Here is a 72,089-nt window from a genome sequence, read left to right as displayed (position 1 = left end):
TAGAGAAGTTCAATAGGTCTTTTTTCTATTCGCATTTTAACTACTGCAGCTTTATACTTACCTACTGTATCACTGCACACCATCAAAAGACTCCAGTGGGTATAGAATACAGCAGCCAGATATGATTATTCTTTTTTTCAGCAACTGTCTCTGTATTGCTTCTATGCTGTGATCAGGAGGATCCTCTTATAATGTTGTCTGCTTTAAACTCCTGTGCCTTTGGGAACTCCACTCTAGCTATGCTATCTATATCAATCCATAATACTTTGACTTAAAGAACTCCACACTTAAACAATCATTAATGTATACAGTTAGTTCATAATGATGGTACCAAATGAAAGAGGGTCTTTCAGTTCTACTAGATCATTTGGTTATTCAGTAGTTAATAGGTCCACAGATCTCATCCAGCTGATTCATTTCCACTCTCCTGCATATAAGTCTTGCACCCAGGACTTACTGTAGCACATTTCTCTCCAACCCCTACTGCCACCCTATCTACATACTTGCAGCAATTCTCTGACTCAAACCTCACAATTCAGGAAAGGTCTGTGCAGTCTGATCCTTACAGAGAGACTGCTAATTCCCCCGCCTGGCAAGCTATGCCAAATATGCTCTGCATATCCTGTTTTTGTCTCTCTTGCATGAATAAGATCTAACTGAACTACTGAAATAAAAGTTTAAATTAGCTACTAACATAGTTACTAACATAACTAACTATGCTGTATTATACATCCAGCACAGAATGTATACACTGTAAAAGTGATATATTTTTAGCTAATGCTATATTTTCTTCAGATAAGTTCTTTAACAGAGAGAATGTTACTTCTCAGGATCAATAACAAGGTGCAACACTGGGAGATTTAGTCATAAATGTCCCCTCTATCCAAACCTAGAGGGGATTTGTTTCTGATCTTTCTGCGACTTTCACAAGTCACATTGAAGATTTCCTATATTTGTTTTCTGTGGACTTTTCTGATTTTCCCAAGAGTAAAATGTGTTTCTTTTAATCATTTATTATATTTACTTTCTCTCCATAATATTGAGATGTTTTGTTTTTGACTCATCCAGGATGAATTACTGAAAAACCTCATTGGTATTAATCCTTGGTCTGTGTTTAACTCCCCAGAAAGCTACAGCAAAGAGTTAACATTTTCAGGTTGTTTGTTCTAGACTTTATATTAGGACTTTATTTCCTTTCTTATGTTAAAATGTTATAGTCGGACATCTGATTGTAATTAATAATACTCTCATTCTTGTGCTAACTTCTTTTTTGTTTTTGGCATACCCCTGTATTGCAACAAACTAATAAGTGCATTGGTGTAATAAGTGCATTGGTGTAAAGCAAATATATATGGTAAAAATCATTCATTATTACAAATATTTAAACATTGCATTGTTCAGTTATCTACATTCATAGCTCAGCACCCTTAAAGAAGAGCTAAAGTAGAATAAATCAAAATACCATGTTCTAAAAATGTGGTATTCCCTTTCAAGGCAGCTCTTTGTAATATAATTAACACATTAAATCAATCCATGTGTAAGCAGTTCCCTAGGATTAAAAAAGTGGCAATTCAATACTCTAATTAATTAGACTTTTTAAAAAGATATATGGTTCACAAATACGTAACATGGATATATCCATCATGCATAAAAATAAATGTTTATTTTCACATTTCTTTTATTCACTAAGATTTGGTCACATAGTCTTGTCAATATCTACTCTATATAAGATGTAAAGTATAACCGATGCTACAGAATAAACACACAATATGTGAATATGTTTTGCTGAAATTATTTTGTGATAAAGGGCTTCATTCGTGGTTTAGAATGAGGCCTATACTGTAGCTCTACAGAGGTGGCCAAAATCTTGGTTGTACTGCTTGCTGATTGTGGTTCAATATACATGTATTAGTTGATTGGGCATTGTCAGCGCATATTGTGTTTCTGAGCACCATATTTGCCCCTGTCATTGATAATCTTAATAGAATTTACAAAAAATAATTAATAATGTAACACATTTCTAATAATAATTATAATGTAATAGCTCATCTGAGACAGATTTCTGACCACTATATAAATACTTCAAATTTGCTGCCCCTACCAAGTAAGGATAGTTTCAGATAAACTACTGTATATAATCAGTTTGTTATCTAATGGATCCTACTGTACATCTCATAATCATTTCATCGCAATTGTTTAATTTCTGTGCATTCCACAATATGTTCTTAAAAATATCCAGTTAAATATTTTAGTGTTATTATTGTATGCAGCTCTATATTAAAAACATTTTATCTGTAAAAGAACTCCAAAAGTTCAAAGTAAGTAAGGCTTCCTTATACAGCATCACCATCTAGTGGAAGTACTTATGGATAAGCTAAAATAGAAAAGTATCTTTAACCTTATGTCTTAGTCCTAATTTTTTTACTCAGAATTTGTTAAATGTATTAATTTTCATTAAGACTCTCACAAAAAAATAAAATTAAATTAAACCTTTGAATCTTTTGCTAGTTGGATTTTTTTCTTCTACTATATGTGATGAAACATGAAACTGGTAATTATAGTCTTGCTGTGAAACTAGGTCAGAATTAAATGGATGGTTCCTGAAGAACAGAAAACACCTTAAGCGGAATACATTTATTCACCACTGTCTTCATCCAGAAAAGGGTAGTAAAGTGATTAAAAACACCAATCCATGAATGTCAGGTATACAGTAAAAATAAAAACAATGAATTTAAACCACAGACGATTATGCTAATTTTGTGTAATGCTCTTGTGGTTTTCAGACTGCATCATGTCCAGGTATGATCACAAAAAATGGCCATAACTATTTGAACAAAGAAAATATTGTTTCTGCTGTCAGAAAACAACAAAAATTATTACTTTCAGCTGTTTTACTGTGATCCTGAAAGACATTACTTGGAATGAAAGAACAACCAATCAAAGATGAGCACAGCATAAAGCACTCTTACTGTATTTTTCATAACAAAGAATATTATACCCTTAATTCTGTTTTACTGCAGACCAATATCGAAATTAAGTTTTATTCTTTATCAGTTTAATGTCATGGATGATATTTTGTTATCTCAGGTTTAGTGAGGTTTTTTTTTTACAAATTGGATTAATTCTATTTTTTCCTTTAGACATTCCTATATTTACCAATTACTTTTATAATCTTACTATTGTGTTTCCAGTCACACACATTTAAATTTATTTTAAACTCCATTTCCTTTATCTTAAAATAATAATAACCATCTCACCCTAGTGTTCTAATTAATTTCCACCTTGAAACTGCACAGTCTGGGCTGTTTAATCTTACCATTTATTTCATTTGGTGAAATAACGTCTTACTTCTGACCTGATCTCCCATGAACTGGGTGTGCTGGAACATCATTACTGCTACACTGTATGTGTAATCAACTGTATATACATGAGCAATTTATACAAATGTATAACTGTATTTATGTTGGAATGTGGAGCAGTTACTGGGTTTCTGGGCTCATAACTGAAGGTTTGTGGGTCAAACCCCAGGTGAGACACTACTGTTGTACCCTTGAGCAAGATACTTCACCTGAATCACTTCAGTAAAATACCCAGCTGTATAAATGGGTGCAAGAGTCAGGGTGTTACAATTTAGTCCACAGTATGCAGATTCACGTCTATACATAAAGTTCTTTGGGATTTAAAGTGATAATAACAGTAAATGCAAAACATTATAATTAATTTTTGGATACAAAATATATGTGTGAAATAATATTTTAGAAACACTGGCATATAATAAAAAGTAAAGGAAATGGGTGATTAACCTGTATATGTATTAATCAAAATATATAAAAATGTACCTTGTAATAAATCACTTTTAACATGTAAATATAGTCTATGTTCAGTAGTTAGTTGCTTGAAGAAAGGGCATATTGTAGATATTACATATATCCAAACAAAATTCAAACCAGTAAAAACAGTAAAAATGGATTTGCTTTAAAAATGACAAACTCGTGCTTAAACTGTAAAGTGATATTTTAAGTGTTAATTTTAATGTGATTGAATTAGTAGTTGTAGTGTATTGTCAGGAAGGTAACTAAAGCTAACTAAGCTAGTTTGTTTAAAATAAGATCACTTTATTGGCCATATACAATTTCTTTTATTAGGAATTTGTTTTTTCACATACCCCAACTTGCTCTCCATGAGACACAGACAGGGAGAAAAGCTTGGGGTCAGAGCACAGGGTCAGCTATTTATACAGCGACTCGGGAGCAGTTGGGGTTAAGGGCCTTGCTCAGGGGCCCAACGGAGTAGGATTCCTCTGTCAGCTACGGGATATGAACCATCAACTTTCCAGCCACAGGCGCAGATCCGTAGCCACAAAGCCACCTCACTTCCCCAGTTCTAAGCACAGTAAATATATCCAGAACAAAAAGAAACGAACTGACAAGCTGCTTGCACAGAGATAAACAATGACAATGGTCACCCAAATAACACTTCTACTTTAACAATAAGCCAGCAAAGTGCCATCCCCATTTATAGACCTACTGTAGGAGGTGTCGGGGTTGCTTTCTGGCAGAAGCCAAGTTTCTCACCACCCAAGATCAAGCACTTCCTTAAAGAAGCACCACCTGTGCCATCTTGTACATGTCGCCACTTCATGCAAGACTCAAGGCACTCGTGTCTGTGTGTGACATACAGTATGTCTTGACTTGGACACATGACCCCTACAAAAAACTACTCCTATGTTGAGTTGCAGGAATTTACTACATTCTGTTTTTATATGAATTGTATGGAATTGCCTCTAGTCTTTTGTGTTATATACGGATACAAGCACTGGCCAATTTAGCTACCGCTTTGTCTTTGTTTAGTGAGTGGAGACCAAAAAACCTAGCAAAAACCCACATTAACATACACTCCACTCAGATAACACCCCAGGTTTGGAATGAAACCCAGAGTCCTTAGAGCTGCAAGGAAGCAATTCTAACCACTATGCCAGTGTGCCACCTTGTGATATTTTACCTGATAGATAGTTGAGAGGTCATACTGAAAGAAAACCAGAAACTAATACTAAACCCTCAAAGACCATAGTTTTGTTTTGGATGTTGGGACTTGGATTTAATCCAATAAAAGAATGCATATTCTGTAAATTCTACTATAAACACATATTTACATTTCTATTCTTATATTTTATATCAAAAACCACGGTCACCTGAAGCCTTTTCAAGACAATTAAACTATTTTAAGATATTTTGTGTGAGGAATTTTCAAACCATAGCATATTTTAGCCACTAGATGGTGAACTTTAACAACACTTAGGACATTTTACATTACTTCCTTCCTCTTGTAAAGTATCTTGAATAGATGACATGCTAGGTTTTTTGTACGGACATCTGTAGGAACCATATTCAAAGTATCATTGTAAAGAATTGTTTTAACTTAGCCCTGTTTGAAATCAATCAATAAATACATAAAGTGAAGGCCTTGAAATATTGGTTATTTGTTTAAGTATTTTTTCAGTTGTGTTTGAGAAGAAGGTCACATCGATACTTTCATACCAAGTGGCCTCTAGACATGAAAGGCCCATGGTCTTCTGGTTTCTATTACACGTAAGCCCTTAAGCTTCTAAATTAAGTAATTACTTTACTGAACCAGTTTAGCTTTTTGCAATATCTGTAACAGAAGATAAAAAGAGCCATAAAACCTGTGGCCTTTGAGAACTGAAGATCAGAACCCACTTGTAGCAATGCTAAATTAATGTAGTTAAAACTCAATTTCTGGGGCAGAATATGCATTTAAAGCAATGTGTTTCAAAGAATGAAGCTTCTTATGTGGCTTAACACTAGTGAAAATGCCATATTACTTGGCATGGTACCATACCATACTGTACCAAGACCTCACAAATAAGAACTTTAGATATACTGTGTACATGTATATCTTTAAAGACGGTCCTTCCTAGAATGTGGCATTACTTCTGATGTCACAGCTGACATTGGTGTCTCCATTTCTCTGTACAGATTCTTTTGATTTGAATTTATTTTCAAGATGACATAAAAGAATATTTCCCATACCTTTGAACACAGTGCGACTATCCATGAGGCAAAACTGTTGAATTGTGGCAATCCATTCAACATACTCTTTTTTCCCATTTAAGCATTTTTTTTGTTTATCTAAATTGATGTGATTTTATCTAATCTAAATAAAATAGATCTACATTAGAAAATGATTTGACATAACATAGAATTCAAGAAAATTTACTTACAAGCCCAGTGCTGATTATAATAATGTGTAGGCTGCTAGGCAGAGGCATAAATTGTTTTAACAGGTGCTGCCTGAGTAAGTGAATTTTCACAAGGCATCAGGCAGTAGCAGCATATGATACAGTTAGGCAGCTACTTCCACTACAGAAAAGCAAGAGAGTAGAAAAAGCAGACAGGGGAGTAAGAAGATCAAAAAGGAAGGAAGAACCAGACGGCCATCGGGAGACAAGTCAGGAGGTACAAAGGTCTGGAGATTTGAGGGGGCAGAGTAACGAAGAAATCAGTAAGGTAGGAATCTTGAATTTGAGGCAAGGAGAGATTGCTGCCAAGTGAAGAGTCTGAAATAGAGAAGCTGAAAGGGGGAAATGAAGCAAAAAAAAAAGAAGAAAATACTCACAGGGGCCCATGAGCCTTTGAATGGCTGGAAAGAGTAAGATGCTGAAGCAGTGATCCCTCCTGAAGAGAGCTGCAGTTGTGCAGAAAAGAAAAACAAAAGTAGAACCTACAACAGGAGCCAACATGAGTAGGCTGTTAAGAAAATTAGATGTTGTAAATGTTTTCTGTTTGGTTGTTGTAAAAGAACATGATGATCATAGCAGAAAACAAATATGCTGAGATAAGGAGAGAGAGATAGGGGGCAATATCCACGTTCCTGGTAGAGAAAGGACTGAGAGAGATTTGTAGAATCAGGGGAAACAGAAACAATACAGAGAGTAGATCTGGAATGGCTGGGGTTTTGGAAGTGCAAGGGAATTGTGTAAGAAATGAATGAGATAATATCAGCAACAATATGATATTACATTTCTAAAAACAGAAATCTTGGTATTGCATTGAAGAGAACAAATGTGTTCTCTGCTGTTCTTGTGATAATTTAAAGAAAAGGTCATTTTATATGTATATAAGAAAGTGAGTTTATTACATGAGAAGAAAACTTTCTAAAATGTGATCTGAAGAGGTGATTTGAGCTCAAAGAATTTTCTTTACATGACAAAAAATTGTCCCTTTTTCTGGCAGGTTATTAAACTATATATAGACATTAAATGCTACTTGCAAATAATAATAATTTGGTTCATTATTTTTATTTTTAGTAGCTATTGTTTATAATCAAATTTCTGTACTTTTATATTGACCTTTCATTTTGCTTTTTGTTTTCATTATTTTTAGAGATATGATTAGCTGACTAGACTGCAAGGGGCACTCCACAATATTTAGTCAAAAGCGAACAATAGTCATAAAGTATAGTTAAAAGATTAAATGGTACTGTAAGCATGTAAAAAATCTTAAAGGTCAGGTTATTTGCACAAAAACAACAGGTTTTCACTTTCAGAACTTTCACATGCATTTTGCAATATCATGGAAAAAAGTGAAAATTGTGCCTGTCAGTCTAGGTTTTGGAAGGATTTACAGTACATAAAGATGAGGACAGATGCACAAGCACTGTGAAGAGTGAATCATACAGCTATGGGCAAATAAATCTTTAGACACCACTAGGGAATAACAAGACTCAACTGAAAAAAGAATGAGATATATCTCCTTCTAAAGGAAAAAAGGACTGCGTAGTGATAATTAAAAGACATAATAATAATAATAATAATAATAATAATAATAATAATAATAATAACAACAATAATAATGAGAAAGTGTAGCCCTTCTAATTGCTTGGCAACATAGTTAGCAAAAAGCAAAAGTAGTTCCTTACTTTGGGGGTCACCAATTGGTTAAATGTTTTGGTGTCATGTTGATTAATTGATTAATGATGACTAACCATGTTACACTTGGGCAACTTTGACCGTTGTACATAAACTGAATTACCTCCTTCTCTGTCCTGTCCCTAGTTTCTGGTCTGCTGTCCTTCCCGTCCCTCTCTTTCCCTTGGGCTATATATTTCTGGGTCTTGCACTCTGCCCTCGCTCAGCATTGACGTTCGGATGTCCTGAGACCCGCCTAGCACCAGGGCGCCCCACCTCCGCTCCCTGAGGGCATAGATTTCTATACGGCACTCCCGAACTCTTTGCACTAATGAGCCCGGGCCTTTTTCCCATCTCGCCACTACGCATATGGGTCTTTTTCCGCTCTCCTGCTCCCCACGGTTAGTCCCTTTGGACGTCCGTGACAGAAGCAATATGAACAGCTTATTGGGAAAAGTATACATTTGTGCTACTTGCATTTCAGAGAAACTGTATAACTAAGTACATCCAAGCTCTCTTAAGCAGTGAATCAGGGTTTAGTGTTGACCACCATGATGGATGTGGTGTATACAAACAGAACGATACAATATCTGTTGTGTACAATCACCACCCCGATTAATGCAAAGGTCCAAGTGTGACTATCTGAACAGAATTGTCTCATTATTAAAGATGCTTATAAGCAATGTTTTTACTTGCAACCTTGGGTCATTCTCAGGGATTAGCCACAAGATATTGTGCTTTTGTGGACTGTGCCCTAGAGAAGCATAGTCAAGTCACCGGAAAGATTCTTGGTAGCTACTGTATATACTGTAACTGATTCTCTAGTAGCTGACTGGGTGCTTGTAAGTTTGGCCAGTGTTAAAACTATCTGTGAGTGTCAACCAGTTTCTACACAAGCTGTTTCATAGCAGAATAATCATGAGAGCGCTTAATAGTTCCATGATTTAAGAAAAATGAAAAATGGGGGTTCTTCTGTGACAAGGTGTGACTGACAATAGGGTGGCCCAAAAATGAGTGTGGTTAAATGATAGAGCAACATGAAAATATGGCTGCTTGCCTTCTGCTCATTTCTTAATCAGGGTACCTTTAGGCAATCCTGCACTGTTGTAACTGTAATACTATTGAACTTATTAATTATCATAAACATAGGCATATTACGTATATCAATATTTGTTTATCACATGAGCTGTTATGGTCATATCATATGTATCATGTTTCTGTCATGTTTTTCAGGCTTTTATCATTGAGTTACACATACAGTACAGTAGCCCTCAAGGAGTTATAAAAGTTCCTGCTCACAGAGCTAGATGACTTGAAACAAAGAAGCACTCAAGTACATATACAAAAAGACTTGCGTAATGTGAGATTGTGATAGGCTGAGTCATTTGGGGAATCAATAGTGTCCTGCTGGCACAGATCAGGATTCAGCATTGTCTGGTGTCATCAATATTTCCACCTAGCATTCACACTTTTCTGTTTGCACTCTGGTCTAACAGAGCAAACAGAGTCCATATAAAAGTGGGAACTATTTGTTGGGTGATCCTTTTACAAAATTATAAATGTGTACGAATGCACCCAAAATCATTAAAACTGCTCTCTTTTAAAAACATTTATTTTCAAGCAATAAATAAGGCAGGAGATATATTTACAAACTGAAATATAGATGAAAAGTAATGTGTTTTATTTCTTTTCCTTGTTAAGTAGGTCAGGTACTGTATATATGAATAGCAAATAAAAGAGTAAGCACTTATGAGTATGTCCCAATACACATTGTAAAGAAACATAAGAATTAGGGAGTGCTTTATTAACAAGCTGCCATGCTTAAATGACAGGAGAACAAAGTTTAGGTTTTGTTTAGGTAAGTCTTGTATCTTTAAAATCCACACGACATTAATAAACTGGCAACTGTAAGTGAAACCATACTGTATCTTTGTGTACACCTTTTACGAACTTTATGTTTCTATATAAGAAATGTTGCTGTTAGATGGTCTTTACCATCCCTCAAAAACTCAAAATGTACATAAATATTCTACTCTAGAGTCTGGAAAATAAAAGAAAACAAGAATGACTTCATTGCCCTTTTATTTCTATCCCAGACAACTAGCTCATTAATTAGAAAATGCTTGTGGTATTTTCATGCATTATACTAAAAGGCATTCCAATTAAACATTCCAGGTGAGGCAGCTGCAGTTCACCGCCTCATACCACTGGAAAAATCACTGACTAAAGACATTGCTGAGTGGCTTTTTCAATTTCAATATTGACATTTATCTGAATGTTGTACAGCAGATAGCAAATTATTTTCCAAAGTGATGAACAGGTAGACTCTTAGTCTAAAAGACCTGAGTCTGAGAAAGAGCATTTTTTGAAGAATCACCAAAACATTCCTTCCTTAACCAAAGTAAGGAATGTGAAAAACTGATCATTAAAAACCTTCTTTAAATTGATATTGCAGATTAATATACTAACAATATGATAGTCTTTGAAAAATAAGATTTCATGATGATAAGTTATTTTTTCATTATTTGAGCTTTCATTTAAGGCCTTTCCCAGTCAAAATTCAATTTCCTAATTATTTTATTTTGATTATTACATTATATTTTTTAAAATTACTCTGAAAATATATTACTGAACAGCTGATTCTTTCAACAAGTACTCCAAGTGAATATTCCATTAGGGACAGTTAGTGCAAATTAGTTAATTATATTAAAATGAATTGCAAATGTAATGCAAGGGTAACTAGGGCAGAAAAAATAAAACTAACTTTAAATGAAATAAGTTTTACAACATTAATTATATTTGTAATAACCTACTGCATTGTTAATTGTATACCAGAATTGACTTACTGTGGGTCAGTCACTCAATGTACAGATATTTTTTCTTTTATTTACATCTTGTCATCTTATTCTAGATGTACCTTGAAAAAATACATTAGAACATTTATAAGAAACACATTGTTTTGTACTTTCATTTTTGACCAGCTTTACATTCTGTAACCAAAACCAAAAATATTGACTTCTTATTCTTTACAGAATGCTAAAACACACTTGGTTTTCCAACCCGCATTTGTCTCTTGGTGAATTTCCATATTATGAAGTTTGCTGGGAAGCAAAATATGTTCTCATAGCAAAAGGGAAAAATAGCTCTGAACTTACACTTGTTACAATGTTGACAGTGAGTTCAGTTACAGTATATTCTGTTTTATAATGTTCTATCCAGGCATCTTAATTCATTGTATGCTTCTCATCCAATCTTTGATGGCTAACAATGGATGTTTTGCCCTAAATTTTCAACTAAGCCTATTTTAACAATTATGTAGTTCTGAAAACAATCTATTATTTTCATAGACATACTTCTGCTAAATTGTCAGTAAAACCTATGAACTATCAAATATCAACTTTTACATTTTCGATTAAAAATCATTTTTAGACTTGACATAAGCAATAACTTAAGAATAGTTTGACCTTCTTAGCACTTCATTAAGATTTCTGGCCATCCTTTACTCTTCAGTGCTAGGGTATACAGGTTCAGTATGTTTGAAAGTAGCATTGTAAATGTGAAATTACACAAAGACACTATTTGCAGTACAAGGAGAAACAGGATGATCTCCAAAACATCCCCCAAACAACTTTAATCTCCATATTTCAAATCACTCATTAAACACTCATGAGATGCACTACATGGAAAAAAAGAGAAATTAAGAGAAATACTTGAAACTCCTTAAACTTAGAATACCTGCAAGAACTGTGCTTAAACAAATACCTAGAAAATTAAAAAAATAAAGTAGAAGGAAAGGTCATTAGATGATAGAAGTACAGTATGTACTGTACAGTATATTGATTGTTTGAAAGATAATAATCTTAGTTGTTTTTACATATTTGTTAAATATTTGTAAATATGCTGTTTTCTTGAGATATGTGCTATGAAACTAGATATTGTCTTCAGAATAACTGAGTTATTTTAATAGTTCAGTTAAACCCCAATCAGGGCAGGGTAGAGGTGTGATTTAAATTAATTTGTTTTAACTCGCCTGGCTGAAAAAATACCAACCTGTCCAAGAGGAAGATTATGTCACAGTCCAAAGAGGGCTGAGTGGGACACAATAAAGCCAATACAGAATTTTTAAATGCTGAAATCTAAAATTGACACGACGTTATAGATACAGTAGTCCTGCTGTAATGAAATGATGAAAAGGGGAGAAACAGTATATGGTCCAATTATAGGGAGGATATAAAGTCTTAAGCCAACCACTTAGAGAAGGGGTGCAATGCTCTAAAAATATTGCTTTGAGTGAGGTTGATATTAGTGTTGCATTGTGTCTAAAGTTTGACGCCATGTAGAGCTCTAAAGAGCAGCAAAGCAGATTGCAAAATGCAGATGAAACGGGAATCGCAGCTACTGTATAAGCCAGTTCTACTGCAGGCAGCTTATCGAGAAAGGTGTGTCGGGGCCATGGGTGAAAAGGGTGGGGAAGAAGACTAGGGGCTGATACCACTCCATGTAGCACACCGTGAATATAAGATAGGAATTGATGCTAACTGGGTGACAACTGAAGGAGCCTCTTACATCCGAAAGAGCAGAGACTGCAGTGCAGGTGCTGAAAGGGCTGTGAACAAGGAACCCAAACTGATATAGATACAGAATGATGCTAAGGGACTGCAGCTGGGGGTAAAAACAGGTATCAGGACCCAAGCATGCTCCTGTGGGTAGGGTAGATAGGTAGGGCTAGAGCAGATGTGGTTTTAAGTTCTGATGAGTGTTAAGTCAGAAGGTCTTCAGCTGACATTCCTAAGCTTATCGAGTTAACAGAAGCTTCAAAAAGATAGCACTACATAGTATCATGCAAAATAAAACATGCACGAACAGTAGGTAAAGAAGAAATGTGATGTAGATTAGTAGAAGTGGTCGAGATGATGGTTAGATTTCCTGCATTTTTGTTTAAAACTCCCTATATTGATTCTGCTTGAGTCTCAGATCTTTTGAAAATCTCAATATTCTGTGTGCCTCTTTAGACCTCATTCCACATTTTAACAAAAGGTAAAGTTTGTGACTTTTTTGCAATGCATTCATTATGCCCATTAATTTTTTTTTCATTAAAAAAAGTTGCAATCTGTGCAATATCGGAATTTCATAATGTCCCTTTCGTTCAACTTGTTAGTAAATAGTACAGATGTTCTGCTGTGTGTGCCAATGTACTGTATATAACTGTTAAAGTATATACAATAGTAAAAGTCTGAAAGTGTAATTTCTTTGCCCAGATAAATGTCCGTCAGCTTTGAATCTACCTTTATCACTGTCTTAAAGACCTCCTGATATGCAAATTCTATCAGAATTTGTTTAATTACACAGAGCCATCTGGACTCCTGTCACGTTGGCCTTTCAGACAATAACCTGTTTTGCTCTTGTTAGCAATCACGAGGCATCCAAATACACCTCTCTAATGAGTGCTCCCTAGTGCTAGCTTTCTGGCTTGAAATTTGGATTTAATAAAAAATCCTCCCTAAATATGGACATGTGGTATTTCCACAGCTGGTAATCTTGAGTTCTGCAATGCTATCAGTCAACACTAAGCCTAATTTGAAAAGGTTAATTGATATCACAATCCCCCTCAGTCTTAAATCCATCTTGTCTTGTTGTTAAGGGTTTTTTTCATTTCAGCTTCTACTCATGGTTTAAAACATGAATCATATTTTTGAGTAATTATTATCCTTTTTTCGTTGGAACTCCTTAATGAATTATAAGAAAGTCATTATTACCTGGACTTGGATCCGTTGGACTGTAGACTTCAAAGGTGTTTATTGCAGATATTTCCAGGCATCAAATTTCATTCTCTTTAATTTAGGACACCTCATATGACAATTGACTCATAACATTCAGCAGTTTTATTTCTTTCCTACTTTAAGTATACATGGTTTATTAATCCGTACTTGTGCGATATAATAAATTATTAGAAAACAGTTCAAGAAATGTAATTTTAAAATAATGAGTTAAAAATACCACATCTATAGAATTTGACACCTTGAAATTTATTCAAGCATAATTACGGCACCACTTTTTAATATAATTATTTTACCCATGGTAATTAGAAAGGAAAAATAAAATAATAATTAAAAATACAGCTAATCCAATTCAGAAAATGTTAGTCCTGCCTGTCAGAAGCTTCCCATTATAATTCCAGATTGTTTTTTATTAATGTTTACCCATTGTCCTGTGAGATTTGGCTGCATATGTGCTTCTTAATTAGCACTTGCAAAAGGGAACTAAATGTCATTGTCTTAAATAGTAATTGCATTAATATTGATGCATAGCTGCTTTATGGGCAGGAATGATGGAAAGGCACGGCTGACTTGTCTCTTTATCACTGATTATGAGTGCAGAATATGCAAGGTGATTCATTAAACTGACTTTTTGTCAATTTACTTTTATATTGCAGCTCACATGTAATTTGCATTACGTTCATTGCTTCTCTGTAGAAGACAATCTATCAGAGAAGCTAGCATAAACTGATTAGCCTTAAAGCCCAGAACCTTATGAAAGAGCAATATAAAACTACCACAGAATTACAGCTATACAGTAGAGCTATTATAGAAGAACCTAATTTTGTTGAGGTTAAACACAACTTACTGTGATATTGCTTGATTTGTATAATAACAGTATTTTAGCAACATGTTTATTGAAACACTTCAATTGGGTAGTTATCTTTACTGTATGAAATTTGACAACATGGTATTTTTCTTTTGATGTGATTGTATGTGATGAAAGTTATTCATATCTGAGTTTACCCTAGACTACAACTTAATTTTTTCTGGACATGAGTTCCCATAACAAAGCAAATGTACGAAATTTAGTTCAATTTTGTATACTTACTGGTGGACCAGACCCAAATTGCATTCAATTTTCAGGATAGTTTCATCGTCGTAGATAGTCACGTAAGTGACTTTTGTAAGATATGTATCAAATAGAAAAATCAGATCTTTAATAAGCTACAATTACAGTTATTGTACCTCTTTGATGACAGTGGCCTTCACACATTTCAGGATTAGATGGTGACTCACTCATGACAGTATGATCAGATATTTTTTCTCATCTTTAGAACTTGATTAATGCTTTGTTCTGTTTCAAAACATAGTTGAAAAAAAATGATTGAGAAACAATTCAGTATTTCTAGAGACTTTTATTTTTTCTTATTCAAAGATGACAAGTTATGCTTGTCATTCTATAGAAATATATTATTTATTCTGTGAAATAATCAAATATTCCAAAATTAATCTACCAAAATTAAAATGTCACATATAATAATCAGATATGTCTTTATAACAACTAAGTTATAATTGTTTAATTATTGGTTGAATATATAGTACAAGTTGTTTATATCAGACAATATACCTGTATTTCATTAAGTACCTCATGAATTGACATTTTGATTTCCTATCTGTCCCCAAATAGCAGATCAGTCCAATTCCAGGAGCCTCTATTCTATTTCCAACTGGTCACGGGACTAAGGGCAGAAAGACATTTCCCACAGATTTCTGGAGAATGTAGTACACGTAGGAGCATCCATCTTGCGTGAACCTGCTGTCCTCACAGCTACCTAATGAAAATACTTTGTAATGAGTGTTTTTAGATGTTTAAAGATCTTTAAAATCAGCAATTTAAATCTTCTAAGTATAGTTATAATGTTATGTACAGTACTGTAAGGTAGACAAAATAGTACAGGACTGTACCTATACTTTAATAGATTTAGGCTGCTGTGAGTTAAACACCTTTACTTATCCTCCAGTCTCTATACCTACAATTATCCATAGTTTCTATTGGGATAAATGTTCTTGAATTCAGTTGCATAGATGAAGTTTATATGGATATGAAGTTTATATCCTTTCGATCCCTAATCTCCCTATTTTATACTATTCTTAACAAAATGCCCATTATAAGTTGTTTCTCTACACATTTTGTAGTTCATAAACCCAACATATAACAGTATTTATTCAACCGATATACTGTACTTACATTGTCTTTTTTTAAATTATTATCTTACACATCAGCTTCATTGCGCATAAAGCTCACTGGTTGAACCCTGTGCCACTCACATGCTTTTTTAACATTCTGTGTCTTGCTTTGTTGCAGGCAGATGTGTCATATTTAGCATTGCTAGGACGCAATCTTCATCATATTTATCCAGGTGCGGAGTCACTCTCTTTTCTTCAGCCTCGACACTCCGCTCGAAAATAAGTGGCTCTGTGCCCACCATACTATCTGAGTTTTTCTGTTCAGGTATCCAAGTGTTAGCAAGACTTCCGGTAACTCAGAGCAACTGTGGCAGCTGTCCCCATGGCAGTCTTATCCCCCTTCCTCTTCCCTCCCTCTCGCCAGTTCCGTACCCCTTCCCTTGTTCTTTCTCTCTTCAGTTCTGTTCAAACATTCTATCCACTGCAACTACAGCCCCACCCTACACAGTCATCCTCCGGTTTATGAACCCCTGGTTTACAAATTTCTGCTACAATGAAGTCCGTAAATATTAAATACCTATTTTTCACTGTAAGAACAACATAGGTAGTGCTGAGAAAGCAAATAAAGTGTGAAAAACAACAATCATGGCCGAGAAAATTGAAATAATTAAGCGACTGAATGAGGGTCAGTGATTAACAAAACATTTTTATTACTATGAATTTGGCTGCTTCGATAGTCTATATGATATTTTTGCAAAAGGACAAGATAAAAAGCACGGAAGAAGCTAGTGTTGGTACTGTGAAACTGCATTGCATTATTAAGGCACTTCTTCTTTGCTTTTCACCTTTTAATAATTTTAATTGAAGCTTAATAAGTGATATACCTGTACTTTCTTTTATACAATCATGAACAAAGTGATTGTGGTATTAGTTGTTTACTGGTGGTTGAAGACCGTATTGATCAATGTGATTTCTCTGCTTGTTAAATGCTTTGTAAATGTTGTTTAGGTTTGTTAAGATGTTAATGAGTTATTAAGAGGCAAAAACACTGCTTGATATTTTAGCTGGTGCCCTATTCTAATGTATGGATAATGTTAGGGGTGCTGTTCACGGAACATACTGTATATGAGTTAGAAATTTAAAGGGGGATGTTTTTGAATTACAGATTTTCACCTTACCAACAGCTTTCAGTACAATGGTTAATTTTGTAAGTGAAGGGATGACTGTAAGGAATCCCCAGTGAAGAGATGTGCGGATCCTGTGCAGACGCAGGGGTAAGCAGATGTCGAAACAGGTGTACTATCCGAAACGTCAGGCGAGATCTCGGTCGAAAGGTGAAAGGTGGCTCTAAATCCAGGAAATATTAATTGAGGCGAACAATCCGAATCGAAAGGCGAGGCCCAAGGTCGAGAGGCAAAATGGAGTTCAGTATCAAAAGTAAGCAAGTTACAGAAAACGCGAGGTAAAGCTCTCCAAGAGAAGACTCAATACCGAGCAGCGGGAAGCAGGTCTGGAAGGTTTAAATAGCACTGCGTGCCGCATGGAAGAGTGTGTGCTGGTGGATTAACATGTGCGACGGCACTTGTTATTATTAACCCGCTGCTGGTGCTGATTAGTTCTCTTATGGGTTGATCTCTGCTGGCTGGCAGATCTTGACAATGACTGTATATTTTGTTCTATCTCTCCCCTCTCCCCAGTCCTTTTTGCTGTCTTCCACAGAAGCTCCTGGTCACTGACTACCACTCCGCGCAGTGGGTGTGAGTGCACGGCATCAGTCTGCACCACATCTGGACTTCCTCATTCATTCTAGAACAGGCCAAGGCCGCTACAACATTGGTGTTCCCTTTCTTTTCAGCTGGTGTCCAACTGGTCGGTGTCAGTCACTCAATGTACAGATATGTTTTCTCTTATTTACTGTACATCTTGTCATCTTATTCTAGATGTACCTTGTAAAAAATACATTAGAACATTTATAAGAAACACATTTTTTGTACTTTCATTTTTGACCAGCTTTACATTCTGTAACCAAAACCAAAAAAATTGACTTCTTATTCTTTACAGAATGCTAAAACACACTTGGTTTTTCCAACCCGCATTTGTCTCTTGGTGAATTCCCATATTATGAAGTTTGCTGGGAAGCAAAATATGTTCTCATAGCAAAAGGGAAAAATAGCTCTGAACTTACAATGTTACAATGTTGACAGTGCATTCCGTTACAGTATATTCTGTTTTATAATGTTCTATCCAGGCATCTTAATTCATTGTATGCTTCTCATCCAATCTTTGATGGCTAACAATGGATATTTTGCCCTAAATTTTCAACTAAGCCTATTTTAACAATTATGTAGTTCTGAAAACAATCTATTATTTTCATAGACATACTTCTGCTAATTTGTCAGTAAAACCTATGAACTATCAAATATCAACTTTTACATTTTCGATTAAAAATCATTTTTAGACTTGACATAAGAAATAACTTAAGAATAGTTTGACCTTCTTAGCACTTCATCAAGATTTCTGGCCATCCTTTACTCTTCAGTGCTAGGGTATACAGGTACAGTATGTTTGAAAGTAGCATTGTAAATGTGAAATTACACAAAGACACTATTTGCAGTACAAGGAGAAACAGGATGATCTCCAAAACACCCCCCAAACAACTTTAATCTCCATATTTCAAATCACTCATTAAACACTCATGAGATGCACTACATGGGAAAAAAAGAGAAATTAAGAGAAATACTTGATACTCCTTAAACTTAGAATTTTAAGTTTCTAAATTTAGAAACTTTTCTAAAGTTTCTTTATTTTTAATAAAGAAAATAAAGAAACTGGTCGGTGTCAGCCTTTGACTCTTCATCCTCCCAAAGCTTTCAGCTTTATACAGTACATACTATAGATGATAATCATGCTCTGTTCAGGTATTCAGCTCAAAATACATTCTTATTGTCTATCTAAATTCAGCAAGAGGCTCCCTGTGAGGCTACATTTTTGGGACACAACAGCTTCTGTAACTCCTGTAGCTAGTACTGCAACCTACTAAACAATAACACGCTTCCTTGTTCATAGCTCCTGTATAACTAGCTTCATTGTTTCTATACTGTGTGTAGCAGAGTCAAAGATGTCTGTGTCTAAGATCTTCACACTATAAAATGATTTAAATTGATTAAAAGCACTATTGTTTTGTTACAGACTGTAAGAGGACAGAGGATTCAGAAAAGATGGAGGATCATGACTAGGCCACACGTTCCAGAAAGCAACGGGAAAGATGCTGTCTTCTACCAACCAACTAGTTGGAAGAAGACAGTTGGGTGACATTTAAAATTCAGGAAGTGACCTCTGTAAACCTATGCTTGCTGGTAACAGCATGAGCTTTTTTGAGAAGTGAGTTTATTTTCAAGAAGACACTTGGGGAGAACTGAGTTTTTGAAAATAGTTTTTTTTTGTAGTAAAGTGTTTGAAAGAAATTGTAGTCTTGGAGCACTGAAACCAGTAAGAAGCTGAGCTCCCTGGTTATGCTTTAAATAGGGACTAAAAAAAGTGCAGTTTGAAGATTAAGGAGAACTAGGCTCTTGTTTTGTGTGTTTGGCTTGTTTCCCTGCACTGTAAATAAAGATAATTTATTTTTGTCTTACAACAGTGTTTGTGTATCTGTTTTCCTTGAGACCTGCCTATTTAAAGATTCAATTACAACACCGCGCCCCGGGGTATGCCACAATACAATAGCTAGTTTTGACCCACATGTTTTTTTAAAGGCATAAAAACTAATTATAGCAATGTAATATATATGGTATACACCCTTATCATAAAGAAACTGTATTATTTGATCTATTAACAGATGAGTGAATTATGTAATTATCTTTAAGAATGTATTATAAGCAGAAACCTTTGAAACTGTCAGAGTCAGTTCAAAAAATATTTTTGATTTGAAATTGACTGTGGAAAAAGTGGTGCAATGGGATAAGGTTTCATTTAACAATACCTCGCTCTCCCTCAGGATGCTGAGATCTAGGACTGGAATGACAGCATTCATTGGGTTTTGGCATCCTTGAGTGTATTAAGAAAATGAAATAAAACAGTTAGACCAACAAAATTAAGGGCATAATCAAAAACTGTTAGAATGTACTACCCTGGAAAAATATGTGCAGTCCCTGATATAGCCAACAATAAAAGAAGAATTGCAAAAGAGAGTTCACTCGGTCAATTGTCCTCACTAAGCTGTGAGTTAGGATCTCAACCATTCTTTCATTTAAATCATGGGTACAAAACGCCAGACCTCTGGTTTCCACCTAAACCCTTAATTACCTAATTGAAAAGAAATTGCTTAATTACGCAAGTAGGAGTCTTTTCTTGTAGGTAAGGAACTGGAGATTTAATGGGACCTATATAACCTGCTGGACAGAGGTCATTGAGGCCTTAAAAAACCTGAGGGTGCTAGCCAACAAACCATTCTTATTTAAACAGTTTTTATATAATTTCTTTAAAATGGGAATGGAAATTCAATACAGTCCAAATGTAAATTAGAACAATCAAAATAACAAAATTTCTAGGTTAGATGGAGAAAGAAAGTTGGATGCTAGCTTTTAAGGTATGACATCACAGTCGGTGACTGGTTAGGATGTTATCAGGTATAATCCTGGTATCCGTCTTTTGGATGATGGACAGTGACCTCTGACCCGTGGTCTTGGGCAGCAAGGGAATAACAGTCTCATTGAAGCCAGGTTTTACCATACAGTATATCATTGTGATCATAGCTTTAGAAGATTCTTACCAGATGAACCTCATTTTAGCTGCTTTCTCTGCTTTTACACGGAGGCCCAAAATGCTTTGTCAAGGCAACAGAAAGATTATTAGAAATCTTTATTAACACTTCATTCTAAGTGTAATGATATACTTAACCACTACAGAACAATGAGGGCACACTACTGAATGTCTCTCATTATATTGACAGCTTTAACTTGAATGAAAATAAATATTGAATATCAATTCACTGCAGTTAGTAAACCTGGGAAATTGATAAAATGTGATTTAAGTTACGGACTGATTTTTGGATGTTTTTGGCATGACACAGATACACTTACAAGAGAAACAGATCACAAATGAAATGCAGGTGAATTAAATTTGAGGCTTAGTTCTCATCATTTAATCACAGATAAGTGCTATGGTCTTTAGTATTTTAGTTTAAACTATTTTTAGAAATAAGATGTATGGGCAGAATGACTCAAACACATCGTCTTTTGATTTCAAACTGCTGCATTTTCATGTACTGTAAGATGAGCTTGTGGAATGAATAGGCTTACTTTTTAAGTAGTAGTTGTATATTTTCTCTATACTTTACAAAGCTTAATAAAAGACATGCGTAACGTTACAGACTAGAGAAGGGTATTAAACCCATTTTATCTTTAATTTCTATTATCTAAAATATTAAACAATTCCATGGAGAAATTTCTCAAAGGATATCACAAAATGACTTTTAATACATTTAAGGAGCTAATAGAAGATTCTCATGACTGTGCCAGAAACGGATTTCTAAAACGATAGTTTTCTCCCGTTTGCTGTCATGAAAGTTCATAAACTTAATTTTCAAGTGGGTAGCTTCGTCAGCATGCATAGGCTGCAAAGGAACAAGTAATTGGTTTATTCCATGCTGAAAAGAAAAGAAAGAAAACACAATGGTTTGGCTGTGGAGCCTTCTTCGGGTGTAAGGGTCACAATACTGTAAGTAATCAGCTTTAGCATTTTAAACTACTGAATCATACAGTATATGTATTTTCTGCATTCTACAACACCACTCTCTCGAATAAGGAGCATGGGAAGCAGATACTCTGTCAGGTTTGGGACACCCTGACCAATCAGAACTCAGTAGGTCAGGCATACTGCTGTCAACTGTCAGATATCTTCCATTAATGTTTCAGGCATTATGTCCCCTACCACCCCTCCTTTAGAGGATCATTCCTCTCAAGTCATTCACGAGAAATCATCCATCTTTAGCTGCATGTCTTCTTGTGCCACCTCTCCTTGAGATAAACCACTTATATCTTCCCTGTTTGTTCCAAAACAGAAAGGGTACTGTACTGCAGTGCAGTAAAGTAGCTATTAAAGAGTTATTTTCTAATTGTGCTTTTCTTGTCCAAACATGTTCTAAAGTAATGAAAATTTCACATTTACTTCACTTATTTACTTCTGACTACATTGGGTTACTTTTTGTACCAGTGAACTACAGTGTACACATGGCAGTCATTTGCACATTATGGATACAAGTCTTCCTCTCATAAAACTAAGCTCAGAGTTTTAGGAACTGCAGTTTTAATTAAATTCTTCAATTAAAAAATGTACATACATTTTGTAATTCCATAAAATGGGTCATCAATGGAAGGGAGTGAATACTAAAGTCATTGTATATACTTCGTTCATACACATACTCATTTCATATCATGTTTCCATTGCACTTTCCAACTCTTAGAATAATTATTTTTATTATGATTGTACATTATATAACTGCAATTGCACATTTTAGGGTAAAGAATCTACATTACGTGTTCTATCCTCAAGACTGAACAATAACACTACAAACAATATTTCCTTATAAATTTAAAGGCTCACAATTCTTGGCAGGATAATACTTGTTTTAAATTGATAGACTAGTTTAAATGGCTTTTCAAAAACCACTACAGAATATACTGTATACAAGATTGCTTATTTTAATATCTTTCAACCAATACACTCACCCTTTTTCATTTAAGAATTGTAATTGCATGCTAAAATGTTCCCATTTCTGCTGTATTTCTCCCAGCACCTTTCTCATTAAAATGTAATGTAGTGTGTAATACATGGATGTAGATATTGCTTATGCAGGGTGTGGTGATTTATAACTACATAACATTTATTACTACTTTCAGTGTGTTTTTCTGTTCTTTGTATTTATATTTCACTACAAATGCCATTGGTAATTACCCAGGGGCTTTCATTAGACCATTGTGAAAAAATTGAGTCTTTGGAACTTGCAAGAAAGAAGCATTCTTAAAAAAAACTTTCTAGTGTTTACTTTTAACAACCATAGAAACATTCAGATTAGTTGTAAATATTGACAATATGGTCCTTCATCCATCCATCCATTTTCTAACCACTTTATCTAATACAAGGTTGCAGGGGAGCAGCAGTCCTAACAGGCAACACACTCAAGGCAGGATACACTCTGAATGGGACGCCAGTCCATCACAAGGCAGACAGACACACTAATTTCTGACAAAAACTGGATAAAGATGAATATTAAATGGCATCTTTAAAGTACATAATTAGTAAATGATAAAGGGCCATTGGGCCCATCCAGCTCATTTGGCAGTTGGCAGTTATTTCACCCAAGCATCTCATCCACTGCGTCTTAAAAGAAGCCAACAACATGGCTGGGATACTTGAACACTTCACATACTTGGAGTGAGTGGCATACATGTGTGATATAAACCCTCTTAAACAGTAAACCAAAATGTTTTAGTGCTGATGCAGCAGCAGTGAAGTTGGTGAAATCAGTTGTGCAAAGAATGTTTGAATAGTCCCAAGTCTGAGGCCCCCTATTTATACCTGAATGGGTAAGCAACTTTTTGTCATGTAATCTTTCAAATGTTCTTGTTCTGTGGATAATATTTTTCCATTATATTTTGTTTCACACATGCTTCATTAACCTTATCCGGAAATGCTTTTCTCTTCTCACTGGAACTGCAAGTAACTATAAGTGCCGTTTAGGAATATACATTTAGAATTTTCTTTGTAATCTGATTTTGATTAAGTCTAATTTATTGAGTAAAATAACACTACCTTTTGCCTGTTGTTACCCCGGCAACCAAGAACTGAAAGAAGCATTAAAAAGATGGATAAACTGAGTAAAAATAATGAAAATGGGACAGCATTATCAGATATGTTATACATTTATATCTAAATTTGCTAACATAACATTTAAAAACACCAGTATGTTGTTATTACTGATTCTTCTAACATAAAAAAGGAGGAAAAAACGTCCTTCCAAAGACCATCCATAGAAAGAAATTTCTTTGCATGGACGAGTGGAGCACAGTGGAGCTGTGTCAGTGTGAGAGCTACAAAGGATAAAGTAGAGGTTAATTCTGCAATGAACATTAAAAAGAAATAGAAAAAAATATGTGCCAGCTTGGAGACTTTTTCAGCCTTCTGTCTTTTTGCTTTGTCTTTATTTGAGCAGAATAGGGATTTTTCTTTGCATATTGCATGCATTTGTAATGAAAGTTCAGGAAAAGCCTTATGTTCTGCTATAAAATAGCCCAAAGGCACCAATACTTGATACTCTATCCTCATTACTTCCAGAAATGATTCTCCGAAAGTTTATTTCCTTACTTGAAATGAACCAGATCTTATTCATGCTGCACATTTTTGGTCAGGGATCCAAGCAAACAATTTACATACTGATTCACAATGAAAACACAAAGTTTTTTACATCACTATCTTATTGGACACACACATAATGTTTACAATTTAAATAGTGAGTAGATAGGTTTGTTGATTGTTTGGAAGTCATCAAAGAGCTGAATAAAAAGGTGCCAAAAGAAAATAAAAGTCTTAAAGTTACCTTACCCTCGGCTAAAGTGAGCCAAGGAAAGAAAATGAATAAAAACAGTTGATAAAAGAAAATACCAGATAAAAACAATTTTGAAGACTTCAACCCAAGAGAATTATTCCAAAATTCAATCATCACAACAATTCAAGCATTTCCGCTAATAGTATGCAAGCTAATCTTTTTCTTTCATTCTTTTTAATTTGGTCCACACTTACACTCTCATTCTATTGAATCTACTACTTAGAAAAATACTGTTTTCTCTAACACTCCGGTATTAGGTCTATTTGTCTTCTATTGTTCATACCAAGGTCTGATTTCAGTATGTTCCTCCAAAGCTCTCCCTTGTCCAGAACTCCTCCTGTATTATAAAGATCAGTAAATCCTTTTTCTCTCTTCCGTAATTAGTCGCTTGCTTTTAGATAATCCAAGTGTAACCTCAGGTGATCTTGATGAATCTGTAGCAATTCTCTGTGATACTAAGAAATAAAACAATATTAAAGAAATTAGAAAGCTCAATTTAATGCTAAAATGTCAGTGTAATAAACCTAAGTAATAAAATAATCTAATAATATCTTAAATTCAACACAAAACTGTACTCTACTGTATATGTGAAAATCTTGTAAAAATCACACAAGTAGTAGCTGACTAAACAGAAGGACAGCTCAAGGTCACATGATTGACAGAAACATTCCACAGCAGTCTGTCCAGAGGCTGATCAGATCTTTTCATCATTTGTGCTATGGTAGTATTGTGATCCAACATCAGATGCTCAAAATAAGATGGGTAAATAACTAAAACACACTTTGCCTAAAGAACATTAAAATAAAACATTATTAAGACAGTGGTTTTGGAAACTTGTGATGCTCATAAGTTTTTAATTTGTATTTCCTTTGTACTTCCAATTAAATTTTTGCAAATGATCAAAAAATATAAATCTGTATTACTAATATTTTAACAGTAATTAGTAGTTCAGTCAAATTCTAATTACAGTGAGACAACATGGCAAATATAAAGTGATAGCATATTTAATATTAAATACGTTAACTCATTAGGTTAAGAAAATGACAGCCCTGGCCATAATGTATTGACCACCAAAATCTGCTTCATTTTTCTAGGGAATGAACCACGGAGGCAGCTGCAAGAATGAAGTGGAGAGGAGAGATGGGTGCTAAAAATTATGCATGCACAGGGGTGCCTGGCAGGTGAGTACTTAGTGATGGATGCGCTTCAGAGGCCATGGGTGATAGGTTGTGGAGGAGGGCAGGGTTCAAGGGCTAGCACTGCCCAAATTTGCTACCAGTGGAGGGAGTGTAAAGGGAAGGGAATCGTTCTCTGTTGGATGATTGTGGAAGAAGTTTATACTGTATAGATGAAACAATAAACATAGGCTGGAGCCATAGGTGGAATGGGAAAAAAGATTGTGGAAAAGAGAAGAAGAAAGTGTCTTCAGTAATTCTGGTGCGCCAGGAAGGATTGATGACATCAGGAGAAATAGAAGAAAAGAGCAGACGGTATGTCAGGTGCAAGTTATTTTCCATGGAGAAGTTGAAGTTAAAGAGCTGCTTGTTCAAGAAAAACTAAGAAAGTAATTCCCGTCCCAGCTCAGAGGAGATGAATAGTGGAGGAGAACAAAGGTAAGGTCTAGCAGCACTGAATATGACAGACATTTGTCTCTAATGAGGCCAAAACACCAAGGGCAAGAAAAGATGTATTCAAACAAAGGGGTACTGTATATAGTGTGTGTGTGTATTTAGATATAAGAGAGAAGATTTGCAAACTTACAACATTCCAATCTGACATCCTCTTGAACTGCTATTTTACAACTCTTGCCCTTTAAATATAAACCTCAGTTTTCCTTGAAAAAGGGAGTTAATTATCCATTTTGTTTTGCAGTTAAAAAGAAATTTTGAAGGACAGCACATTTCAGGAATATACTATTATTTTTCTTTAAATGTGTGCTAATGGCCTTTTTTCTGTAAGTGATATAGAATACAGTATGTTTTACTGTGATTACTATGAGGACTTTTCTGTAAAATAAAAGCAGCATATGAATGGCAACAAAAGTACAACTAGGGATGTTACTGTATCACACTATCAATGTAATGTGCACCACAACAGAAAGAACAAGTTAATAAACTGTATTGGTTTAAAAAATACTCCTTGAAAAAGGGACATGAACACATTCGTAGAGGAAAAGCAATGAGAAAAGAAGTGCAAAATATGTCTTTGATGGCCTAGGATCCCACCTGGCTCTGGAAAGAAAGACATATAATTTCAGTCCTAGACTATAATCTTTAATTTAATCATAAAAACTGTAGACTAGGATTGTAAACTCACCTCTAAAATACAATTACTGACCTCTTATCACGTTGCTAATATGTCAGGATGTTACAAGCTTTCCCGGAGCTCTTGACAGAGGATAATTGTTAATTCTGCAAATCCTTATGTGATTTCATTGCAAAGTCAATTCAAAATCTACCAGAAGTAAGGAAATATTTAGTGATAACAGGATTGTTGTAAAAATATTCAGCTTTGAGACTCATATGATGGCTAGAAAGCGTTTTGCTGCCTCAGAATTATATCAGACAATGATTTTCTTCTGCATGTTTTATCAGATCAATCAGACACAGTACACTGAGCAGGAAAATCACCTTTACTAGCAATAGTATTGGAATAAGTATAAGATTAAAGAAGTCATATACCACACGTTAAAAGTAATACAAGAGGCTGACAGATGCATTCTGCTTTTATTAAAAAAACCTAATGGACTGTAGGGTAATTGTGAACACTGATGAAACTCTGTAGCTGATGTAAAAATCTTCATTATAAAATATAGAATATTATTACGGAATTTAAGATTTGAATTCTGTGCCAAAAGTACTTTATCCGCTAAATAAAATGGTGTTGTGTGACCTCTAACCTAAATGTCCTTCTGAAGAAATGAAATATCTTTTCTAAATGTCAAATGTACTGTAAATGCAATACAACATACATCTGAAGAAGTCTCTACAAATGTGTTTTCTTTTATATTGTCTGTTAACCTGTACCTGCTCCTTTTACAGACTGCATGATGACATAGTCCTTACCCTTACCCATGTGAATACAACAGTTTTGGGATCAATTAATCAATAAGAAAGAATTATACTCTTTACTATTCCACAAATTACAAAGACATTAGTTTAAAATTTGCAAGCCACATTTGTTAAATATGAACAATGTACCAGCCCAGTCTGGAATGAAGGAAAGCAGATGCAGATGACTCATCCAACAAAGCAAAAATGATGAAAAAGGATTGCTTAACAGCCACAGCTTCAATTAAAAAAATCAGGAATTCACTTTTTTTTTTACATGACCATAGATACTTACAATGGTAATTCAGCTCCAATTGGGACCTACTGTGGCACTTTGTTATGTTACTAGTTCCAAAGAAGGGATTCTACAAACCTCGGACCCCAGTGCTAGGAGATGAGCAGCTGATGGTGTCATGGATGTCGGAAGGGCATGCAGTGGAATGACAAGGAGAGCAGTAGAGACCCTATGTGTAGCGGCAAAAGGGGCGACATGGAGGTTAGCCCAGGCTCAGGGGGGTCAGACGATGTCCGAGTAGAAACCTATGCCCTTAGGTCATGAAAGATCTGGTACTAGGTGGGTCACAAGACATCCGTACACTCATTGCTGAGCTAGGAGCAAAGGGAGAACGGGAAATATACAGTATAGCCCCACACAAAGACACACCAGAAGGACAAGAAAAGCTAGGAACAGGACAGAGAAAGAGCTCCCTCTTGATATGCGGGTGTGGCAGATGGTGTGTTAGAGTTTGTGGCTAAGTGCATTCCAAATTCAGATGATACAGCTCAAGCCACCAGGCCAGTGAGATCAGAGCATCCAATTTCAGTTTCTAAAATGTATGCATATTCCTTCCATGTCAATAGTCCATTCTGAGGAATGTGGTCCAGACAAGAGTGCCCATTTGGTCTTAACCTACTGCACCTTCACAGCCTCTTGAATTGTTTTTTTTTTTTTCCAACAAACAATTTGAGCTTGAGTAATTATTCCATTTGGAGCTCAGATCAAAGAAAGCCATAGTTGTCTATTGTCTGATTCATAGAGCCAGAGTTTTAAGTAGTGGTTTACAAATACAAAGTTTAAATATATCTTCTGCCAACTGCTTGCACTGTAATCATCTGTTTTTGCTACCCCCCTCCTCTTTTTGTACGTTTGTGTGGGTTTTGGCAATTTTTTAAATGATGTTTAACTTTAGAATAGAGGCAGCAGTACTTTGGTTGTACTGTAACTGTAAAACTAGTTTGCTTTGGAACAGGATCATCAGATAACATCAGAAAAATGTTAGGATTGTTAAATACTGTAAAACTGCTTGAATTGGAAATAAATTAATGTACGTCTGTATCCTTAAATCTCTTTATATGTGCGAATAAAAAGTTATGTGTATTGTTAAATCCCTCCAGATCTAACCAATTAAGCTCATCATCTGATCACCTGATTTTAATGACATGTGTACTAATGATTTAAAACTAATTTAGTAATGCAATGGCACAAAACTAGTGTTTTTCCATAAACTTTTATGAATGATGTTACGTCCCAGTGTGTGTTCTGTGTGTGTTTTTTCTTGAAAACATGAAAATCTAATCCAGTCAAGGTTGTAATTTGGGAACACAGTGGTTTATAATGTCACGCATTACATCATGAACATAGTAGATTAAAATGTGCTTTCTTTGCTCTTTTATGAGCCAATATAGGACATATCCTGTATGTTGTACTTACACATTGATTCATACAATACAGTATGTTTTACATTGGAACAACACTGTTCTTATTCCTATATGCATATACTGCTCAACCCATAAAGATTGACAATACAGGATGGTCAAAAAAATTGGAGGCTCCTAAGGATCCACCAAAACATGAGAGATTAAAAAAGCTATTAAACAAATTACTTCAATAAAAAAGTATCCTAGTGCAATGATTAATATGCCACAGAATAAAATTCTGAAGTTATATTTGACCATATTTAAGCTCCTTTGATAAGTGCAGAGTAAAACCATTTGTGGTCCTGAACAAAAAGATCATAAACTACACAAGACTTTTGCCCTATCTTACCCATTGGGTTCTTTTATTGATCGGTTGGCCTTCATTAGGATTTTGCTACAGAATTACAAGGAATCATCTTTTACATGGTCGTCCTTTAGCTTGGTTGAAAAGATGAACCTCAAGGAAACCCAGACATGAACTGTATCGAGTTCAAGCTTGTCAACTATTGAAGTTAAAGTGTGACCTTTATTTAATTACACATTTAATTTTAATGGCTAAAATATTTGAAAACACTTTGACCATTAAGGAAACAAATGTGATAGACACTCATTAGTAGTAACATATTGGTATCCTGTTCTTATGTTACTCTTTAACAGCTGTTGTTATGTAGAGCATCAACTGAACATCTGCGTCCTTTTGTATAATACATACTGTAGTTCAAGTACAATTTCTCAAATGCATTATTAACTGTATTTGTTGATGCCACACCATTAGAATCAAACTGTTGCATCAATACAGTGTATGTTTATTACCACTGTAAGACTTTATTAAGTCTTCTTCACTGTGCGTCTTTCACATTTTAAATACACATTCTACGCCGTAATTTTACAAAGTTCTGTAACCAGAACAATACTGTATTTTCATTATTGTAGATTCACCGCACATGCAAGCCATACCATTCCCACTTGTCTGCAGCCCCTCTACTCCTTTTGTTTAGCAACAGTTATCCTGCCATTTTATTTCAATGTTGACAAAAATCTGCTTAGCATGCAGCAAGTTACTGTAAGGCCACAGTATGAAATGTCGAAACATATGCCACAGCATACGCTAGATGAAATCTGGTGATTTGACCAGACAATCAACATGCATTTTTTTCCTATGCAGTCTGATGCAGATTGGCTTGACTTGTTTTTTTATGATTCAATATAAACTGCATGTTTTAAAGTGTTTCCTCTTAAATGGAGAAATTCCTTACCAGAAATGGAAAAAGAAGAAATGAAACATCCATGGTAAAAAACCTGCAGTTGTTCATATTGCAATGTGTTGTGAAAAAAAAGTAATTTACTATATTTTACAGTATTTTGGGCATCCCAGGCAAATTATTGTTTGTATCTCCAAGGACTCTATTCTTTATTTTTCTTTCTCACATATACAGTAACTGCTTGGTTAGGGGCACTCCGCAAAATAAATGTAGTATTTCACTCATATTTGTTGGGGAAATGAAATTGGTGCCAAGTTGTGAAAAGAATGAGGGGGTAAAACAATTGCAGACCTTCAGAACTAAATATATCAGGGTGCTTTTTACAGTGGTACTGTAGGAAGTAATAGGTAAGTAAAATAAAACAAAAATAACCAATTTTAAGGTAAAAGAAAAGTACAATCCATGAATAAACTGTTACAAGAGCAGATTCAGCCTTTCTATTGTATTTGAATAATAATGTTATGGTGTTCTTAATGCTTTGAATTTTTTGTTGGAGTCATGGTGGGTCTTTCTTTTTGTACTTCAGTCTTCTGTATTGAGAAGTGAAAGTTTTATAGGAGTGAATGAAGTGAAAGGCTTTTTTCATCCTGAGCTGTTTTTTGGTAAAAATGTGTATGTCAGCATAACTAATGACCACCTTCTTGATTAATTTACATTTCACTTAGAACAGCCGATTACAGGCACAAAATGGTGTGGTATGGGTAATATTCTAAGGAATGAAGACAACAGGTACAGCAGAGCTTCATCACTGGTCTTCATTCCTTTGAATGTTAGAAGGTTTCTGTTCTCCCATTAACCCTGTGTTGGATAAAACAGTTAGAAAATGAATGGATATATGATCATATTACACCAAACATAATTTGCCTTCAGCCTAGTTATTTTAAATGATCATAAGCATTAATTTACTTTAAGCAACGTTTAGTGTGGAAAAGTCAATATATGGTGGCATATACATCTGCAGCAAAGTTGCATGCAATCTGTAACATATTGAGCTCAACATGATCCCTTGAGATGTTTTACAAAGCCATTTTCATTTAGGATTTTTTTTCTTTCCATGTGAAATGCATGCTCAATTAAATTTAAATACAGACATACATCTTTTTATCAATATGCTTTTTTATGAAAATTCAATACTACAAAGCATGTGAATCATTACCCACATTTAAAAAAATGAAAGACAACTTCAAAACTACAAATTTGCTATATGTAAAAAATTCTAAACCTCCGCCAAATTTAGAGAGCGAAGCAGAAGGCATCATGTGACTTGTTTTATACTGAGTGTATGCATCACATTCTACTAACTAGAATGGGTGAGAGCTAGCATAGATCCTGCAATGCAGCACGAGAGAATTGTGTTAAACAGTTCACCATGTCTTACTTCACACCTTGAAAAAAATGTGCGTATTAATATATCTAAAGCATAATATTTTATTTAATATAGAGTATGGTTGTGCAGAGTGGTTGAAGTGTAATGAAGCAGAAATTAAATTAATACTCTATACTGAACTGTACCCTGCACAGAAGCAGCTATGGTAAAGCCAGTACGGTATTTGTCAACACAGAGTGGATACACACTTACACACAGAACATGCAGACAACCCAGAACATTAACAGCATATTCAGAATGGCATGAAGGTATCCGACTGAGTCACAATAAAAACAAGAAACTACTTGCAAAACAACAGCAAATGCAATACCTTTAACATTTCCCAGCTATTTACAGAATCTCCTGTCAGTTCCATAGTTCTTTGCTGTCAGAATGTACAGGGATTGGTCACAATCTTTTATCTCTGTTTTGACACAATGTACCCACTGCAAAGTCTCATTAGTCCATCAGAACTACAAAATGTTTTCTGTCCTTGCACAAAATGTTTTTGTCTTTTTATTTCACATACACTGATTCTTAATTATTCAGTTTTTCCATTTTAATTTATTTTGTACACAATTGCAACTCATTCGTTAACAAAGAATTAACAATGATACATTTTGGTAATTTAAGAAAAAACGGTCTGGGATAAACAAGGATATGATAGTAAGTAATTGTAATTCCCATAGATATATTAGGGCTTCACAATTTTTTCTTATTGCTGTCACATGCTTTAAGCACCACTTAATCTACTGTACCAATTGCTTGGGTACACAAACACTGCCTAATAAATGTATTATCTCCACTCTGGAATAATCAGGATGTTTTTTCTTAATGTGTCTAGATCCTTCAAATCCTTTCTTTTCCATTTGTTTACTGTCATCTTGAAATTGACCACAATTGTTCAAAAGGAGATCTATAGATTGAGAATGCCAGTCATTTTTTGTGCACTCAACTACTGTTTTATGCAGCATATCTAATTTGAATGGATGATCTGGGTCACTGCCATGTTGGACTGTCAATTTACTTAGGAGTGAGGACCAGTTATTTGGATAAATTGTTCTTTTACCTGTTGGCTTTCATGATTCCACAGCACGCCAGAACATTTTGGTCCTAAACCAATAACCTAAAACACTTATTTATTTTATGTAAAAATACATACTTATAAAAATATGAATATATTTAATAAATATTTACTTAATTATCTATATTTTTCCATATAACCTTGGTCGTTTCCTTATTCTCTTTACCTTTTTTACCCATTAAGATTTAAAAGGATTTAAAATTTCACCAGGAGAAAACGTATATGAACTGAATCTAAGTTTCAAATTTTGTGGGCCAGAAAATCTTTTTATTGTTGTTATACAACAAAGAAAAATATTTTACAAGGAGAGTTAAGCATTTTGTGTTTTAAAATGTAATGTATATTCCATTGATTTTTATATGGAAATGATTGTTCCCAAAAATATAAAAAATAACTTTTAAGCAGGGAAAACATCTTTGAATTAGTCATTTGGAAACTGAAAAAAATGTATACAGCACTAAGAAATTTAAAAAAACAACATTAGAACAGTGCTTTCAAAAATTTAATTTCATAATAAACAAAAATACTGTAGCAGGCAGGCACTTCAGACTGCAAAACAAAGGATTAATCAGCCTTAGATTGTCAGAATGTGATTACTGACTGGGAGGATAATCAATCAGTTGGCTGTCTCAGAAAGACATCACGTATAATAGGCTTGTGTAGGAGAGACCTTGCAGTTCATGTGTGGTGTAAGAGAAACTGGCACAAGCTCTGTATTTCTTTTGTTTTGTGTATTTCCAGGTGAAGCTTACTTTAGGAATCCAGTACTATTTACAGTTGTAATTTGAATATACCTTATGATTATATTCAAATTATTAATACATATACATTTACATATACTGTAGATTATATAATTTTATTCTACATGCTACTCTCAATTATAAAAAAGTTAGGTACCAATGTCTCTTTACTTGAAAAAAGAACCAAAATGAATGGTCCAGCACACAGCACACACAAAAAGCAAAGTAACACAAGTCCCCTGTAAACAGAAGAGAAAAAAATCCTAAGGAGCTTCCTTTCCATTGTGATGTTGCAGAGGCTTCGATCACCTGCAGGCTGTACTATAGGCAGAGCCTTCACAATAAACTCCCCTGCTGCTTTTAAACAGTCAACACATAAAAATTCATGAAAAAAAAATTGTTCCATCATCAAAATGAGCTTCTAAAAATAAAGGACAAAGGTATATATACTCCAGGTTTGTGTACAATCCTTTTAAGCTCAAAAAGAGAGCAAAAACAACATAATCTGGTTTTCATTGAACTCTTTCTCTTTTTCTCCTCTGTGGTATGGTATGGTATGTCTCTTCCATTAATTTGCTTCTTTCTATGTATTTGAATAAGTGTATTTCTCAACTTTGTCTTTCTTCAGACAGTTCATATTTTGCTCAGTCCTACTGACATGGTTCTCGTAGATTTCCACAAAAAAAATTAAGTTCATACTCTTAAGTGTTAGTGAGGCCGTGGCATTTTTTTGTTTCTTCAGTTACAGCATAGTACCCCATCTGTTGTTAAGGACTCCATTTGTAACACAAAGGAGGAAAGTAACGCACTTGTGTTTTTTTTGGAGTGTCGTCTTTTGGTTATTTTAGGTCACGGATTCTGTTCAACCATCCTGGTGCAATCAAAAAGATCCGTAAAGTCTACGACACACTTTCTATAGTACCGTCTCTTGAATACACCCCTAGCGGCATCACAAGACTGTAAAGTTCTGTAGTAAGTTCCATTCATGGTAAATGTAATTCAGTCACCACCAAAGTCACCACCAACATCTACAAGGGGTGTTTTAAATTTCACTCTCTCTTTGTTTTTGTGTACATCATCCCACATTTTTTCATTGAAAATTGCCAGTAAACCATATTGTTTATTAGAGAAATGTCAGGGAAGCGTTGAAAGGGGTTTTCATATTTTCACATTTTGTATTTAATTGCTGAACAGTATAGGGTAATGAAATAGTTAATATTTATAAATTCATGAAAAGGTAATTTTCTCTCTCCAATGTTCAATTTACTTACTGTACTTTATATTTTTAAGCGTATAAAATGTCTATATTTACTGTCTAGTTATTCTATTTATAGGGTCTTAAAACATTTTTCATTAATTCATCTGCCTTTATAAATGGTAGAAGTTTCTGTTCTCTCTCTCTTCCACATGGACTTCTAGTTGTTGCTACAATCTCTCTGTTGCTCTCTACCCCGCTCCATGATCAGCACACTTCTCTGTTATCTATTACCATTACTACATTTTCTCAATGCATACTTACTCTACTCAGTACAACTACCCAGGTGTGTTTATTGCTTCAATGCCAAAGAAAGAAGAAAAATATATGTCATCACAGTCCATACAGTAGGTTATCTCACTAGCGGCTTCCTTGTCTTAATAGTCCCAAAGTGCAAATAAACCTCCCTTTCCCTGGCCGTGTGCAACAGAACACCACCCAAGCCTAGTTGAGGCTTATATATCGCCACCTGAATCTCTCTGCAGGTGCTCCTGCGAAAAGCTAAAACTCCAGGACTTGAATGAGGGGCAGTTTTCTTGGTGACTAAAGGAGTTAGGCAGATGAAACCAACGGAGGGCTACTTGCAGAACCGAACATATACAGATTGCCAGATGTCATGGTGTGCTGTCCCTCCTTCTTTTCTCTTTTGTCTTTCCTTCTCTGTCCCTGTTCCAGGTCCGATTTCATCCTGCTCAGCACACCTACACATCTAATGTGTCACCTATGATTAAACGGTAATTCAGGGGCATCTAGTCAAACAGTGTGTCCCTGAATCTGTGGTGACCGTGCTGTACTGTTTGTGCTAGGGTAACAGGAAGACTTTAAAGGAAGAATGAAAAGGACACAAAAAAGAAAAAAAAAGCACTCCTTGCTCAGAAACAAACACTGGTCATTATATGTAAAACTCACATAATCATAGCTCGCAAACCGCTGCCCTATTGCCATTTCTGTCACTCTGTGACACAATCATCTGACAGATGACATTTAATGGAGATAAGTAGATTGTTACATGCAGTTAGCAGAACCATAATCTAGAAATTCAAGCTTTTAAGGTTTTAAAAATAAGTAAAATAACAAATTACTGATTGGAAAAGGAAAGAATGTGAATTAATGAATTTCTCTTTCACCAAAAGAAAACACAAATATACAGTATAGTACTGTATGTGTCAAAGAACTGTAGCAACACCTATCAAGCAATACCAGTTTAAATATATGAAAACCATCTTTTCTTTTTTGATAAGAATCTGAGGTATCTTTCATTTTGTGAGGAAATGAGAGCAAAAATGTTTCCTATAACTGGCTAAACCTAGAAAGCTATAACAGAAAATAGATGTGAAGAATTACTGTGGCACTGAACCTGAGCTGTTTTCTGGCAGAATAATACACTTGACTTGTTATATACAAAAAAAGAGCATAAGGACTACTGTATGTTGCACTGTTCTTTACTTTGGTGTTTATTGGAGAAATGTGCTTCCAACTACAAATATCTGACACTCCTGATGCTGAACTGTCATACATCAGTTTACTGCATGCTTTGCCAACCTTAAATGCTAGGTTTCTCTGTAGTAAAAGTTAACTTATGCCTAGAAAGCATCAAATATTACACATTACTGTATGAGATGCTTGTATGAATATAAAGAGCTTAAAGTGTGCCAGTTTATGGTTAGTTATAAGTTATTGATAGAAGCTGCTTTTGTACATTTTAAAGTGGACAGCAGCATTGTCTCCTTCTATAAAACTATAAAATAATATACTTAAATGTCCACAGAACCAAGACTTAAGAAACACATAAATAAATATCAAAAGCAAATCAGTTGAGGAAAGTCAATGTTAAGCCTTTAGTGTGGGGTAGTTAGGTAATGGTTAAATTAATATCTTCTTGTTCCATTTCAGTTTACACAACGAAACAGATCAGTCTTGAACTAGCATTAGTAAACTAGGAAATCCTATAGTTTCAAATATTAAAATATGAAATGCATAAATCAGATAAAGTATTGTAAACACAAGGTGTGTATAGCAATTTAAAAAGAAGTTCACATAGTTTATACAATTGAATAGACAATATTGGAACTGATATACTGTATTTTTGTAAATTAGGTATTTACAATATTTATAATTGTGAGGCTTATGTGTAAATCTTAAGTTTTAATGTTTTGTGAATTCCATGCAGTACTTTAATTTTTTTAGTGAGATTATCTGCTTAACCTATTTATATCAGTTCAGATAGAATTTCCATTCATGCATTTTGCAACACAAAGTTGAGTCAAAAATCTCAAAGAAATGTAATGTGTTCTGCCAAATTGTGTGACTAATGAACATCCATTAAACAACTTTTAGGATACTGTATGACAAAGTTTATATATGTTTATAAATATACTTATGTTTATATTTTGCATTACGTTTGACACTGATATAGCACAATTTTCCACTAGTGTGAACTATGATAAGAACAAACAGACCAAGATTTATTCTGGAGCAGACAGTAACTCTAACAGCTTTAAGACAAACTTTCTTCATTTCCTTTAATCATGTCCTTAAAGTTTTGCATTTACTTCCTTTCTCAGCTATCCAGTTGTAATTTGTGGTATCACCTCTGGAGATCAAGTTCTAAAGATTGGACAGACTGAAGTGGCATTTGTAAATTTTGGCTCACTACCAGGTCATGCTTACCAGGTGGTTCCTTGGTTCTTTTTAGCTCAAAGATGGGTTATGTGTTGTTTACTTCTTCTAAATATGAAAAAAAAATGTTTATCTTTAGTGATTCAACACATAAAATTGGAAAGATTTCCTAGGATTTTAAACAGCTAAATCTTCTTCTTAGACCGGTCCTAACCTTGTGGATCCATTATATATCTATAAACAACCATGGAGTGGGCTCACTGAAACCAGGAAAGGGAAATCAGAGGTAGCAAGAAAAAAAAACATCCTTTTAGTAGCCCTAACCTGCCATCCAAATCTACCTCTGCTGAACAGTTAAATTTAGTAATTAGTCATCTGTCAAGAAGAAAAACATTGAAATGTAAGGGATAATTGTATATAATATACTGTAGAATTAGAACTGAAAGGACCCTCCATGTACCCAAAATTCACTTGGGGATGTAAATGAGACTGGCCAGGAAATGTTCTCTAACTGTGAATAAATTTAAAGTTGACCAACAATAGTCAGAGTTTTTTAAAGGCAACCAATGTCTTATTGTCACATACAGTACCTTGTTTCATGAGCATAAGGAAAATGTGTGTTGTACTACTGGAATATTGTCATACCATGATTAGCTCACAAACAAGACAGCAAGTGAAGTTCCAGGACTTGATCAATGTACTGTAAATGTTGTGCAGTCAGGTTGCCATCAATCACTACAAGAGAAGGCCGGTAGAGACACTACTTCAATCTTGGTGAGATGTTATGACTTGTGGTCCAATTCATGGGCTGTCATTGATGGACTGAGTTTGGCTGTAATGTCTTGCCAGGTTTAACCTGCTCCAGATGGCACCAAACTAAGTGTCTGAATAACTCCAGCTACAAACATACTGATGGCACTAGGCATTGTACTCTTGATAAGTGGAGAATATCAGTTCCTTTCTGGTTCCTTTCTGAACCAATAAAAGTGTTTTTTTTTCTTTCACCAGGCTTGATGTTCAAGTGGTCACCTCATTACCTCGGCCAAAACAACACTTTCACTAATTAGGTGATACAATACTTATGTAACAGTAAAATTCACTTAAGTCACAGTTATTCATTACTGATTAATTAATCAAAATTCTGTTTAAAAAAACATCATCCTTATCCAAAATATTTTTCCTAAAATGATACATACATAAATACAGTAATATGTTTATTACTACTCTAATCAGTTTATTTTAATGATTACTACATAATCTCAAGTAGATGGGCATAGAGATAAAAGATCAGCCTTCATGTTCTGCTCCTTACACTAATTTTTACGCAAGAGGTGAAATGGAACACGTGTGGCTCAGGGATCCCTGTAGGCATGCATCACAAAACAGAGGACATAGGTAAATACTTGAGATGTACCCACTAAATTATAGACTTTGAAATGTAAAATGATGACACACCAGAGTGTGACTTCTCATGTCAGAATACTGATTGAAACTGAAGGAATTGCCATTAAAAAGGACTCCATTGTAAAAAAGGTGAATGCGAATTCTACTTCTAAATTTAGTAGGATTTTCCACCTATTACTAGTTATGTGCATATGTGTATTTTGACAGGCATCAACATCAGTTGATGTCAATTTAGCTCACTAAAGAGTGAGTGAACATAGGTATAGGGAACCGTCTTACCACTTCAAAAATTATGCATTACCTTGATTAGACCTGAGCTTTCGAGTGTCATCTAAGAAAAAAATGAATGCATAAATAAATTGTTAATATTGTCCTCTAATTACTGCGTATAGCAAATTTTTAATAATAAAATGTTTACAGTTCATTCTGAATGAAAGATTATCAAAGTCACAGATTTGATCAGTAGAGTACAGTATACAGTATTAATAACAGAAAATAATGATCTTTAAAATCCCATCCTGTCGTAATGTGCCATGGTAACTATGGAACCAATTTGGGCACCACTACTTACACATACTGCTGTAAGGCTGTTGACTTTGCTTTCTGTTAAGTTTTTTAAAACACCCAAGCAATCAGCACTCTGTAATAGGGAAATGATAACTATTGACAATAAAATTAGTTATTCTTTAATGTGAAAAAGGATAATCAATTATTTGATTTTGAAAAGTGCTTGCTACATAACAATGTATGTGTATCTGTTAAAGCTGGTAAATAGCAAAGAATCTTGTAAAATGTATTCAACTGCACACTTAGCTTTGATGAAATTATAGTGTCCTTATCGACAACTGAATCGAATACCCATTTTCTATACAGCATCACTAAAAATTCCCATTCGAGTGAGAGAACAGAAATACATACAGTAACAAGAATTCATAGTTACAACACAGAAATAACTGAATACTCATTCTAAGATAAGGCACAGCATAAGCTAAAATATTTTTTTCATTTTTATTTATTTATAAAGGCCTAAGTGAAATTCAACACAACTGAAATAATAGCTTAATCATAGTCCTGGATGACAAAAGAGCATTTGAAACAAAATAAACTAACTTGGCACAGTCAGGTACACGTTTATAGATGAGAGGACATAGGGGCTTTCAGAGTTTGGCTACCCCACAAAAAAAGCAAAGGTTTGAAAGACAAATTAGAAATATTTCACAAGGCCAAAGAGCTGCAAATCGTTTCTTCTGAGGGCAGGTATCCAGGGACTGGACAGAGGATGCAGATGTAGAAATGGATACTTTGTGGAGTGTGTATGAATCCTTTAATTGTGATTACATCAATATTTGTGATATTATGATTTAAGGATTAGAATCCTTAATTAAACTTTTTTGAGCACCTGCACTTTACAGGGAAGCTGAAATTACCTCTGGTGAGAGAAGAAAATCAACATTTTGAAGATGGCACCACAATGTGATAGAAGAAATGCATTCCAAAATAATTAAGATGATGGATTCAAGTGCTTTTGAGCATCTGGTCACACTAGCACCTTGGGAACTAGTGTGGAAATCTAGGAGCAGATGAGTTTTAAACTACCAGTGAAGGAAGTATATGAAAACTAAGCCATCGGGAAATTACAAAAATAAAATGCACCTCAAATAAATCCAAACGAGATGTACATGTTTTGGAAACCATACACTTTGATAAGACAAACAAGTCCTCCGCCACATACAGTGTAACTGCTAAAAATAAGTGAATTTGCTGTAGCTGAATTCTTACACTGTATATTATCACTGTTTTTATCTGAATAATATTAACATATTTTTCTTTACTGTTCTGCACATTAGATTGAGTTGATCTCCATTAATTAAATAAAATGTAAACACACTAAGCTTTGATTGCCTTGACTTCCTCCAGTCAATACAATGTGAACATAATGAATTGTTAGAATCTTTGTCAGACAATATATTGTGCCAATATGTGGCTTACAGCAAAAAGTTCACAGTATGCTAGCTGCTATGAATTTTTAATGTACCGTGACCTAACTGAGAGACAAAAACATTTCAGATTGTTGTGATTTTCAAGTGATTATCTGCCAGTTGGAGCTCTGAGGTGTGTTTAGAGTATGATTCATGATGTCCCTTAGCAACATGGCCTCTCCCTTGATACAACATCAGATGCCTCTGTTTTGTTGTTTAACACACACTGACACTGTGACACTGCATATTTCTAATAAAGCAGGGTATCTTTCACATTTGAATTTAAAAATTATGTGCTTATAGCAAAATGCACAAAAACTGGCAGAAGTTGTTTTTTATCAACCTTCTATATTTAGCACTTGCAAACCGCACGTGTGACTTGGATTGAAATCCTTTGGGCATGCACACTAATTAGGATGTAGGAGAACATTTCTACAGTATGTGTTGCTGAGCAACATTTATAGACAACAACAATGGTCATAAAAAGATTGCAAATGGTGACAGAATTCTGTGATGAAACAATCTTCACATCAAACTCAACCATTAACTTTATATGTTAACAGAAAACTCAACAATATTAATACTTATAATGATGAATAAATTACTCAGTTTATCGGTGTAAAATATGATGTTCATTTACTAAAAGTAAAACATATTTCCTTTTTCTTTTCTGAGTAAAACATCCATTTTTATTTTACCTGTGTGAGTCTGATTTAACACAATTGCTTTTTCCATCATCTCACAGCATATTGTCCCACTCCATTGGGAATAAAAACCCCGAACAGCTTGGCGTCATTCTTGATGAGTTCATTAACCAAGATTTCCAGCTGTTCTTGCATGTGGTCACCTTACTGTTCAGAGAATTGTGTTCAAGGACCTGATCAGCATCCATAATGCATTTCTTTTATGGTGCTGTTAATCATTTTCAGCATTTCCATGAAAGTGCCTCTCTCTATTTCACTACCCTTGGTGTCATTGCCAGAGGGTGGGCTGCTGTAAATAGTGCTCTGTGAAAAAGACTTTGGATTAATGTATTTCACCTGTAGTAACATACAGACAAGAAAATGCTACTTAACAAACATGTCCTCTAAAGCCTTCTCAGTTGCTTTTCCTAGTTCACTATACGGTACTTGACTTTTGTTTGCTTTTAAAAATTATAGTTGTGGTGCATACTCCTCCAAAAAGTGTGTGTGTGTATTAGGTGCTGTATGAATTATTGATGGTTAAGTTCTTTAATCTCGTTTTCAATGGTCTATGAGTATTAGATGATGGTGATTATTCTGCTGAGGCTGAACTACACAATTAGCAGCCGATCAGGCAATGTTGGGATAAAAGAAAATACATTTTATGTGCATTAGAATTGCACAAGTCAATCTTGTATGACATTCAGTGCTGAAGCTATAAAATGTTATGCATAAAAGTACTGCATAAGTCAACATTCAGTGAGCTGTCATCAGACAACTATTTCATGTGGGATACATGCTTGAATTATAGAATAGCTTATTTTTTCCTGACAAAAAATTATTGTGGTTTTAAAAACATCGTACATATGATATTTTAAGTATCTAGCTACTAAAATAGAATTTTGTTGATTGCACTTTAACTCAGCATTCTTTTTATTTATTTATTTATTTATTTATTTATTTATTTTAACTATTAAGCCCCTTTAAGGAATGCCTGTAGCACTAAGAAGCATCGGTGCTTTTGTACAAATCTCAGACGCACAGCCTCCTATGTCTGTCTTGTCAGGATGAGCAGTGAGATGAAAATTGTTTGACAGAATGAATTATTACATTATTTAATATCACTAGACCAGGAGCAGTACTGTAAACAAGAGCTGAGTGGTTTTCATCTTTTTTGTAATTTGCTTTAACATTGATTTACAATAACTATGGGTTTTAATGTTTAGAAATGAACCATGACATTTTTAAATAAAGAATTTACTTAATTCATCACCATATTATTATTTTAATTTTAAGTATTGTATTATTGCATTTAATTTTATGTAATGTAACTATTTTGAAGATGGAATGTTTTTCCGTATGTTATTATTAATCTATTATCAATATGGGAATGTATAAAGATAGCTTCTCTTTATGTGTGTTTCTCTAAAAGCTTACATATTCATGATCTTTAAAGTAGTTTAAATACTTACCATGTGGTGTTAATTATTTATAGATCACACAATATAAAGATTATTCCAGTTAAGGAAATGTAGTCATGTGAGGCTGTTTACCTTATTAAAACAATTAAAAATAGGAACAGTAAATTATGAGAGAGCTTCGTTAAGAATCAATCAAATACTATACAGTAATTTACGGTCTCACACAAATTCTAAATATACAGTTTACAATTTATTGACAATTTATTTATTGATCAGATTTAAAATATATTGACTATGGCATGTTATTACTTCAGGTGGGTAGCTGTGTCAGCATGCGTAGGCTGCAAATGAACAAGTAATAGGTTTATTCCATGCAGAAAAAAAGAAGAAAGAAAACACAACGTTTCAGCCGTGGAGCCTTCTTCAGGTGTCAGGTGTCACCTGAAGAAGGCTCCACGGCCGAAACGTTGTGTTTTCTTTCTTCTTTTTTTCAGCATGGAATAAACCTATGGCATGTTATTGTCTACCTTGCAGGTTACATTAGTCTGATATAGTTAATTGTATTTACAGTTTTTCAGTATACTCAATGATCCATTGGCCAATGGTTTTGTGATTAGTTTAAACTTTACACTGATGATGGAGATGAACAGTGTGTTCTCTGTGATTACTTTAGCTTCTTCCTCTGTGCTGGGAATATCCTGGTGCAGAGAGGAGAGACAGGGAGGAGAGCTTTGCCTAGCACTGCTGACGACAGCTCTGCAAGGAAGGTTTACTAAACTTTGGTCTTTAAAACTGTGTACCATCATCTCCAGGGGTCTGGCCACAAGTAAAACTTAAGGGGAAACTCAGTTCATCCCAACTCCTGTATAGCTTTTTACTGAATATGCTCAGGTGTCATACTTTTGTTGGTTGATAAGGTGAAAATAACAACAAAAAGTCCTGAATCAGACTGCTTGTAGTGATGTGGTTGGCTAAGTCAAATTGGACTGTGACCTCTGACCTGCTGTCTTGAGCAGAAGGAGGATTGTACACTGAAGGGGGGCAGGCTGTATCATATATAATTAAGGGGTTTCAGAATAAACACAGCTTTACAACATTACAACATGTTTATGTTCGAGACTATGAAGATTTATTTTTTAACAGACTGGTCCTTTTTACCTGCATTCATATGCTTTGTCAAGTCAACAGAAAAAATTGATTGAAATCTCTAGACACTAAATTTTAACATAATATTATCCCTGGTGGTGTTTAGCATTGCTGCCTTACAGCTCTGGGGCCCTGGGTTCAATTCCTGGGGTGCTATCTGCATGGACTTTGTACAGTATGTTCTCCCATGTTTGCATGGGTTTCCTCCAGCTGCTCCGGTTCCCTTTCACAGTCCAAAGACATACTGTACTGGCTTCTGGGAAAATTTTCCCTAGTGTGTGTATATTTATGTCTGTGTGTACCCTGTGATAGACTGGTGTCCTGTCCAGGGTGTATCTTGCCCCCATTACTTACTGGGATAGGATCCAGCTCCACTGCAACCCTTTATTTGAAAAAGTGGTTAGAAAGTGAATGGATGGATAATGTGCCTTGCTGCTACAGAATACAATGCAATATATTTTAATTACCTAAAATATTATGTGGAAATTTAAAACTAATCTCTTAATATGTTTACATAATAGATCATCATCATCATTGCGATCATCATTATGATCTTAATTTTTAATTTGGCAATGATGAAGATAATTAACATCTAATAGTACTGAATCTATTTATATACATTATGTCTTTTATGGATGTTATAGAATGTACAAGAGAGCCAACGTTCAGTGACACTGTTCACAAACATAGGCAACATTAAAATCATTTAAATCTTTTAAACAATGCTGTCTAGTACACTTGCAGCATAACAATCCTGAGCATTATTCAACTGATGGAACATCCTTTCAGGAGGTATATTGGGCAAGTGGAATACAGGACAGAGAAGGCTGCAAGACAATAGACTATCACAGTTTCAGAAAGTCACAGCATGTGGCTTATTACATAGAAAAAAAGTGTTATAAATTGAACTGATATTGCTATCTGCACACATATCCTTCCTTGACTCCTGAGAAAGCTCACTGATAGCAGGTACTCATTTACAGCAGGAAGGTAACTGGGAACTGAAGAGAAGGACTAGTGATTTTTCAGAATTAGTCAGGGTGAAGACAATTTAAAAACACAGTTTCATGTGATTTCTACTATCAAACAACACAGATTAAAATTACTGTTAAAATTAATTTGTTGCTTGTGTGATATTGCACACTGCAGGTAGTGTAAATTTTAAAGACTAATAATCTTTACAGAAAAAGGTGTTACTGTACATCATAATTTAATGGAATTGAGTCAGAGCTGACATATTTATAGTATTTTTAATAAAAATAGTTCTCTTAAATATTATGTACTGTGATTTTAGAATTTTGCTTCCTGGCCAAAATATATTTTTCTAAGAGTTCTTGCAGAAAAAAAGTTAGAATACTAGGTATAAATTTGATCATTTTTAGAATTTTGGAAGGTTAGAAATATTTCAAATTGTTTTTGGAAAAATGAAGAAAATTGGGCAATGTAGGAAAACCTTGCTGAAAGTACCTGGAGAGCACCTAGTCACCTTGTTATGAAATGACGAATGTGAGACACTAATCAGTCCTAAATTTTGGACTTTTATTATGTGCTTCAATGGACTGTGTCTAAACATTGGTTGTTTGCCTCATAACATTTGTGAAGGTGAAAAACCTTCACATAGCCAATTGCTTTTACATCTAAAAGATGGTGTATACAGCATGGCTCATAGATGTTCCATGAAGACAGATGACTGTCACTTCGTATTAAATTATTGACATACTCATTCAACAACAAACCCTGTTGCCTTCTGATGACATAATTTGTACAATAAATACTAATACATTTTTTAGGCACTCCTTTATGGAAAAATGTCACCAGAGATTAATGACAAATTTCAGTATTCCATAATAAATTGCAAATACCAATTAACAAAGACCAGACTCTGATAATGTACATTATTTCTGTTTCTATACTGTAACTTATTAACAGCTGTTATCACTTTATGAATGGGGCCATAAAGGGTATTAGAAATTAAAGAGTGCCTCTTTAATAATATGAAATACCTAAAATACTCAATTTAATGCATGCCCTTCTCATACCCTCTTTCTAGATTTGCTTATTTAATAATTTATTTTATTATATTTTCAGAAAAACTTGTTGAAAAAATCATTCACAAACAAAAATCTTTGAAAATCACCTTACCTTTGTTCACTGCTGTTTTTCAAATGAACAAAGATATAAAAACGAATGTTAATTCAACATTTTGATTCCTGCAGACATGTCTTTTGGAGTCCACGGAAGTGGACTGTTATTTAAAGGAAGGCTCCACAGCCAAAACATTGTGTTTTTTTTCTTCTATTTTCAGCATGGAATAAACCTACAGTATTACTTGTTCCTTTGCAGCCTACATATGCTGAATCAGCTACCCACCTCAAATATATTGTACAGTATACTGTATAATATTTAAAAAAATTAATTCAAATTTTTTTACATTTAATTTTAATTTTTTTTTAAACTGAATGGTAGAATGACATTAAATTTGTCACCGTGATTAAAAATCAAATAGTATCATCCAGTGTATTATGACTGTTAACACCTTTTAAAACCACCACTTTAAAAAAATGAGTCAAGGTCTTTCTTAAAAATTACTGGATGCTTTCAAATTCCATGCCTTTTCCATAAATGTGTTAAATCTTAAGTTAATGTCATCTATACATTATTTAAATTTCAGTTCTCTTGCCTAAAAGGGTCCGGTTAAAAAATAAGAAAACTTTTCATGTGATACACGAAAAAGGCTCCACAGCTGAAATGTTGTTTCTTTTCTTCTCTTTTCAGCATGGAATAAACTTTTACTTGTTCCTTTGCAGCCTACGCATGCTGACGCATGTCTGTAGGTGAATGTTTTTTTCACTAATCAGCTGTATCTTCAGGATTTTCTGCCAAGAAAAGGTTATGTCCCACTTTCTTGTGCCCTTCTTAATTGGTTGAATTGTGTTTCTCTAAAAAAATGTATAATGTTAAATCACACTCAACATATTATTGCCTACTAATCATGTGGTGTATCTCTTTTTTGGATTTTGGTCTTAAAATTACAGCAAGAAATTGTTCTTAACTACACAAATTAATCTTTCACCATGTATCCATTATGATCAGGATACTGCTGAATCTGTGTGCAACAACTTACTGCACATTATACCCATTTTAAGTTAAACTTAAGATTTCATTTCATAACTTAACTTATTCAGTTATTCTATTTTTACATTACTATCACATAATTTTTTAATATTTTATTAAGCATTGTATTAACTCAACATGCTGGATTAATAATGAAGTTTAACACAATGTATTTATACAGTAACAATAACACTTTGATTATATTATTTTTGCTTTTTAAATCAATTTAAAAAGTCTTTATCTTTAAATTAAATGCATTTGAACAAATTTAATTATACTGTTTGATAACCTAACAATTTAAATTGTCCATTATTTGTATGCCTGAAAGGTTCATGGGTTTTCTAAATATCTATACCAAATCAACTTTACCAAAAAAAATCATTGGTTGCTTGAAATGGTAGCAAATCCAAATCTCTATCAAAAGCTTTATGTCTCAAAATACTAAATATGACTCGTATGTTCTTGATGGTTTGGATTACTGGAATATCATTTTATTTTAAATCAACAGAGCAAATGATACAAAAAAATTGATTTATATGATAAGTCCTTTTAAAAGTGCCTCTCAATCTCTGCATTCTGGTGGCACAGGGAACACTTTGTAATGAATAAAAAAATCTTCACAAATAAAAATCAATTAATGTCCAGGCAATTATACAGTATGGTGACCAATCTTGTACAAAACAGGTTTTATAATGCGTTAGCAGAGACAAATATGAGAGCATGTTGAGCACCTGAAGGTGAAATTTCCTATTCAGAAAGCTTGTTGATGTAAGAAAATATACTGTACTACAACCTATGAAACAATAAATTATTCCTGAAGAGCCACTCCTCTTCACATACACATGCTTATCCAGAGAGTTATACTTATTATATTTCACTAGGTTGATATACAGTATGTAGTACAGTATATGTACACATACATATAAATATATTTTAATAATTGGTAAGAAATCATGCAAAAGTAACAATGCTTCAGTTGCAAATGTAGGTAAATAGGTAGAAAACAGAATTATTGGGTTTCATTTTTCTGTTAGCCTGAACAGACTCACACAAACTTCCCTAACTTGCCATTTTCAAGTGTGTAATTTATCAGTGAACCATGAAATTTCTAGGGCTGCAAAGACCAATATTAATCGCTGCTTGATGATGGAGAATGTTCTGTGGTTTACAATTGCTTTTTAGAAACGTCCTCCGGGAACTCGAGAACTCTATCTGGAGGATGAAGAAGATATTGAATCTGCAACATAAATCAATGTCCGCAGACTTAAGACAGAAAAAAGTAATCAGTCTCTTTTGTTCCAGCAGTCACTTCTGAGACTGTTACTGTTCAGCAAATTGCTCACCATTAGATTACATACTGTAGAAAATATCAACAAATTATTAATCTTTCTGGAGCTACACAAAACATATGACAGAATAAAGCAAATTAGTACTTGTCATGTATCAAATATTGTTTTATTCTAAAATACATTACAACTGAAAAAAATATATATTTCAAATGAAAATCTACTGTATGTTTCAAGTTCTCCATATGTATTTAGTAAAACAAAAATACTAAAGAACTGCTTCTTATAAAGTAATGAATTATGGCTTAAACCATAAAGAGACACAATAGAATGGATCCGTTATGAAAGTTTGCTGTTGCTAGTAGTTAAGCATTGTAATTTTCAGGTTATGAGCTAAAATTCAGTATTAAAACAAGATTTAAAAATCTCAGTAATAGTAGTTTAAGTTTGTAAGTTCACATCTAGAGAGATACATAATCAGCTTTCAAAATATGTATACATTTGAGGTACTGGTAACCTCATCATGTTATTTTTTGTGTTGTTAATGAAAATAACTATATTCTTATTTTTTTTAAACACCTGGCAGCAAAAGATGAAGTTTGTTACACACATTTACACTATAAACTACTAATTAAGATTTACATTATTTTCTTTACTTAAAAAATGCTTAAAAATCATTGTGTGCTCAAAGTGAATAAACAAAAACCTTTTTTCTTGTGTTAATTACCTGTATTCCTTACATGTACAGTACATACTGATAATTTAATAATAAGACCTATATTTTGTAGGAGATTGGGTCAAAAGGTGTGTGGATATGTGTATCTATGGTGACAAAATCGGGTAAAAAAATGATAAAGTTTCTCTTTTAAAAAAGACCAAATTTGAGTTTTGTTTTTTTTATGTCTTCTGTAATGGCTTTTTCTTTTAATTCAACTTGCTCCACCTCAGGTATAACAGACTTGTCTTTGTTGAGCCAGGCAGAGAAACCATAACAAACACGGTAACCAGCCATGTTTCGCACATGGAGTGAAAACTGTCTGTGCCGTGAAAATATGATTGGGTGGCAGATCATGCCAGCTGCCACCACTTAAGTCTTGTCTTGACCGGAGTCAGGCGCTCTGTCATTGAGCTTTCATTCCTGTGTATGGAAGTGATCCTAGCACAAACGAGCCTGTCTGGTACTTACTGTATATTGCACTCCACAATCAGGACCTGACGACCAGCCAGATCCCTGTCTTTTTCCTGATTGCTTTACAACTGTGGATGGCATTATTAGCAACCTTTCTGACTTACCTGGCTACACAGGTTTCCATCTCTTCTGCTTCGCTGCAAAGCACATTCCCTGTTCTGTCAGTCTGCCCAGTGCATCCCCAGCTGAAGCTGTCTGCCTGGTGCATTCTCCACCTCGCCTATCTGGTTGACTTCAGCCAGACCTATAATATAAAGTAAAAAAACTTTTACTGCATCTTTAATTTTTGCTTTTAAAATTGTAGAATAAAACTTCAAGGAAGAAACTATAATGTTTTACCACAATTAATTTCATTAAGTCACTAATGTTATCTTTGAAATAGGTTACATTGTGGAATATTTTAAATGATCTGGAGAACTGACAGTCCAGACCCCAGGCAATGTAAAAATCAAACACAGATTTATTAAAAAATAAATCAGTAAGCAGCTACTTTGAATATTTTTCATTTTCTAATGTAAATTGCATGAGAGGTGAGTAGCAAAAATTAAATTATGAATGTACATGCATTATCAAACATTAAATATTAAACTGAGGAAGGATGAATGTTATATATAGTACATGTAAGCAATGAATACTAAAAGTATTTTGTTAAGAAGTGTTAAGATAGATAGATAATACTTTATTAATCCCGTAGGGAAATTGATGTGTTACAGCAGTCCAGCCCAAGACAAGCAAAACAGACATCAGAATAGTTATAAAACAAAAGACAAACAAGATAAATAAAAGTAAATAAATACATAGGTGTGTGCAAAATGTGCTGATCATAGTCACTGTAAAAACAATAAAATATGTGCAAAATGTGCATAGGTATATACAGACTGATTGTCCAAAAAGTACAATGGAGTAAACATGCTGTCCATAGAGGAGCAAATGAAGGGCTAAAAGTCCTAGTCTAGGGCAGCGTTATACACCCTGACAGCCGCTGGGAGGAAAGACCTGCAGAAACGTTCCCTTGAACACCGTAGCTGGAGCAGTCTATTGCTAAATGTGCTCCGCTGCCCAGTAACAGTCCCATGAAGCGGATGAGAGGTGTTGTTCATGATGGCTGTGAGCTAGGTCAGCATTCTCCTCTCAGCCACCACCTCCATGGGGTCAAGGCTCACCCCCAGCACAGTGCCAGCCTTCTTGATGAGTTTATTGAGCCTATTTGCATCTTTTGTCATGATGCTGCTGCCCCAGCACACCACAGCGTAGAAGATGGCCGCCGCCACCACTGATTCATAAAAAATGTGCAGCAGTGTTCCACACACACCAAAGGACCTGAGTCTCCTAAGAAAATAGAGTTGGCTCTGACCTTTCTTGTACAGGCCATCAGTGTTACCAGACCACTCCATCTTATCATCCAGGTGTACCCCTAAGTAATTGTAGGAATGTACACCCTCTATGTCCTCACCCTGGATGGAAACAAGGTTCAGTGGAGACTTATTCCTTTGAAAGTCAAAGATCATTTCTTTGGTCTTGCTGGTGTTAAGCTGGAGATGGTTAAGATGACACCACTCCACAAAATTGGTAATCAAGCTCCTATATTCCTCCTCCCTCCCCTCTCTAATACACCCCACAATTGCAGAAAAATTGCAGAAAAAAAATTAAGTACTCTTAGAAAAATCTGTATTCATCCTGCATGATAGTATGATGAACATAATGGATGATTATGTCACAAACGTTTACATTGCCCACTGTGCTCCTCCATATAAAGAAATGGATAAGTAAGGACAGCCTTTACAAAGTTGCTATCAAGGAAACATTTAAACCTTTTAACTATTTCAATGGATAATTCAAAAAAGCATATTTATAAAAGACTACATGTTCTTTACTTGTTTTGCTGTAAAAATGTCAAAGTGTTGTTGAGACTCTTGCTATTTACTAAGTGGGAGGCATGATTTTTCAATGAAAAGTATTGAAACAGAACACAATAGGTATTTAGTAAGTTTTGGAGTTTTGGTGTTTTAAAATGTGAATCATCTTACCTTACATGAAATACAGTATATAGACATTTTTCAATTACATTTTTGTGCAGTGTGGTTTCATTAAAAAACATATTTAAGTACAGTGCACTTACAGTAAGCTAAGCTACAAACAGTTATCTCCCGTTTTCCAAAGATATGTTTGCTAGGTTAATTGTTTTGTGCTCTGTGTCAGGCTGGTGTCCTGCCTTGTGCCTGATACTTCCAGGATTGGCGTCTACAGCCCTTTTTAGGTATAAGTGATTTTCTTCTAACGACTGGATGGCTGAACCAGTAATAGCAAGCCAATCTTCAGGAGTAACCTACAAAGAGTTTGAGATGCTGTAAGATGTAGAATTTGCGTTTTGAATTTCAGGCATGATGTTTTTGGTACAGTACCTCTAGTCCTGGGTGAAATGCAAGAAAGCAAACACAAGAACCTCAATGCTTGTGTATTGTAAATTTAGACACATTTACAGTATGATTTGATTTGTTTACCATGGTACCTTTTGAGTCACTAAAAAAAATACTTTGAAAATACTTTATACGTGCATCTACAGTAAGGTGTTTGATAAACAGCATCTTTTGTTTTTTCACCACTTGCATTATGAGTTTTAATAAACAATCTTTGGTATGGTTTCAGAAATACTTTTATAGCCAAGTGCAATGTGCAAAATAAGAAACATTTTTTTTTACATTCATAAATGGAAAATCACAATAAGTGTACAAAGCATTGAATTATTTGTATCACTTAATGATTTATATGTTTTAATTGCTATGAATTTCTTTGGCTGACACTTTTTCAAAAGTAAGTTAGATATGTATCCAATTAGATACAGTGCCCTTCAGAATTATTGGCACCCTTGGTAAAGATGAGCAAAAAAGGCTATGAAAAAATGTCTTTGTTGTTTATCAGCTTGATCTTACACGGAAAATATGAGAGAAATCTAACCTTTCAGTGAGGTAAAATTATTCAAAGAAAAAAAATTATTGACACCCCTATATTTACAGTATTACTTTGTGCATCCTGCCTTTGTCAAGATAACAGCATTGAGTCTTCTCTTATAATGCTGGATGAGGTGGGAGAACACATACTGTATAAAGGGATTTGACAACAGCAGAGGCTTTCTTCTGGCAAAGCATCCCAAATAGTTTGTTGGCATGGAGGTGGTGTCTAATTGTAGTTTTGGAGACTTTGTGACCACGATGCAACCAACTCCTGCAATTGTTAAAGTGTGATCCGTGGAGAAAGTTTTGCCTCTTGAACCATCCTCCTCACTGTGCGTGATGAAAAATACACTTGTGTCCTCTTCCAGGCAGGATCATCACAGCTCCAGTTGTTTGAAACTTCTTAATTATTGCACTAATAGTGGAGATGGGTATTTTCAGGTGTGAAGCTATTATTTTATAGCCATTGCCTGATTTATGAATGAACCTTTTGTCTCATTTCATTTGTGTATTCTCTGATCATCCCCATGTTGATGGATGACTAAGGGTGTTTGGCCTGTGTGTCACCTCATATTTATACCCCAGTGAAACAGGAAGTCATGGATGACTACTTAAGAATTCCTAAAGACTCAGGTGTACTTATAAAAGGTAAAATATGAATGGAAATACAGTACATGTCAATTAGATTTTGTTCATAAGAATTTCTAGGGGTGCCGATAATTTTAACACCTGTTTTTGAGAAAATGATTTTTTTCTTTAAATAATTTTACCTCACTGAAAGGGTAGATTTCTCTCATATTTTCAGTGTAAGATCAAGCTGATAAACAAAAAATATTTTTCATAGCCTTTTTTGCTAATGTTTACCAAGGGTGCCAATAATTATGGAAGGCACTGTTGTAGCTGCTGGGCATTTTACCGAAGTCATATGAGAGAAGTATCTTGCTGCAACAGCAAAGCATTTGAACTCACAACCAACCACTTATAAATCCGATGCCCTAACCACTATACACTGCTGCCTAATTTACATCATTTATAGACAAATGTTACAATTTTTCCTGTTGTTCAGTCTTCTGGTGTTCCACTGGTAACCCAGGGGGCTATATTCATGAAACATTTACAGCCACATCAACTTTTCAGTATGTTTCCCCCTAATGACTAAACAATACAAACTGATTTGAAAGTGTCAGCACCCTTAGGATGTTTAAAAGGTCTATTTTTCATTTTAAGCCATTATAGGTTTGGGCTTTTCCATTCCAAAATAATGGCTTTTGGAAAAAATAGTCCATATATACAGCAGGCCAGTGTTGGTTCGATGCTGAAGCAAAAAGTAATTGGTAACCTTTTCTTGTTGTGTATGAGCATTATTGTATTCAAAGACAAGATTGTTATATTGATGCTGTCATTGCTACTGTATAAACATGGGTCACACATTTGCTGTTCAACCATTATGCACTGAGATTTCCATTGACAAAAATCCTAAAGACGATAATAATGACTGCCTACACCATTATAGTATTGTCACAAAATCAGTAGGGACAAGGACTATTATTTCCCTTAGAATTAAGTGATACTAAGTATTTCTAAAAATCTATGTCTTGACCAAACAGTCTGTAGCAACCAAACAGGAATGTAGCAAAAGAGGCCCCTCTCAAAGGTCAGCCACAGGATGACCTAGTGGTCTTTGCGTGTGAGCAAGTAAGGAAGATGAGCTTATCTTTTGGAAAAGATCTTTCCCGGGACAGTCCCGATCCATTACCAATACAATGCCTGGATGTCTGGCAGAGGGACATACTGTAGGCATATGTGGAGATAATCCTAAAAGTCACAGGGCATGGTCAATCATCCAACAAGATGACCAACCAATCAGGGACCTGCAGGTTGTGGGTACCCACTCCACATGGTAGCTTCTTGACCAATTACCATCCGCATTTTCCCCAGTTAAAAAGCAAGGTATCACCTCCTACTCCGCCAACCTCCTCTCTCCGCTGAAGCAAGGTGGCTGACAACAGAACCACATGCCTGCCACACACACTTGTTGTCTGAACTTTGGGATTTAAACTTTTGCAGGAAGCTCCAAGTTAGGGGGTGAGCCCCTTTGTAAAGACAGAATTCTGCCAGAGGTCTAGCCTGCAGCAGGACCTTAAGACCAGATAGCTACCACTGTGTGCCCACTTGATCACTGGAGCAATACAGTTGGAGTTTTTGTCAAAATGCTGAATAGAGAATTATTTAACAGTAGCTGCTACGCTGTGGAGCAAACCGAGTTTCTCCCCTTTTTGTGTGACTCTGACTGGGCAATTACCACCCTGTTCACAGACTTTGTCCCAGTTCAGCTCAAAGCTAACCGGACAATCCATTTGAGGGAATCGACTGTCAGTTCAATGCTACAGCTGAATCCTTCTCTCCTTCCCTGACAACTCGAGCTGCCTCAGGACTGGAGTAGCACTGAGCCAGTCCTGGATTGGACAGTGCTGTGATGGACCCAGTCACCTGTTTGTTCCCCATCCTTCTACGCTGGAATTACGAATCCATGGCCTCTCTCTTGTGGCTTCCTTGATAGTTATATTTCCATGACATCGTGGATGAGTATGATTCAATATTACCCCTCTCGAGAATAAAATTGTTATATTAACATGTTAATATCAATTTAATTCACTTAAGTAGTTACTATAGTTACTTATAGTTACTTAAGAGTGCATGAATGTTGATTATTTTACTGAGACTGATGGAAAACGTTAGTGAAGGCAACGGTATACTAACATAATATCCCTGTTTTTATTTATCTTTTCTGTATTTGTATATGTAACTTAATATTTTTAAGATTTTATGTACTGTACAGTTTGTTTCTGTGTATCAATAAATGTATTCCGTGTGTTGTAAATCCTTGTGCAATCTCCTTGTTGTTTGGCCGATTGATTCCAAATAGCCAAAGTAAACTCACACAATCTCTTTTTACAACTAAATATTATGCTAGTAAATTCACAAAACCCATATAGTATTCTGTCACTGAACACATTGAATCTCTCTTGGTTTCTTCTGTATGAGCAAGTTCTACCATTCAACTTGAGAAATAGAAAAATAATTCATCAGGAAACCACCCTTTGTCACAATATGTGAGTTATTGACCATGGTAATGCTCAAACAGCAGTTCTGATGTTTAGTCATGACCTTACAATAATTCCAAATTTTCCATAATTCCAAATTGGTACTGTTGGCAGCCATGATTATTGCCATGCCTTAAAACTGCACCCCTTAATTTGTGGAAATTTCACATCTGGTACGAAATATTTTTTTTTTGTTAGAAGATAGGGAGGTGAAAAGAGGAGATGTAAGTCCATACAGTTTCCAAGTAAATTTGCTTCTAGTGTACATAGCAAAATCTACAGTATATGATAAAGTTACATTTTGATCATTGTTTTTAAAAACATTTCTAATAGGAATTAGAAACAGATATAATGACTTTATAAGGCATGTTTAAAGTAATATTTACAATATAAAAGTTCAGATAAATTGATTTTCTATTTTTTGTGAATTAGACTTGCACTGAAATTCAATAGTCCTGTACCAGTCTCAACTATGTATACAGTGTGCACAAAAGTAGTAAGATGGCAAAGTCAAAACCTATGACCATTATTAATACAATTAACCATTGGTATAGAGACAAATTCACTTCAAGTAAATGTCAGTGTACAAATGTTTAATGACAAACGACAATAAACAAAAAAAATTTAAATTGAGATTAATTACAATTTCATCTCAGACATGTCCCTATACCAAAGATATAGTGACAAAAAAATCTCAACACAACTTACAATTGCTTGGTTGTAAAAGCAAGACCTGTAATGCTGAGTCCAAGGATCTCCACTTTTATGAGATTCCAAGCTACAACATGCTACGACATGTGCTGAAAATTCAGAATGATTCTTCTACTGCATTAACAGCAATAAAATATTTAAATAGCAGTTTGCTTGGCTTGATTATAATAAAGTTTCCTTTAAAATCGTGAAAAATGTTTTGAACAAGAGCAGTGGGTATACAGGAAAACTGTGAGTGATTGTAAAGACATGAGATTATACCAGCTGCAAAACAATGTAAGAAAAAGTTACGCCCCAGAGAGAATCATCTTACAACACAATTTATTAAGAAATAATATCTGACCTTAGCCCTCAGAGCTTTCACCCAGAGCACTGATGGTACATGCGAACACACACAACACAAAAGGTCCCAATCATTGGAGCTTTACTCAAAATGATACCAGTTCATACTAACACAGAGCAGTAATTGTTGGTAGCCTTTCAAAGAAACCTCAACAGTTTTAAGTAATCTACCACGCTTATACTGTATACAATGTTACAAACATATTTATCTTTGTTGCAGCCCATCTCTACAGTATGCCTCTTAGAATAGTTTTAATTTACATCTTATGCAACAGCATCTGCTGAGGTTCCTTGGTCAAAGCTTAAACATCTGTTGACTCAGATCAAGTCAGTAGGTCAATTTTTCACGAAAACAAATGTGACAACCACCTTTGATACAGTCACAGAACAACAGTGAATTCACTAAAGGTATAACCCGAGTATTAGACCTTGTTATTCCTTTACAGTTACAGATGTATACTTTTTTTCCTTCAAACAGTACAAAGGGAGACTGTGATTGAGCAGAGCAGAGGTGGAAAAAGAAGTATGGCAGTCCATTTTAATGATTTGACAAGTTAGTCATTGCAAAGTTAGGTGTACTTAAATGGCAAAGTAAAAAAGAAGCTTTCATTTTAGCAACTAAGAACTTGTGAAAGCCATTATGTTGTAACTCTCAAATAGCAGCAGTTCAATGTTCTCTCAACCACTCGATTGATAAAAACCTCCAGAATGTAAATTTTCTGCACAAATTTAAAAAGAATTCTCTCAAAAACCAGCCACAGCCTCTATTGTGGACTAACCAACAAAAAGCCATACATTGTATAATGTCACTGCATAATATGGTACCATATTTAATCAGCCTGTATTTTATAAAACATTTGTCCATGGTGGACATAATCTCAGAATACACTATAAATATAATAGAATATTATGGTTGATCTTGTGTTTTGTGCTCTCATTGTTTTTTATACCTTAAAAACAGAATTAAACATAAACAAACAACATATTTAAACCAAGGCAACATTGTGGCGCATTGGTTAGCATTGCTGTCTAGCAGCACTTGGGCCCTAATTTCAATTCCTGGGGTGCTATTTGTCTGTTTTTGTGTTCACGTTGTGTTTGGGTGGGTTTCCTTCAGGTGCTCCAGTATCCTCCCACAGTCCAAAGATATACTGGTAGATTAATTTGCTTCAGGGAAAAATTGGTCCTGGTTTGAGTGTCTGCATGCCTGTGGGTGCCTTGTGATAGACTGGCATGCTGTCCAGGGTGTACAGTATCTTACCATGTGCCCATTGCTTGGCGTGGAAGGCTTCAACTCATGACACTGTTTGTATAAAGCAATAAGAAAAGGGAAGGATTTTAAGCCAGCAGACCCTTCATTAACAACAATCCCATTTTGTTATTTGCAAATCTGTAATTAGTGAATGTGTTTTCTCAGAAAACACCTAATTCCGCAACCTGATAGTGGATTTTGGATATAAAATGAATTTGTTTCTTACAATGAGAAAGATTTAACTGAAATAAACATCTTGGACCCATATCCCATTCAGGTTGAATTCCCACCTTGTGCTTCCCAGAGGGCTCTGGGTTGCCCTGACTCTGCATTTACTGAGCTGATCCCTGAAAATGGACAGATATTCAGTTAAGAATCATTGCATGAGATTGGCTCTATTTTCTTTTTTATGGTACTGATTTGCACTGATGATCCCTGGTTTGTGCATTGCTGCTTTTTCCGTATTTCTTTTATTTAATGATCAAGAAATACTACTACTACTACTACTACTACTACTACTACTACTACTACTACTAATTATAATAATAATAATAATTTCAAACACTAATACAGTAAATGATCTTATTGACTAACAACAGTGACTCACATTCATAATAATAAAATACATAATAAATGCAAAATAAATAATGAATACAAAAAAATAATAAATTCCTTCTCCTATCATCTGCTGAATAAATTCCTTCTCCTATCAGTTTCTTTTCTTCTTTTTTCAGCATGGAATAAACCTTTACTTGTTCCTTTCCAGCCTATGCATCCTGATCCTTGAACCAATATTAAAATGGAATATGTTCATGGTAAAATAAGAGGCAAATATGATATATGTAGTCAAATAGTTTTGCCAAAATGTGATCATTACAATGATTGCTTATTTGACAAAAGCTGAGACTGATTTTGGCAGTTCCTCAAAATCACCAACAAAAAACAGGAAAAGGTACACATTACCTTATTTATTACTTTCAATTCAATTAGCCTTGACTGTAACACTACATCCAGTATCCTTAATTCTATTGACATAATCTCTAATCTCCTACACACTGTCTATAAACTTTGTATAATTATATATAAGTTGATTTATCAGTTAACATTTTCTGGTACATGTACAACAATTCATTGAAGAGAAGCTTTGGACATGACCTTTTTAAAAGGCATCAGAGAGAGAGAAATGTCAATGAAATAGGAAGGACTGTTTTGCATATCTAGATACACAGAGCTACTTCCTCTTGATAAGTGGACAAATGGTATTTTTGTGGGAATCATTAATGCAAGACCTGTTATGAAAAAGAAGTTAAATGCTGCTTGTTAAGAAATGTTGAATTTATAACTTTCAGATTACACAATACAGAGCCCTAGACGAAGAATTAAATGACCATACCAATAAAGACACAAATAATACATTTCGATTACTTTAGATTTGTTTTGATATGCCATCTATATAAAAACATTCTTACTGTATGCACTGAATCCATCCTAAAAGAAACAGCTGTAGTAGCTGTACTCCAATAGCATTGTAATTTAATTGTATATGCTAAATATTTCAAATTAAAACATTCCTGATCAGTGATAATTCCATTCATTAATGAAGATTACCACACATAGTCATGACACAACCAAAGGGAGGCAACACATTTTGGAAGACATCCATACTTCTGAAGGATCTTTCATTGTACTTCATGATTCAGTCAAATGCCCTTATCAAGTCGAAGAATGCTAAGCGTAGAGGTCTCTGTTACTCCCATCTTTCTTTATGTAATTGACAGGCACTGCCTCTTGAGGGTATGAACCCACATTGGTATTCTGGGAGCAATTCTTCAACAAGAAGGATGGTTCAGGGGAAGTATTGTAATGATGTTGCTGGTGATGGACAGCAAAGATATCCCTTTGTAATTGTCCTTTTTCTTGAAGATCGTCACAAATAGAACATCATTCAACTTTTCTTGGATAACCTCTTAATTCCATTCAATCATTCTTCATTTTTGTGTTGGTTTTCTTTGCCTTATTAATTTCTGGTAAAACGCCAGACTCATGACTGATTTTGATTGATGGGATTGATGGGCAATGGGATTGAATACTGCATACATCTTGATAGATGTACTGTTTTACTATTCACAATCAATCGGCAAATAATAATATAATGTGAATGTGATTTACTCAATAAAAGCTAGTCTTTTCTTGTAAGTTAGCCCTTGTACTATATACATTGTACCACATACATGTCTGGCAGCCATATCACCTTGCAACTCACAACTGACAACCCACTGAAACTAAGCAGGTGTGAGCCTGGTCAGTACCTGGATGGGTGAACTCCTGGGAAAAACTACGTTTGCTGCTGGAAAGTGAGGCCAGTAAGTGGTGCTCACCCTGAAGGTCTTAGTTCTTAGGTCTTTGTGGGTCCTAATGTCCTAGTATAGTAACGGGGATACTATACTGTAAACAGGAGCCGTCCTTCAGATAAGACGTAAAAACCGAGGTCATTAAAAATTCCAGGGCATTTCTTGAAAAGAGTAGGGGTGTAACCCTGGTGTCCCATTTCCCATTGGCCTTTACCAATCATGGCCTCCTAATAATCCCTATCTTTGAATTGGCTTCATCACTGTAATGCGCTTTGAGTGGAGTGTTCAGAAGAGCACTATATAAATGCAAATAATTCTTCTTATTATTATTATTATTATACAGTGTGAGATGTACTTCATGAAAAGAATCAGCATCCTTAACTACTGTAATGGTATAATAAATTAGTAGCTACTGTACCTACTGTAGAAACATACACTCTACATATCATATATAATAGGTGCTTTGGCACTGTTGGTCGTTATACACAAACTTAATCTAATGTTTAAGTATGCTTTCACAGTATACTCTCAAGACAATTTGTGAATCAATCAAATGTAAACAGAATATTTGTGTACAAAGGAAAAATGTGGAATATGAATCCAAGGAAGTTTTGTTTTAGCACTTCAATGCACTAGCAAGACATAGGAATAGCCTAGGAATACCATATCAGTTTTGGTTCTCAATATCACAGAAAATATATTATAGTCTTAGAAAGAGTTCAAAGAGTAACAAAAATGAATCTTGATCACAGGGATCTGATGGATATGGACAGGTTGAAAGGGCTAAATCTTTTCAGTTTAAAACACAAGAAAATAAGAGGAGATTTCATCCAAGTACAGTATATAACATCCTGTATAAAAAGGAGTATAACTTTCAAAAATATCTGAAGATACATGTACCTCTAAAGCTTGATTATAATTCCATACAATATTGTTTTTCAAGTTACAGACGGATCATCATACAGTGAAAACGCCCTGAAAACAACGGAATATTCTGCATTCTCTTGAGCATGTTCTTGAGCATGTAGTTCAGACTACCAGATTATCCTGAGAGCCTAAAAACTACTGCATATGAGAGGAACTTTGGAAAGTATCTGTATTTTAATTTGATAAATTCCTTGAAATCCTTCAAGAAACAGTTGGATGAAATCCTCAGGTCAATAAGCTACTATCAGTCAAACAAGCAAGAGACGAAGAATGGAACTGCTCATTATGGTATGCTCTTGAAAGTCAATATATAGCCAATTTGTATCAAATAATACCCGGCAGCTTGGATATTCTCTGCTACTAGATATTATTATATTAAAGCAAAAACATGAAAGGGAAATGTGTCTTGCATTTAACTAAGCTATGTTACTTCACATCTTTAACAGCAATATGGTTCACTTTAGGTCAAATGTATTGAACAGAATGTCTAGCAAACAACATGCATCACATTCTGCTGATTGAGGTTAAAGCTTGTTATATATTCATTGATCTAGCAGTATGGATTAACATGGAGTCACAGATCAAATTAATACAATTAGACCTGATTTATCAATAGTGATGGCAGTTTTAAGGTCCCCTCTAATTCTAGTTTAAGACAAATCACTTATAACTGCAACATGGTATTGTTTTATTCTCTGTTGTTGTGTAAGACAAAACATGAAAGAAGAAGTCCTAAGAGTCACATTAAATCAATCTGGACATATTCAAAAATCACTTGACAGGTCTCTTCCGAATCTAGTCATTTTGGTCTTGACATAAACAGAATAACCCACAGATCCAAATCACTAGCTGAACAGATAGTAGTTTGTGAAAAGATATAAACAGATATAAACCATTCTAACTCATGTTTTGCGATTTTTTAAGTCTTGAAAGAACATAAATGTATGAATGTTAAATATGTCTCAATATGACTTCCAGAATTAAATGTATAAGGATATTATAATGTTATTTTTATTTAATGTAATCTAAAATGCATCTAACAATTTATTTTATTTTACATTGTATAACAACAGTGCTTGTAATGTCATGCAAACAGAAACATCAATACTGTCTTTCAATAAATGAAAAGAGCTAATAATTAACCTATTGAAATGTTCATCAGTCATAAAGAAGAGTGTGTTACTTTCCTTTTACACTTTTTCAGTTTATTCATCTAAATACTGTTGCTGTCCGTTCAGTCATGTGCCATCTTTAAACTCTATTTGAAGAGGATTTTAATGAAAGTAAGGGTGGCACAAACAAGGAGCACATGACTTTGAATGTCAAATGTTGTTTGAATGACTTCATATGATCAATACATAAGACTTTGTTCAGAGCTTATTGTCATATTCAATGATTTGACTGATGTCAAAATACTATCCCTTGCAATTTGACGAAGGATGTAGTATCTACAGTAAATAATCACAGTGGGCTTTGTGGAATCAATACAATTGTAATCTTAGAGACAGAGAGATATAAAATACAGATCCTCCAAATGTATTCATATCTTTGACAAATGTAACACTGTATGCCAGATAAAAATTGTGACTTTTTGTATCTGTTGTGATATGTATGTTGATAATTATGTGATATATCTAGCAGAAGAGCTGATGTTTTTAAATACGACATTAATTGTTTTTAGTAAGAATCACAGTAAACTGAACCCTATCCCGGATGTATATGGTGCAAAAGCAGAGTTATACCCTGCACAGGCTGCCAATCCAACGCAGTGTACAGTACATACAGTATACAGTACAGGGACAATTTAGAAACAGCAATTAACTTAGCTGGTGCATCTTTGGAAGGTTGGAAGAAAATGGTACACTAGAGAAAACCTAGATGTACAAAGGGAGAGCATACAAAATTTGCACAGAATCCAAAATCAAACCTACTGTAGGACCCAAGAAACTGGATTTTTTACCTTTCCTCCTTGCAGTACCTCTCCAGCTTCTCAAAGTTGAAAGGTATGTGCTTATGTTCTGTTCTCTTCAGATCACAGCATTAATTTTCTAATGTAGATTTTAATGGCCAGTCAAGAACACTCATTTACAGTACAGTGAAGAAGAAAGTGATAAAAGAAACACACATAAATAAATATACCACAGAAATGAAAACATTATTTTTATTTTTATTCAGTTATTCTGAGGGGCAATGAAAAGAGAAGCAAGGTAAATTCGAAGTAAATAATTGTCTAGTACATATAAACTACTAGACGTGCTGTTTTGTCATTACTTGAATGATTCAAGTAGATGGACTCGCCTAGACCACTTTTTGGTCTCTCAGGGATCACTGCTAGATGATCAGAACACGATGCTGTATAAGCATAACATGACCCCATACAGTACCAATAATGACCCAAAAACAAAATCATTTGGATATCCTTCAAAAACACGTAGTTTGGCTTGAAGTTTTAGTGACTTATGTTTTAGCAGTGAATATTAAATAATAAAATGTAAACATGTGTTTGTTTCCAGATAAAAGAATGCCTTTTGAGGAACCATGGCTTTGCAGTAGGCTTCATGGCTCCTCTGTTGAAATCTAGCTCTGGCTGTGTGAAATTTGCATGTTCTCTCTACTGTATGTCTGCTCTAATTTCCCCCCACAGTCCAAAAACATGTCAAACTTTATTGGTATCTCTAAATTCATCCCTGTATGGGTGTGGGGTATGTTTGGACTGGTTTTCCAACCTGATGGCCGCGGGATTGACCCACAGCTCACCACCATTCTCAAAGGATAAAGGGGTTACTGGAGAAAACCTTTTTTCATAGTTTGCAGATTTGAGTCCACTGACTTTGATTTCCCAGATTTCCTAGTTCACCGGGCATTTTTTCTTATTATTCTTAAAAACGATTCACTCATAAAAGTCATCTTCTGGCTGAACATCATTAACATCTTTGGGTTTGTAGTTTCTTGACTATATTTTTCCTCTGATAGCTTTCCTGAATAGGCTATGGCTTGCCCTTTCTAAAAAAAATACAGACATGCTGTTCTTAGAGCGTACAATGCTGTTCTATAAGCACCCATTCATATAATTTGTGCACAACATGATTGATATCAGTCCCTTACCACGGAAAAAAATTATTAATAAAATAACAATTATCCATTTAATGCAAGAAGACAATGTAAAATGCACAGGACTGTTATCTGATTGAGACTGCTGGCACACTCTCTCATTATTATTCTGGGTGCTGAGAAAATACATGAATTGAAAATGGAGAAGGCAGGAAATCTCATTTTGCAATTAAAACGTTTCTAATGATTCTGCTGCATTTTAAGTGACTCCTGTCAGTTTAAATCATGATAAAGGTCATTATATGATAAAATGTGAATATTAGCGCTCCCTGTGTTAACCACCACAGTGGATATGAACACACTATTTGAAGTTCAATGAGAAAAAGTCCTGTGGGGAACTTCAGTACATCAGCATTGCACATAATACCTGCGCAAAGCTCTGTCTTAAATGGCTGCTTATCCTTCTTTGGCCATTCAGGACAACTAGCTAAACATTGCAGAGGCACTGTATTGAATAAAGACTTTAAAAAGTTTTCTAATTGTTGAATGCATTGCTTTGTTTTTCAAAGCTACTGTATGCTTAAGATATTGTTAATTTCTGTGATTCGATTCTCCTTTCTTGGCTCACTTTAGAATTCATATACTCTGTATATTCTCGGTTTTACAGACACCACAGTGTTATTATTTAAATATAGTGTATAATTGTGTACTTTCAGTGTGTGACTAAGAAATACAATACAATAAAAAATACTTCATAGTGAGGAAATCTCTTTGACGATTACTTTGACGATGTGATGTCCAACCTTATATTAATGTAAATATTAATTTCATGGTGCAGTTTTTTCAGATGACCCTGTATATTGCTAAAAACTGTAAATATCCTTTCCTCAAAGACATAAAATACTGTGAAAGACAATTAGCAGGATTTGTCACAGTCTGATCTGTGCCATGAAACCCTAGACAACAGGCCCTCTGTGGCCTGTTACTAAAATGTATTACATTTAACCCTGTCTTTGATTGTGCCATGGGGCATGGAAATTGTCGGAGCCAGTAAGCAGAGAATAGGACAGCCAGCCATTTACAAAAATCAATCAATAAATGAATTCTTGAGGTTGAAAAACAGGGCAAATGGGTATATGAATTAGGCAGCACCTAATAATGAAATTCTAGTTTGAAGCTATTGTAGTGCAAAAAACAGCTGGGAAGCTCCTCAACAACTGTAAATCTACATGTACAGCAGGGAAATTAAATCTAGTGACATTGCAGACAACCTGGGTAAATAGTTAAGAATTAAAGGTTCATATTCATGATAGCTTTGATTCTGATATTTCACTGGACTATCCGTCTTTAAGAGTTAACTAAATGGCATCATGGAAAAATAACTGTAAGAGATACAACTTCTGTAATCCACTTCAAATTGTTACTGTGAGAAAACAGCATTAGAGTTTTTGAAGGATTTCAACTCATTATTTTCTAGTTTTCTTACAATTTACATAAATAATCAATTATCAATATTCAAGGATTAATTTATTCCACTCCTTCTGATACCAAATCGGCATATATTAGTGGGTATTGGGTCTTGCATGAAATTTAAAATATATGCAATATCTTATCTCCTTAATTATTAAACAGAATTTTAATCAGTGAATAATTTAAGATGTGGTTCTATCAAATATCTGCTTCGGAAGTATTTGGGCGGAAGGCCCACTTGCAGTGAACTTATGATGCTCAGCATCTTTTCATCATCTAAATAATTCTGTCAGGGGAATGTCTGCCAGCAGTGCATACAGACTGTGATGCAATGCAACACAATACCAATAGCTACTCACACTGCAGTACTAGATGATGGTGCAGGATACATATACTGGAAGGATAAGTGTCAATGTACACATCAAGTGTAAATGAATGATGATTGGAATTCAGGATGCAGAGGTTGTTATCAATGTCAGAAGGAGGAACCCATGACAAAGTCATTAAAAATTCATCACTGTTTACTATGCAACCTGAGATGCTTTTACCCAGATTTTATTAATTAATTTTAAAGGGAAGCTGCAGAAAAGCTTGTCTTTTTGTTTTAATTGTGTTGCATGAAAAGAGCTCTAAAGGCAAAGCAATGTTTCAGTGTTCAGTGTCACCTGATCTTTATTTAAATTATTTGGTAAAACATTCTTAAGGATATTTAAAGAGTATTTTAATGTATTTCTAGAATTGTGTCACATCCCAGTGTCTTTTATAGTATATACTATATATATTATCAGATCACGTTCTTTCAAATATGCAAAGTTTATAATCTGGGTTCAAATAAACAAAGAACAAATGCCAGATTAGTAAGAGCAGGTCAGTTTTGCATATGATACGATACTTAAGCAAAGAGATATGATCCATAATCAAAGTTCCTTTTTTTCCCATAGTCAGGAAGTCACCTCCTGGTCACTATTAAAGCCTGTGCTGATGAAAAAAAAGATTGTTATGGATTGTCACACGTCCACTACTATTATCAGCATCCTTATTGTAATTTTTATTGTATTTATTACCATTAAACATTGACTCTGTAATGCATTGGTAAGTTAAATGTCATCAGGCCTGTCAGTCATTATTTATATATTATTTATATTTTCAGATTTTAATTTGCGTACAGTATCTACAACTTTAGGCATAAATGTGATATTTGTTATGTATATGCTGTTAAAAAATTTGAGTAAAATAGAAAATACAATTCAACTCCTACACTGAATGTGAGAAATTGCTATTCTACATATTATATTTTTAAATAAATTGGTGGACATAAAGGTACAGTACACTGTTGTGCTCTTGCTGATGTTTTTTCCATTAAAAACTGTTGGACCATGGGATACATATATTGATTTAGAAGGTAGATAAATGTTATGTAGCCTTTATTGGTCAGTTATTTGCATTACGTATCCAGTTACTGAATGGAAATATTGGCTTTATAATACATATTTATCATTCTGAATAAAAATGGTTAATGCACTTACTGGTAATCTAAAGATACTAAGCAAATTCATAATTTTATACAAGCTTTATACAAATGTACTTTTTTCAGTAATTTATATCAGCTGGTAAATGTTGGAACTATAACATTGAGTAGCAGTGATGCCAATTCATACACCACAGAATTAGGTGTTGCTGTGGATCTCCAATGAGGCCCCTTTCTGTGATTCAAGCCACAGTTTGACGTTTTGGTCTTTGCAGATGGAAATGCAAGGGAGATGAGTTTGTCTTTAGGATAGGGATCTTTCCCAGGACAGTGACACAACCCAGTACCAGTAATCCCCTTGACGGATGTCTACTGGTGGTGCCTACATGTCTAGCAGAGAGTAGGAACATATGGACAATAAACTTAAAGCCACAAGATTGTAGTCAATCATCCAATAGATGAACAATAATTCACAGACCTGCAGAACATAGATACCCACTTCACCTGGTTACTTAACCAATCAGCAACAGGAATTTCCCCAGTCGAAAAGCAGTGCACATCTCTCCTAACTTGCTTCTCTCTCCTAAACCATCTTGGCTGGTTGACAACAGAATCACATGACTGCCATCTGTCTTATCATTGGGACTTTTTGCCTGAAGTCCCAAGTAAGAGAAAGCCCTACACAAAACAGAGTTTTTCTGAAGGTCCAGTCTGCCACCAGATACAGTAGCTACCACTGTGCATTCAGCTGATCACCGGAGCAATACAGGGGAGACTTTTGTCAATATGCCTGAATAACTCGTTATTCAGAAGTTATCGTGATGCCAGAGGCAAAAAGAGTTTATCTCCATTTGTGACTCGCCCTGATAGGTCACCCTTGTGCACAGACTTTGTTCTATTTTAGCTCACTGTTAACCAGGATGTTCCACTGAAGAGAATTGTCATCACAGGATGACAGTAGAACTCTCTCTCACCAATTCTGTGAGCCACACCAGGACTGGATTGGCATCGAGTTAGCAGAGCACAGACAGGACAACACTTTGAAGAATCCCGTTAGCTGTGGCCTTATCATTCTGTGTAGGATTTACAAATTGAGAATTCAATCAAAACATGTGTTAATATCAATTTTAATTAATCTAAGTAATAGTATTTACTCATGAGAATGGGAATGTTAAGTATGCTTAATAAGACTGACTAATGAGTTTAATATGACTCATGGTATACTAAATGCATAATTCTTGTTTTTGTATATCTTTAAGATATCTGCTATGGCTTCATAACCCTCACTTGAAGGGCTCTGTTTGTATTCTGGCAGTCTTTCATATATTTACTTTGCTTTATGTACACATTTTATGTATTAATAAATGTATTCTGTGTACTTGGAATCAGAGTGCAGACTGCTTGTTATTCTATCGATTGATTCCTAGTAGCCAAAGTATGCTCTCACAGTTAACTGTTACAATTAATAAACTGTGTCAGCAATTTCACATACCTCCTACAAAAGTTACCTTGTCTAAAGATTGCAGCAGATTTTTTTTCAAGGAGAAATAGACATGAATTGAATATCCGTGCAGACAAAGAAAAATCCATTGTATTTCTAGATTTACAGTATAAATTGTATTATATAGTATAAATAGGGTAAAAATACTCCCTTCACAGTTTTTTGGGGAAGTAGTTTTGCATTAACTAGGTTGAGTAGTAACTATGTATTGAGTAAAATAACAATTTAACAACACACTTAGATCAAAACAAAAAGATTTTTTGAAAGACTTAGGTATCTTAACTCCAGCAACCAGACTTGTATGTGTATTCATTTTAAAAAGCACCTACAGAAAGCTGAGAACTATTTGTTCTCATTTCAGTGAAATATATGTGGAAGTAAAGTATAACACAGCCATTACTCAAACAGCATTTTTCTTTCACAATAATTTTGTTACATAATTGCTGCACAGCTGACATATAATGAATGGATTGGAGTTGCATAAAAGAGGCAATTAGAGAAGCCGGAGGTCATTAACCAAAAGGTTAACCTTACATGTATGATTTTTTAGTCATTTGTTGTTTAAGAAAAACCAAAGTAAAATCTCATTTATTAGCTTTAATGAATTTCTCCACAAGTGGGTAACAGCATAATAAATCTCAGCTGAAATAACAATACAGGATTTTATACACCCCATCCATTATAGATTTCGTTTCGCTTTATCATAGCACCTCAGGAGCTCCTTTCATTACTTATTTGCAAGCCCACACTGACTCTCGCTGTATCACCTCCTACTGAGAAACACATCACAGACAGATAGCTTGTTAATAGTACTTCGGGATCATACTCTACCTTGCACACAAGTTGATGGTTTATATTTTACTTGCTCCTCTGTGCATATAAATCAAATGCACAATTTAATGTGCTAAACCATTCTAAACTGTGCTACAATAGACGTTCATAAGGCATATCAAGAATCTTGTGCATTGAATGTTTATTGAATGTTTAACCATCGTAAATTTGGCTTCTCTCTCTTGTGTGAGAGCCAACTTCCTGGCTTGAAGAAGAGGAGGCTGGGACACTCATGCAGACCGAGGAGTGATCCAAGGGGAAGCTGATGATGATGTGAAGGAGGGATGCAACAGATAAATGTGAAGGAGAAAAAAACGTATGTATCGTATTTATATATTTTATTTAATGGAGGAAATTACATCTGGAATTATTGTGATTTATAACAGCTGAGGCAAATTGAACTTGGCTGCTGTCACCTCTCCTGAACTTTCATTGTAAACTCCATAATTTTCATTCTTATTTCTTATAGAAAGTAAAAAAAAGTATTAACTTCTAAAAATTAATATATCTACGAATGTTCTTGGGAATTATAATACCTAAAGTGCGAACAGCTTCGCCATTTTAACAAAGCTTTTGACACATCTATTCAATCAATTCTAACCACTTTATTCAGTTCAGAGTCATGAAGCTGGAGCCTACAGTTTGTCAGTAAGCAAAGGGTGCAAGGTGGGATACATCCTGGGTGAGATGCCAGTCTATCACAGGGCACAAACAGACAGAGATATGCACACACTCACACCAGCACCAATTTTACAGAAGCAATTTAACCTACCAGTATGTCTTGTATGAACAACTGGAGGAAACCCATGCGAACACAGGGAGAACATACAAAATCCGTGCACATAGCACCCCAAAGGTTGAACCCAGGCCCCCATCACTACGAAGCTTTTGATATAGTAAAACAAAAATTATGCTTAAAGCAGGTCAGTTTTCTTTTTGTCCTTTCTTCAGAATGCTCAAAGATATCATACATTTGGTATAACAGCTCAATTTCTATCTAAAGAACCATCACCAAGATTTCAGATTAACAGAGGGAATTAAGCATGGTTGTCCTATCTCTTGCTTTTTATTCTTATTGGTCATGCAAACTATGGTTCACCACATCAATACAAAACATTTTCAAGACCTCAGTATATAAGGTTTATAAATGAACATAGCTAGTCTGACAAATGCCCACTACATGCCCATTGTAGTCAATGCTGCATTCTACCTCGGCAGCGTGTGTAGCATGTCAGTGGTGCCAGAGAGCCCAAGGCCTAGCATCTTGCCTCATTTCTTTGACATTACAAGTCTATCTTTATGCACCTACTGTATGAGTGTTAAGTGAAGCATAAAAACACATAAATAAGCTACAGTATAGAATGCAATGAACATTGTTCTAATTTTTCCTTCTACCATCCCAATATCATGTTCTAATGGTCCATTACCCTCACAAACACTGGATGTTTGCGAAGCTGCTGATGAGTCAAATTTTTACAAGATGTCAGTCAAAACGCTGTGCCTAAAGGTGCTTCATCAGTTGATGAGGTCATTGACTAGACAGATGATAAGGGTGACTCTATTGCTTTGTGGGTGGAAAGATCTACTGTACCATTTTGTCCCTTAGAAATATTCTGGTACAGCTTCTTAATCACTTTCAGAGGTTACTGAAGTCGCAGATGCCATTTTCTCCACTCAGTTCAGCCTTATGATTGGTTTGATAAACTTGAAGGAAAACCAGAAGGTTGCTTTTTCCACATCCCTATTCTGGAACAGTACATGTTCATTCTCATATTCAGCTCTCATATTTGGGGAAGGTCTTTAATCATTTCATTCTGCAGTTCAGCCTCTCTCTAGCACCAAGAACATTAACTAAATGTATGACTGCCAGCCAGGTCACTCTCTGCGGAAGATTGCTTTGTTCTGCATCCTAACTGGTCGAATGCCAGCCTCTATCTCTTGCATGTGACACCAACCAGTTTCCACAGTTGTTATGTCCATCACTATTCAAAATGCCACAAACCTCTTTCACAATTGCAGGAACCTTAAACTCGATTTGACAGGTTCTGTAACCTCAACATCTTGGATGCTTTTGACCTTGCCATCAAGCTAAGTGTCTAACTGGCTTAGTCATGGCCAATTTAAAGAATATGCTAGATTGATTAATTTGCATAGATTAGTCCACATCAGTTAAAGGGAGATAGGATTTTATTGTCCAGTTAAACTGATTTTGTGTACAACAAAGCTATAATAGTATTAAGTTGTAGAACTTTATACTAGTGCAGTAAAGTTCGGTGACATACTGTAGCACTTTCACATTCTTGATCACTGCATTCAATTTCAGGGAACCAAGGTTGTAAAGGTACAGTATGCAACCATT

The sequence above is a fragment of the Lepisosteus platostomus genome, chromosome 8 (genome assembly GCF_059453375.1).
Source record: "Lepisosteus platostomus isolate fLepPlt1 chromosome 8, fLepPlt1.hap1, whole genome shotgun sequence".
Classification (NCBI taxonomy): Eukaryota; Metazoa; Chordata; class Actinopteri; order Semionotiformes; family Lepisosteidae; genus Lepisosteus; species Lepisosteus platostomus.
The sequence above is the reverse complement of the archived record's forward strand: the minus strand, read 5'-3'. Positions refer to the sequence as shown.